Raw genomic sequence first — 65,182 nt, forward strand, 5'->3', positions numbered from 1 at the left:
CAGGCATGGTGGCACGCACTTGTAGTCCCAGCTACTTGGGAGGCTGAGGCAGGAGAATTGCTTGAACCCGGGAGGTGGAGGTTGCAGTGAGCCAAGATTGTGCCCTTGCACTCCAGCCTGGGTGTTATAGTGAGACTCCGTCTCAAAAACAAACTAAATGCATGTAGGATATATCTGTAGATACAGATATATCCCTTTTGGTTTACCTACGCGGTCAGCACAACTTAGTATTATTAGTATTCTGCATCTTGTTTTGCTTTGGTTTGGAGACGGAGTCTTGGGATGTCACCCAGGCTGGAGTGCAATAACATGATCTTGGCTCAGTGCAACCTCTGCCTCCTGGGTTCAAGCAATTCTTATACCTCACGTCCTGGGAAGCTGGGACTACAGGCGTGCGCCACCATGCCCAGCTAATTTTTGTATTTTTAGTAAAGACAGGGTTTTATCATGTTGCCCAAGCTGGTCTCGAACTCCTGAGCTCAGGTGATCTGTCTGCTTTGGCCTTCCAAAGTTCTGGGATTATAGGCATGAGCCACTGCGCCTGGTTTCACTCTAGATTTTTTAGAATATTACTATGACTTTGTGCAAAGCGCCTCACATTTGCAGTACCTTTGAATCCTTGCCAAATCTCCATGAGGGGCTGTAATTCCCCACCTTTATGGCTGAGGCTCAAAGACAGGTTAAGTTGCTTGGCCAAAGTTTATAGCTAGGTAATAACGGTAGGATTCGAACCCAGAGCTTACAGGAATCCAGAGCCCACAGGGTTGCCCACTATGCTAAGCCTCCCTTCAGGGCTGTCTCATAGAAGATGATAGAGATATTCAAGATTTTCTTTTTTTTTTCCTTTTCTTTTTTCTGAGACAGAATCCCCCTTTGTCGCCCAGGCTTGAGTGTGGTGGTGCAATCTCAGCTCATTGCAACTTCTGGCTCCTGGGTTCAAGCAATTCTCCTGCTTCAGCCTCCTGAGTTGCTGGGATTACAGGTGCACACCACCGTGCTCGTCTAATTTTTGTATTTTTAATATAGACGGGGGTTTCATCATGTTGGCCAGGCTGGTCTTGAACTCCTGACCTCGGGTGATCCACCTGCCTCAGCCTCCCAAAGTGCTGGGATTATAGGCATGAGCCACCGCGCCCGGCCAATGATAGGGATATTCTATGTCTGCACCGTTCAGTGCTGTCACTTCTAGCCCTTTCAAATGTAGGTACTGGGATTAAGGAGCTGAATTTTACATTTTATTTTAATTAAATTTAAGTAGCTGTATGTAGCTAGTGTATCCTATCAGACAGCGCAGCCTTAGAGTGCTTTCCGGAATTTGTTTTAACTGACCTACCAGGCTATATACACCTAAGGGGCTGATTCGATGCAGGCTCCCCCTAATCAACCTTCCACAACGTTTGTGGAATGAATGAAGGGTTCATGGAGAAAGGGGGCCAAGGATATCAGCAAAAGTTTCCTAGAAGAGGCCATCTGGTTACAGTGTGAACACTTGCAGTGTTAGCCCTTAAACCACTCTCTCTTGAGTGCCTGCCAAGAGCATGGCACTGCGTAGACTCCTGGGGATACCAGTTGGATTTGAGGTTGTCCCACCTGCTCAGGTCTTACAAATAAACTTCTCAAGGACAAATAATTGGTGATAGGGTAGGAATCCTGAGACGCGGACATTCACTTTCAGATATATATTCTGGCAGACTCAAGCACAAAGCTGCAATCCCTTATAGCTCTGTTTGTAATAGAAAAAGACTGAAAACCATCTAAAAGTTAGGGAATTAATGAAATCATTCTTGCATCATGTATCTGCCCAATGAAATGCTATGAAATCATTAAAAAGAATAAGGTAGTTATATATGCTGATATGGAATGATTTGATATCCCTAAATTAAAACAAAACAGGGCCAGGTGTGGTGGCTCACAGCTGTAATCTCAGCTGTTTGGGAGGCCGAGGTGGGAGGATCGCTTGAGCCTAGGAGTTGGAGATCAGCCTGGGCAACACGGCAAAACCCTGTCTCTACCAAGAATACAAAAATTAGCTGGGCATGGTGGTGCACTCCTGTAGTCTCAGCTACTTGGGAGGCTAAGGTGAAAGCATTGCTTGAGTCCAGGAGCTGGAGGTTGCAGTGAGCTGAGATTGTGTCACTGCACTCCAGCCTGGGCAACAGAGCAAGACCCTCTCTCTCAGAAAAAAAAAAAAAGAAAAATCAGGAGCTATGATAATCATATATGAAAATGAGAACAACTTCAAGAGCTCCATCCAGTGTCCGCCCTTTCCTTGGGAAGCTGCAGGTCCATCATCCTACCCAGCCCCGAGTATGCCCCAACTGGAGCTGCATCTTGTTTTCTCTAGCCGCTCTGTCTATGGGCACAGAGTTGCTCAATCAGCCTTTGATGAATGAAGAATGAATGGGGGTAACTCAGGCAGGATTTGACTGGGCGTTTTGTAAGATCGAGCAGGAGGGTCCAGGAAATCATTATTATGTTTCCAATACAACCGGCCTGGTGTTTTCCTGCAAAAAAAAAAGTACATCTCTGGGATAAGCACCTTCACCTTCTCTCTTCCCTCACCTATTCTCCACTTCTCTGGGACAATTAGCCAACACTGGGAGCTCTAGGGTCTTGGCCCTTCCCCCTTTGGTCCAAAATAACCTCCTCCCCCGCTTTGAGCAAATGCTTGGAATTCTTTCAACTGGAGGACAAAGCCTTTCATCTGCCAATTACTGATAAAGAGAAAATGCAAATATCGAGGGGGAAGGTGATTCATCAAGGGCCCAACATTTATTGAGTGGCCACTTAGGACCTGGTGGCAGGACAGGCATTCTGCGGGAGGCCAAGGGGAACAAACCCCCGGCTGGCCCATTCTTTTCTCGTATTTGTGGTTTCCTCGAGGTTTGTAAAGGGAGGGGATTAAATTAGGTGACTACCCAGCCCCTTCCCACTCTGACAGGCCAGGAACTCCTCACGGAGGTGATAGATGACTTAACTGTAACAACTTTTTACACGAAGGTGGCTGCCATTGGACCTTTTTCTGATGCCAGCTTTTGAGGCCACCATGAGGCCACTTGGAGAGAAAGAAGGGCCTCAGGGAGAAAAAAGAATTAATTAGATCAAGCATTCTATATATATATATATATATATATATATTTTTTTTTTTTTTTTTTTTTGCTTTATTACACTTAATTCACTTTGCATCACTCTCCAGCCCATGCAGCCTCCTTTGAACATGTTTATTTCATTATGGGGCAGTAGTGAGGCTGGTAAGTTACTAAAAAAAAAAACGAGCACGTGACAGCCAAGCCAGGCTCCAGTGTGAGCCCTGGCAGCGGCACATACACGCTTTGTGATCCTGGGTGAGTGGCTTTGCTTTTCTTAGTTCTAATTTCCTCCTTTGCAAGATAGGAACGAACAAGACGATTTCCCTTAAAGGGTTCTTGTGAGACAGACAGGAACAAATAAAATGGTCCATGGTTCTGGACCGCATGGACTGAAGGCAGAACCCGCAGCACTCACACTGAGGGCTACTGATTGGATGCAGTAGCCAATGTGGGCGATTTCAGTTGGGAAACAAATTTTGATGTTTCCCAGCCTCATCCCTGCTTAAAAGATTTTTACAGCTAGTGAACATGAATGAAAACAAACTTCAAAGAGTAGCCTTTGGGGGTGGGTGGGAAAGACTACAGATAGGATAGGAAACTTCTAAGGTGAGTGAGGGGGAAGCTGTCTCTTAGGATGGCCAATACGATGCTGACAGTGACATCCTATCTCCCGGTGGGGAGGCCACGTCCTCCCCACAGGTCTGTCTGATAGCCTGGGGACCATATGGGAGCACGGCAATCATTCAGATTCATAATTTCTCTAAGCTTCAGTTTTCCCATGTGCAAAATGACCTGCCCCAACTATCCCACAGATTTAATGGCAGAAATAAAATGTCAGGCTCAAAGCCTACTATCTACAATGTCCCTTTATCGTCGCCCTCTTGCCATGTCATTTTATCAGCATCTTTACCCCCAAGATCAGGCCTAGCAGGGCGCCGCAGCTGGGGCTGGAGGAATGTTTAGGGCCAGCTTTTCTCAAGCCAAGTCCACCTGACTGTTGCTCATGAAGTGAGGACAAGGCAACCCAGGACCAGTGCCGGGTAGTCAAAAACATTAGTAAGTGGACAGGCACCTAATGACACCCATGTATGGAGGGTGCCGATACCTCCGCTAAGAAGCCCTATAGGATTAATCAAGGGGCACCAGAGTTCCCCCCACCCATCCCAGAGCACCATGCACCTTTCCACCGACTTTTCTCCTATAAATGGCCAACAAGGGCTTACCCTTCGCTCCTGTGCGGGCTGCGTTAGGAGGCGCCAGATCCAATTCTCTTCGTCTTTCGCTCCTGAGTATCTATCTGCTCCCCTTGCCGAGCGCAAGAACCTTTAAAAAATGTCCAACTTCTGTCTCAGGGCTGGTCGCCTAGTAAAGGACTCCACAGAGGCGTGCAGAATGAATGAATGAAAGGCAACATCTTCCGGTCAGCTGCGGTCTGCAAAGGCTCTGGTCTGGCTGTATTTCCTGTACGTGTATGTGTCCACATCTTTGAGTGCCGGGAGTTTAAAAGTTAGGCAGTCCTTATAGGTATGGAGCCGAGCTAATTTCTTTCTGAGCCCCACAAATGCCTCCTCCATATGGCAGGTCCGCAAATGGGGGGATCTGCAGAGGATCACCCCTCACGAAAAAGACATGCAGCAGAAAAGCAAAAAAAGAAAACAATTATATATACAAAATGCTATGAATTTGAGTCGGCCACACAGGTAATGTTGGGGGAGGGGTGGATGAAAGAAGAGGAAGAGGGGTGGCCCTGGGCAATAGGGGCAGGAACGGAGGTGGGGGGTCGTTTTTGGGGGTGCCAGGCCCCGGGGGCTTTCACGCCAGCACGCTCAGCTTGCATTTCCGCGCCTCCCGCTGAGGCCAGCCGTGCAAATCTGCACCTCCCTCCCCGCCCCCTCCTCCTTCCCTCCCTCCCTCCCTGCCCCGCCATCTCCGGGATGCGCCCGCCGCCTGCAACTCGGCCCTCCAAAAGTCAGCTCTGCACACAACTCCCGGGCGGCGGCGGCGCCTGCGTGCAGAGGCGCACTCGTGACCCAACAACAAAACAGCGATGCCAGGGCGCTAACGGCGCCCGGTGCCTCCCGGGCTCCCTCCCCGCCCCACACCTCCTCGGGCCGCCGTCCCCACCCCCCCAAGCCCGGGCCGAGAGCCCCCCCACTAGCCCGGCCGCGGGCTCCGAGCGCGATCGGCAACAATGTTTACGTTCCGGGGATTATGACGTCGACGCCTCCCCCCCCCACAACTGCTGAAAATGGTTTCCTAGGACTTTGCAAACGGATCTGCCTAAGTGTTGGTGCAAAACTTTGTAGATCTCGGCTCTGGCTTGCTTTATTTATTTATTTTTTGGTTTGTTTTCTTTGGTCTTCCCTCCTTCCCCCCTCGGCCAAAATGCAGGGGGCAGGAGTGTTGACAATTAATTGGTGAACTCTCCTAAAAAAATGGAGGCAGAGAAAGACTCTGGAAGAAGATTGGTGTGTAGCTTTTTTTTTTTTTTTTTCCAAATCTGTATCTGGCATATGATAGATCTTTTTTTTTTTTTGGTTGTTTCTCGCTGCCTTTTCTTTCCTTTTCTGTATTTTGCAAGAGGACCGGGAAAAAAAATATAATAAATTGCATGCAAAAGGAAGCAAGCTGCTTACTCCTCCAGCCCCTTGTGAGGCTTAGAGTCTCAGACACTTAAGTGGGGAGGTGGTATCGGCGAAAGGCGTGGAGGGGGGCTGAGCGGGCTCGGGGTTCGCCCGGAATCTGGGGGGCTGCGGGGCCGGGCGCTGGGCGGTGGAGGGAGGAGGCAGGGGGATGCGGGGAGTGGTGGGGGAGTCTCCTTAGGAAGTGAGTGTGCGCGCGCGCTTGTGGGGAGATGAGGCAGCTGCTGGTGCGTTTTGGGGTCTCCGATCCGAGCTTTGTGGCGGGCCGTCTGCCTCTCCCCCTCCCAAGCCCCGATCCTCCTCCCTCCACCTCCTCTTCTTGCACTGGCGGGCGGGCGGCGGGGGCGGCTGGGGTCTCAGCCCTTCCATTTCAGCTTTCCAGCTTCCCCGGTAGCTCGGGGGCGGCTCCAGCTTTAGAAACGCTGCCGGCCCCCGGTTCCGGCTTCCCGGCTCTGCCGCCGCGGCCGCCGGGGCTGCTGTTACCGCCGAGCCGGGCGCCGCCGCGGCTCCTCCTGGGGCCTACATTTGCCCCGCCAGCCCGTGTCCGGAGCCCCCTTCGCGGGTTACATAACCGGGCTCCCGGCCGAGTGGGCAAAGCCCAACACATTTCGGGGGCGGGGGGCAGGGGAGGGCCCCCAGATGTCCCTTCAATGGCTTCCAAAGACACCGGGGGGAGTACCCCGTGTGGAGCGCAGCTGGACCCCCGGGGTGCGGGCCCCTCTCCTTGTCCTGCTTTTCAGCATCTTTGGCAATTGCGCAAAGTTGCTTGGGTTGCAATGGTGGGGTGCAGGGGGCGCGCTGCTGCTGCACCTGTTAGTGCTGGCCCAGGTTGAGAGGCGACCTCCAGCCCCCCCAGTAATGTCCCGGGCTCTCTGGTTTGGGTCCTCGCAGCGCCCGATTGACCGCCAGCGATACGACGAGAACGAGGACTTGTCGGACGTGGAGGAGATCGTCAGCGTCCGCGGCTTCAGCCTGGAGGAGAAGCTTCGCAGCCAGCTGTACCAAGGGGACTTCGTGCACGCCATGGAGGGCAAAGGTGAGGCGCCCCCTCCCCGGGCCGCCTTCTGCGCTGCGGGCCGAGCGCACGTGGGGAGGGAGCTGCCGGTGGCTGGGTTCGTATTTCGCGCCCGCGTCCCCCATTCCAGGGGATCCGGTGACGAAACGAGGCCGAGCACTGGGGGGGTGGGGTGGGGTGGTGAGGGAGGAGGGCAGGCAGTAAGGGGGGCCGGGCATGGGCCTAGGCCCGGCCCGCGCCCACCACCAGCCCCAGGGTGGGCAGAGCCAGGGGGCCGGCGGACAGAGGGACCTGGGGATGGACAGGCGGACCGAGGGAGGGCGGGAGCGCGGCGTCCTCCCCCTCCCTGAGCCGGTCGCGCTCCCTGCGCTGCCTGAGGTGCCGCCGCCTGACTGGAACTGGGTTCGGGTCGCCCCTGGGGCATCAGGGTGAGGCCCCCCCAGGCCTGAAGCCTTCCCAATCCCGTTCCCGCTCGGGGACTGCCAGTGAGGAACTGGTGATCGGGGCGCGTCGGATGTTCGGGATGATGCCCTCTTAGGCCTGGGGTCTGCAGAGCCGCATTCCCCCGTGGGCTCTGCCAGATTGGATCAGGGACCTTATGCGCCCTGAAGCTGTTGACCTGAATCCCCACCTGGGCCCGAGCTGTCTAGTGCTACCGCCTTGACAGGTTGAAGCCAGGAGTTGGGGTCAGGGGGTGACTTCCCTTCGGGCTTTTGGGGGATATCCCTGTCCCCTGGCAGTTTGAAGTGAGGAAATGGGTCACCTTCCAGGCCTGAGACTTGGAGAGCTCTGTTCCTCCTAGGCCTACCCAATTTAGAGCGAAATTTGGGGATGCCTCCAGGGTTTTGGAGACCTTCATGGCCTGGGTTTCTCCCTGGCTCTCCTACTACGAGGGTGGTGGGGGTCACCCTCCAGATGTTAAGGTGATGCCCTGGGTTGCCTCTGAGGCCTCCAGAGCCCTGGCCTTCCCAGCCTGCAGCCAGTGTGGCTCCTGGTTGAGGAACCCAGCATTGCCTGCGGGATTGGGGTTTTGAACATGCCCTACCTAGCCTTCCTAGGCCCTTCACTCATTTTTCCTTTTCAGATATTTCAGTTTCCTTTAAGTTACAAAGTTTCTATTTTGTTCCCCCCACGCCTGTTGGAAAACCTTCCATCCCTCAGTGAGCTTTGATAACCTGGAGTGCCTGCTTCCCTCCTCCAGGTTCTGGTTGAGTGGCTGTGGCTGTGGGGGTTAGCTCTGAGAAGAGACTCCCAGCTTTGCAGTTTTGTGATTTCTCTTTTGTGCCCATCGCCTCCTGGGGCACTGGGCTCCGCTGTTGAGGGGTAGTAGTTGGGGGAGGGAAGAAGAAACTTCTCCCAGCCTGCCTGGTCCTAGAGCAGGGTGCTAGTCCCAGCTGATTTAAATTTTCTCTGCATAAGTGGAATTTTAATTCCTCTCCTTTCTTCCACCATTTTTACTGAGTTGAGTCGTTTGGCGGATCCTACGTGCAAACAATATGCAAACTTCCTAGTCATTTGGGAGGAATTCTCAGCCCAGGATTTCAGAGCTTTTTCTCAGGCTCATTTGAGGAAGTTGAAGTTGACCCTGGGGGATGGGGTAGCTTTGGGTGGGTGGGTCTGAGGGCCGGTATTCCAGGCAGGGAGAGCTAAGGCGTATCCTTAGATCTGCTGTCCCGGCATCTTTCAAAGGGGAGGGCCCAGGGCTTTGCTCTTTAATTCAGATCTGGCCCCAGAACTTGAGGGAGGAGCTGAGAAACAGGAGCCCTTAGCCTAGATTCAAAATAGAAGCTTCTTAAACTTCTCTTCCTTTAAATCCTTAGGAATCCCCATTCACTGTGAGCCCCTGGGGATCTGAGCTGCTGAGGTCAGGGCTTTCCCCGGCTTTGGGTTTTGTTCTCTGTCTCTCTTCGGAGGGGAGTTGTCTTGGCCTCCTCCTCCCCCAAGGCTGCCCTGTGAACTGTTTCCCGGGGCTAGCAGCTTCAGTGGCCTGAGGCCTCTTCTGTCTCCCTTCCGACGGTCGGAGAGGCCTTCTTACCTTGTGGATTACTTTAGTTACCTGCGGATTTGGGGGATGTGAGAATTTATCTCAAGCTCCATCACCTTCATATTCAAGGGTGTATGGTTGGGTCAGATTCACTGGTTTCAGAATTGGGGAAGGAAAGAAATTAGAGGCCTCCTTCATCCTCCAGGACTTTGGGTAAGGATTTGGGACTGTACTAGAAAAACCCCAGAGGGAGAGAGAGCCCGTGAATTTTCCTTGGGTCTTGCTATGCCCCCTTTACAGAGCCTTCCCCTGGGGAGCCTCCCTCCCGGTTATCCAGCTGAAGCAAGGACTGTGATGGCTACAGCAGAATTTCACTCTTAAGACAACAAAGCTGTGCCCAGTTCCCTAGTTATTTTGGCACCAAATACACAGTTTCCAGGGAAACCGGCTTTTCCCCCCTCCCCTTCACTATGCAGGATATTACAATAAGATTTTCACTGATGCTCAGCTACAATGAGGGCCCTCCTCCCAGCCTCCTCTCTGGGCCTTCAGATCCTCCCAGGTGGCATTCTTCAATTTTGCAGTCCCTTTACTTTCTGAGTGCGGCTTGGGATGCGTGTCTCTGTCTATCCCTCTTTCTCAGCAATGGCTGGGGCTCTTTTTGTGCCGGGCTCTTTTGAGTCTTCCTCCCCAACCCTCGCTGGCTTTGGGCTGTTCGTTGACAAGTTTGGACCGGTGGGGCGTGCTGAGAATGACTGACTGAGTAGGCAGAGGAGCTGATCGCTGGCATGGCTTCTCTTGGGCTTTGCCTAATCCATTTCCCGATCATTTTCCAAGGAGCTTTTGCTGTACAGCTGGTGCCTGCATCTCCTGGACCCCCTGCCCCTTCGTCCATCAGTTTTCTTCCCCTAACCAACAGATCCCGGTTCATTTGCTCCTTCGTGACTTAACCAACTTGTTTTAATTCAAATATCCAAACAGATTTCAACTATGAGTACGTACAGAGAGAAGCTCTCAGGGTTCCCCTGATATTTCGAGAAAAGGATGGACTGGGAATTAAGTAAGTTGCTGAAACTAATCGCTCCTTCCCCCGTCTTCCTCCCTAACATACTTTATAGCTTGGGATGGATTTCTTCCACCCTCTTCCCACCTCTCATCACTGAGAAGGATCTTTTTTCATGATCTGGGAACAGCATCTCCTTGTTCAAGGCCTAACAAAGGGGAAACACTCTCCAAAGACTGGTCTTTTGCAGGGACTTTGGGCAGAGAGAGGACATAGGGTAATTAAGCAGTGTTGACTTTTTCCCCTGACCCACCCCAGTTACACTCAGTGACCTCCTACAGAGAACTGTACCTCTCCTCCTTCCCCTTGCTCCAGATCAGGAGACTGAGGTAGAGCCTGAGCTGCAAAGGGACTAGCCAGTCTCTTAAGCCCAGACCCAGGGCACCTAGATACATGTTTCTTACGCAGATTCCCACTATGTGTGTTTCCTGGGGTGCCAGTGTCTCCCTTTCTTTGCCTGCCCCGCAGCCTGCCCTCCACTATGTCTATATTCATTCACTGAGATCTGTCAGAGCTCCAGGTGGGGGAGAGGTCTGGGAGGCAGGCTGGAAGAACAGGTTTGTGCCCCTTGGGCAGGTGTAGGGGAGGAGGCTTGGGGTGTCGTTCCAGGCAGCCTCTCTCCAGCATCTGCTCCCAGACTTGCTCAAGAGTCCATTCCTATGAGTAGGATTTAAACCTTGGGCATCATGGTTAATTAATAGTGAATGGTAGCCCGTATTACCACATCCCTGGAACTGGTACAATGCGTGTCTTTTATTCCCTCTGCACTTAAAGGGGTCCGTCCCACTTTGCATACAACTCCTTATGGAGAGTATTTTCTAGAAGGAGAAAGAGACCTAGAGAGGACTACCCACCCTGAAAGAAAGCAGGCGTTTGAATGTCTAGCTCTGGCCTTTACTTTTGACCCCACACTTCCGGCTTCCCTGGAAAAATGGGGTGGACAGTGATTGTCCCAACCTCTGCTGAGGTTCAGGTTTGAGTTGCCTCTTAGGGTAGGGAAGGGCCTCAGTGGTTCTGGGGTGACCCTCCCTGGAGGCATCAACTGGTCTACTTCCTTCCCTCTGGATGGTCTCATTTTGAGTTCCCAAACTGAGGGCAAAGGGCCTCTCTTGGAAAAATGGCTTCCCCCCGGGCCCAGGGTAGAGTCTAGCTCTGTTGTTTCTGGCCTCTCACCAAACGTCTGTGCTCCTCTTTCCCCAGGATGCCTGACCCTGATTTCACAGTCCGAGACGTCAAACTCCTAGTGGGTAAGTCGCTTGCCGTGTGTGTGGCCCAGAGATGCTGAAGTAGGGAAAGGGAAAGAGGCAGTCACCACCTGCCCATTTAGACTTTTAACTGCCTCTGAAAACAAAGTCCCCACGCGAGGAGGCAGGAGGAGGTGTGAGCTGCAGCCGTTTCATTCTGGAGAACAGGTAGGATTGCAAAGTCATAAGAAGCTGTATCAGAGGGCGTTTGCCGGTACACAGTTTTATGAGGCCCATTTGGACACTGCCTCCAGCCTGGGTGTCAGCGACGCAATCTGAGATCTCTCCTCCGCATTTGCTTGTGGGTTGCTGGGTAAACACTGGGTGCTTTATGATCCCTCATAGACTTTCAGGCTTTCGAAGGGAGGGGCTGTTCCTCCTGCTTCCTTGGGGTTCTCGACAGGCCTGGGGCAGGGCTTGGAACTGTGAGCTCAGCAAATGCACATGAGCTCCCTGAGCACCTGCAGGTGGCTGATGACTTAGTACTCTGGATGCTCGGCCAGGTAGTAGGTGGCATTTCAGATCTTACAGGCAGTTGTTCAATCAATCTATTCTTTCCAGAAAAACACTTTTTGGCTACTTGGTGGCCAAGGTCAGAGTTGTGAACGGATGGATAAGTTCCCTGCCCTCTTCGTGGGTACAAGAGGCAGTCAAGAAGTAAACAGTAGGCTGAGGTGGTGGCTCATGCCTGTAATCCCAGCCCTTTGGGAGGCCGAGACGGACAGATTCCTTGAGCCCAATAATTTGAGACCAGACTAGGCAACATGGTGAAACCCTGTCTCCACAAAAAAATTAGCTGGGTGTGGTGGTGCGTACCTGTAGTCCCAGCCACTCTGGAGGCCAAGGTGAGAGGATCAGTTGAGTCTAGGAGGCAGAGGCTGCAATGAGCTGAGATCGTGCCACTGCACTGCAGCCTGGGTGACAGAGTGAGACCCTGTCTCAAAAAAAAAAAAAAAGTAAACTGTTTACAATGATATATCTGGCTGGGCACGGTGGCTCATGCCTGTAATCCTAGTACTTTGGGAGGCTGAGGCGGGAGGATTGCTTGAGGCCAGGAGTTTGAGACCAGCCTGGGCAACATAGTGAGACCCCATCTCTTAAAAAAAATAAATTAGGCCGGGCGTGGTGGCTCATACCTGTAATCCCAGCACTTTGGGAGGCTGAGGCGGGAGGATCACAAGGTCAAGATTTAGATGGCCGGGCGCGGTGGCTCAAGCCTGTAATCCTAGCACTTTGGGAGGCCGAGACGGGCGGATCATGAGGTCAGGAGATCGAGACCATCCTGACTAACACGGTGAAACCCCGTCTCTACTAAAAACTACAAAAAACTAGCCGGGCGAGGTGGCGGCGCCTGTAGTCCCAGCTACTCGGGAGGCTGAGGCAGGAGAATGGCGTGAACCCGGGAGGTGGAGCTTGCAGTGAGCTGAGATCCGGCCACAGCACTCCAGCCTGGGTGACAGCGCGAGACTCCGTCTCAAAAAAAAAAAAAAAGATTTAGAGACCAGCCTGGCCAACATGGTGAAACCTCGTCTCTACTAAAAATACAAAAACTAGCCGGGCATGGTGATGGGCGCCTGTAGTCCAAGCTATATGGGAGGCTGAGGCAGGAGAATAGCTTGAACCCAGGAGGCAGAGGTTGTGGTGAGCCAAGATCGTGCCACTGCACTCTAGCCTGGGTGATGAAGTGAGACTCCGTCTCCAAAAAAAAAAAAAAAATTAGCCAGGTGTGGTGGTGTGTGCCTGTAGTTGTAGCTACTTGGGAGGCTGTGACGGGAGGATTGCTTGAGCCCAGGAGTTCCTGCCTACAGGCCATGATTGCATCACTTCACTCCAGCCTGGGCAACAGAGCAGGACCCTGTCTCTAAAGTAAATAATAGTGATAAAATGAAATGTCTTCTCTGATGGTGACAGGGCTATGTAGAAATAAACAGAATAATGGCATGGCACGTGGTGGGGCTGCATTTTAGACAGGGTGGTCAGGGAGGGCCTCTCTGGGATGAAGGGGGGCATTTGAACAGAGACCTGACTGATGAGAATCAGCTGTGGGAAAAGACATTCTAGGCTGAAGGAAGAGCAAGGGCACCCAGAAGGTGGGGGATAAACTTGGAGTGTGGAGGAACTGAGTGAGTGAGTGAGTGAGTGAGAAAGCGGCAGAAGGCCGCGGAGCTGGGATGTGAGGGCCTCCCAGGGCCCTGTTAGGGAATTGGGTTTGACTTCTAGTGTGTTGGGAAGCCACTGGGGAGCTTTTTTTTTTTTTTTTTTTTTTTTTTTTTTTTTTTTTGAGGCAGAGTCTCGCTCTGTCGCCCAGACTGGAGTGCAGTGGCGCAATCTCGGCTCACTGCAAGCTCCGCCTCCCGGGTTCACGCCATTCTCCTGCCTCAGCCTCCCGAGTAGCTGGGACTACAGGCGCCCGCCACCTCGCCCGGCTAGTTTTTTGTATTTTTAGTAGAGACGGGGTTTCACCATGTTAGCCAGGATGGTCTCGATCTCCTGACCTCGTGATCCGCCCGTCTCGGCCTCCCAAAGTGCTGGGATTACCACTGGGGAGCTTTAAAGTGGGGCGAAGGGAGTATCTCTGTGATCTGATTATTTTCTTGGGATGGGTTTGAAACGTTTTTGTTTAATTTTACTTATATGTTTTAGAGACCAGTCTCGTGCTTCTGTCCCAGCTAGAGTGCAGCGGCATGATTATGACTCACCATAGCCTGCAACTCCTGGGCCTAAGTAATCCTTCCGCCTTAGCCACGAGAATAGCTGGGACCACAGGCAGGTACCACCACACCCAGTTATTTATTTTTGTAGAGATGGGGTCTTGCTACGTTGCCCAGGCTGGTCTTGAACCATGCACCTGGCCACATTTAAGCCCCTCTCTGCTAAAAATACAAAAAATCACCAGGCGTGGTGGCACATTCCTGTAATACCAGCTACTCGGGAGGCTGAGGCAGGAGACTCACTTGAACCTGGGAGGCAGAGGTTCCAGTGAGCTGAGATCGCACCATTGCACTGCAGCCTGAGTGAGACTTTCCCCAAAAAAGAAAAGGCGCAAGTCATTGGTTTTAGTATATTCACAATGCTGTATAACCATCCCTACTCAATTCCAGAATATTTGTCACCCCAAAAAGAAACCCTGTATCTCTCAGTTCCCCTATCGCTCTTAGATTAGCATGACCACTAATCTGCCTTGCGTGTCTATGAAGTTGCTGATTCTGGACATTTCATTCAAGTGGAATCATAGAACACACAATCCTTTGTGTATGGCACCTTTCACTTGGCGTCATGTTTTCAAGGCTCATCCATGTTATAGCATGAGACAGCACTTCACTCTTTTTCTTGGCTGAATAATATTCCATTGTATGGATAGACTACATTTTGTTTATCCAAAAACATTTGTTTTTGGACCACAGTTGTTGATGGACATTTTGGTTGTTTCTACTTTTTGGCTGTTATGAATAATGTTGCTAAAAATATTCACATACAGTTTTTTGTTGAACATACATTTTTACTTGGGTATATCCTTAGGAGCAGAATTGCTGGATCACGTGGTAACTGTGTTTCACTTACTGAAGAACTGCCAGACTGTTTACCAAAGCAGCTGTGTCATTTTACACTCCCATAAGCAGTGTGTGGGAGTTCTGGTTTCCCTACATCCTTGCTAACACTTGTTTTTGTCTGTCTTTGACGATAGCCATACTAGTGGCTGTGCAGTGAGGTCATCTGATTGAAGTTTATTATAGACGCCAACTCTGGTGTCTGTGTAGGATCAAAGCAGCCGGCTGGTGTGTCAGATGTGTCAGATGATCCAGCCAGAATAATTGACCCAAAAGCATGTTAAAGATATGCAGGCTCGATGCAGTGGCTCACACCTGTAGTTCCAGAATTTTGGAAGGCCAAGGTGGGAGAATCGCTTGAAGCCAGGAGTTCAAGACCAGCCTGGGGAGCATGGCAAAATCTTATCTCTACAAAAAAACACAAAAATGGCCAGGTGCAGTGGCTCACGCTTATAATCCCAGCACTTTCGGAGGCCGAGGTGGACGGATCACCTGAGGTCAAGAGTTTGAGCGGCCGGGCGCGGTGGCTCAAGCCTGTAATCCCTGCACTTTGGGAGGCCGAGACGGGTGGATCACGAGGTCAGGAGATCGAGACCATCCTGGCTAACACGGTGAAACCCCGTCTCTACTAAAAAATACAAAAAATTAGCCGGGCGAGGTGGCGGTCGCCTGTAGTCCCAGCTACTCGGGAGGCTGAGGCAGGAGAATGGCGTGAACCCGGGAGGCGGAGCTTGCAGTGAGCTGAGATCCGGCCACAGCACTCCAGCTTGGGCGGCAGAGCGAGACTCCGTCTCAAAAAAAAAAAAAAAAAGAGTTTGAGAACAGCCTGGCTAACATGGTGAAACTCTGTCTCTACTAAAAATACAAAAAAATCAGCCAGGCATGGTGGCGGGTGCCTGTGATCCCAGCTAGTTGAGGGGCTGAGGTAGGAGAATTGCCTGAACCCTGGAGGCAGAGGTTGCAGTGAGCAGAGATTGGCCATTGCACTCCAACCTGGGCAACAAGAGCGATACTCTGTCTCAAAAAACAAAACAAAACAAAACCCCAAAACACAAAAATTAGTTGGGCTTGGTGGCATGCATCGGTAGTCCCAGCTACTCAGGAGGCTGAGGTGGGACAGATCACTTGAGCCTAGGAGTTTGAGGCTGTAGTGAGCCAAGATCACAACACTGCACTCCACTGCACTCTGTCAGGGCAACAGAGCGAGATCCTGTCTCAAAAAAAAAAAAAAAGAAAGAAAAGAAAAAAGAAAACAGGAACAGTCATCCAGCCCCACTCCCTTGGTATTTCTGTGATGGGCAAATGGAGCGATGCTTTGGTCAAGTGCTTTGCAGAGGGACAGCTGCTCTGGACTCTGAGGGAGGCCGCTGACTGCAGTTGGCATGGGAATTATGCCCATTTCGGTCTCTGAGCTGCACACAGCCTTCCAGAGAGTGGTGATAGGGCACATTTGTTGTAAGTTACCTAAGTGACAAATGTAACTCTGGCTGTCCTAAGCAAAAGGGAATTCATAGGCTTAGGTCGTAAGTTCAGCATGTAACCTCCAGGGACATCTATGTCTGGATGCTCCAAAATGATCTTGAGAAGTTGAATCTGTTTCTCCTTTCTGCTTCCCACTTCGACTCCCTCTTTCCGCTTCATTCTTGGCAGGCTTCTCCCCATGGGAGGGTAGGTGAAGAAGGGGCCCACAGCAGCTTCAGGCGTCTATCCTGCCAGCTCAGGGTCGTTCCCAAACCGTCGGTTGTTCCCTTAAATGCCTCTGGATTGGCTCTGACAGTCTTAGCACAGCCTTGAGCCAAACTGGAGCTGCTGGCTGGGGTCAGCCCAGCAGAACCACGTGGACTAAAAGTGGGGAAGCAGTGATTCTCTAGGGTTGCTGGGTGACATAAACAAGCCCTAACAGACGTGAGAGTTCTGCTTTGGAGGGCAGTGTGTGGGGAAGGCTGGGCCAGCCCTCCCCTCCCAGTCATTGCAGGGTGGGGTCGCAGCCTCTGTCTTGTAGCCTCTGTCTTCCAGCGTCTTACCGTGCCCTGGGCGCTGCACCATGGGAGGTGGCTGTTTGAGAAAGGCACTTGTGCACTGCCAGGTGTTCAGGCCAGAACTTGGGGCTGCAGACTCTTCTCTAACGTCTTAAAATTAGGCTTTTCTCCATCAGCGGTCTGTTCTAAGCTCAAGCCTTTTTTTTTTTTTCCAAAAAGGCAGTTTCCATTTCTGTAACACTGTACCCTTAAAAAAAAACCCATTCATTGAAGTATAATATACATACAGAAAAGTGCACATATGGTAACCACGTAGCTCGATTAATTTTAACAAACTGAACACATCAGGGTAACCAGTACCCAGAATCCTCTGCATCTGCCCATCTAGTCTCCACCCTCCACTGCTAGTGAACTTGACTTCTAGCCCCATGGATGAGTTTTGCCTGTTTTCACATTTTATGCCAGTAAAATCGTGGAGGATGTCTTCTTTAGTTTTTGGCTTCTTTTTTTTTTTTTGAGACGGAGTCTTGCTCTGTCGCCGGGGCTGGAGTGCAGTGGCCGGATCTCAGCTCACTGCAAGCTCCGCCTCCCGGGTTTATGCCATTCTCCTGCCTCAGCCTCCCGAGTAGCTGGGACTACAGGCGCCCGCCACCTCGCCCCGCTAGTTTTTTTTGTATTTTTTAGTAGAGACAGGGTTTCACCGTGTTAGCCAGGATGGTCTCGATCTCCTGACCTCGTGATCCGCCCGTCTCGGCCTCCCAAAGTGTTGGGATTACAGGCTTGAGCCACCGCGCCCAGCCAATTTTTGGCTTCTTTTGCTTAGCTTTGTGTTTATACAATTCATCTATATTGTTTGTTGTGTATATTTGTAGATTTCTTTTTGTGTGTTTGTGTGTGTGTGTTTTGTTTGTTTTTTTTGATGTTTTGAGAATGAGTTTCACTCTTCTTGCCCAGGCTGGAGTGCAGTGGCACCATCGTGGCTCACTGCAACCTCTGCTTCCTGAGTTCAAACGTTTCTCCTGCCTCAGCCTTCCGATTAGCTGGAATTAGAGGCGCCCGCCACCATACTTTTGTATTTTTCATAGAGATGAGATTTCACCATGTTGCCCAGGCTGGTCTCAAGCTTCTGGGCTCAAGCAATTCTCCCGCTTCGACCTCCCAAAGTACTGGGGTTACAGGTGTGAGCCACTGCACCTGGCCTTAGTTTCATGATTGGATATCCTCTGAATGTCTCATCAGGTCTTTTCTCCATTGTTTCAAAGGGTTGTCTCTTATTAATTGTAAGGTGTATTTGTTTGCTTGAGCTGCCATAACAAAGTACAACAGATGGGGGCTTCAAGAACAATTTATTTTCTTAGGCCGGGTGCAGTGATTCATGCCTGTAATCCCAGCACTTTGGGAGGCTGAGGTGGGCGGATCACCTGAGGTCAAAAGTTCCAGGTCAGCCTGGCCAACATGGCGAAACTCAGTGTCTACTAAAAATACAAAAATTAGCCGGGAATGGTGGTGCGCACCTGTAACCCCAGCTGCTCCTGAGGCTGAGGCAGGAGAATTGCTTGAACCCGGGAGGTGGAGGTTACAGTGAGCTGAGATTGCACCACTACACTCCAGCCTGGGTGACGCAGTGAGACTCCATCTCAAAAAAAAAAAGGAAAAGAAAAAAAAGAAATGTATTTTCTTACAATTTTGGAGGCAAGAAATAAGAAATCTGAGATCAAGGTGGCAGCAGGTGTGTTTGATCTGAAGGCCTCTCTCCTTGGCTTGTAGATGGCTGTCTTCTCTCTGCCCTCATGTGGTTTTCCATTTGCACGTCTGTCCTAAACTCTTCTCCTTTTTTGTAGAGACGGGTCGCGCTTTGTTGCCCAGAATGTTCTCAAACTCCTGGGCTCAAGTGATCCTCCCGCCTCGCCGTCGCAAAGTGCTGCAATTGCATGCGTGAGCCATGGTGCCCAGCCCCTAAACACTTCTTCTAAGGACACCAGTCATATTAGATGAGGGCTCACCCTAAAGATGTCATTTTCACTTAATTACCTTTTTAAAGACCCTGTCTCCAAATATGGTCACATTCTGAGGTGCTGGGGGTGAGGACTTCAGCATATTAATATATACATTTTATAGGTGGACACAATTGAGACTGTAATGTAAGAGTTCTTTATATATTGTGGATGTGAGTCTTTTGTCATATATATATATATAATATATATATATATATATTCCCAGGAAGGGGGTGGTGGCTCATGCCTATAATCCTAACACTTTGGGAGGCTGAGGTGGGCAGATTACCAGAGGTCAGGAGTTTGAGACCAGCCTGGCCAAACCTCATCTCTATTAAAAATACAAAAATCTCATCTCTACTAAAAATACAAAAATGAGAGGCCAGGCGTGGTGGCTTGCACCTGTAATCCCAGCTACTCAGGAGGCTGAGGCAGGAGAATCACCTGAACCTGGGTGGTGGAGGTTGCAATGAGCTGAGATTGCACCACTGCATCCAGCCTGGGTGACAGAACAAGCCTCCGTCTCAAAAAAAAAAAAAACAAACAAAAAAACCCAATAACTCCCACTTTGTGGGTTGTGTTTTCACCTTTCTAAAAAGGTGTCTTTGAATGAGCAGAAGTTTTATTTTGTTTGTTTTTTTCAGGACAGAGTCTTGCTATGTAGCCCAGGCTGGAGTGCAGTGGCGTGATCTTGTCTCACTGCAACCTCTGCCTCTTGGATTCAAGCGATTCTCCTGCCTCAGCCTTCTGAATAGCTGGGATTACAGGCACCTACCACCATGCCTGGCTAATTTTTATTTGAATGTTTATTTTTGAGATGGAATTTCGCTTTTGTCCAGGCTGGAGTGGACACCCGCCTCGGTCGTGATCCACCCGCCTCGGTCTCCCAAAGTGCTGGGATTACAAGCGTGAGCCACTGCGCCCAACCAATTTTTGTATTTTGAGTAGAGATGGCGATTCACCATGTTGGCCAGGCTGGTCTTGAACTCCTGACCTTGTGATCCTCCCGCCTCAGCCTCCCAAAGTGTTGGGATTATAGGTGTGAGCCACTGTGCCTCGCCTAGAAGTTCTTAATTTTAACACAGACTATTTAGCGCTGCTTGTTGCATTAATTCTTTCTGTGTCTTGCTTAAGAAAATTTTGCCTACTCTAAGGTCATGAAGATATTCACGTTTTTCTCAAAAAGCATTATTGTTTGAACGATCATATTTTGATCTATAGTTCATCTGGAATAGATTTTTTCTGTCTGGTGGAAGATGAGGTCAAGGTCTCCCCTTTTTTGCCATATGGATGTCCAGTTGACCCAGCACTATTATTATTTAAAAAAAAAAAATCGGCCGGGCGCGGTGGCTCAAGCCTGTAATCCCAGCACTTTGGGAGACCGAGGCTGGTGGATCACAAGGTCAGGAGATCAAGACCATCCTGGCTAACATGGTGAAACCCCGTCTCTACTAAAAATACAAACCTAGCCGGGCGTGGTGGCGGGCGCCTGTAGTCCCAGCTACTCGGAGGCTGAGGCGGGAGAATGGCGTGAACCCGGGAGGCGGAGCTTGCAGTGAGCCGAGATCGCGCCACTGCACTCCAGCCTGGGCGACACAGCAAGACTCCATCTCAAAAAAAAAAAAAATCCTGGGCCCAGTGCGGTGGCTCACACCTGTAATCCCAGCATTTTAGGAGGTTGAGGCAGGCGGATCAGAAGGTCAGAGGATCAAACCATCCTGGCTAACATGGTGAAACCCCATCTCTACTAAAAATACAAAAAATTACCCAGGCTTGGTGGCGGGCGCCTGTAGTCCCACTTACTCGGGAGGCTGGGGCAGGGAGGATGGCGTGAACCCAGGAGGCGGAGCTTGCGGTGAGCCGAGATTGCACCACTGCACTTCAGCCTGGGCGAGAGAGCGAGACTATCTCAACAACAACAAAAAAAATCCTGACTAGGTACGGTGGCTCACACCTGTAATCCTAGCACTTTGGGAGGCCAAGGTGGGCGGATCACCTGAGGTCAGGAGTTCGAGACCAGCCTGGCCAACATGGTGAAACCCTGTCTCTACTAAGAATGCAAAAAATAAGCTGACTGTGGTGGCAGGTGCCTGTAATCCTAGCTACTTGGGAGGCTAAGGCAGGAGAATTGCTTGAACCCGGGGGGCGGAGGTTGCAGTGAGCCCAGATCTCACCATTGCACTCCAGCCTGGGTGACAGAGCGAGACTTCATCTCAGAAAAAAGAAAAAAAATCCTCTTGGCCAGGCGCGGTGGCTCGCATGTGTAATCCTAGCACTTTGGGAGGCTAAGGTGGGCAGATCACTTGAGGTTGGGAGTTTGAGACCAGCCTGACTAATGTGGAGAAACCCCGTCTCTACTAAAAATACAAAATTAGCTGGGCGTGGTGGCGCATGCCTGTAATCCCAGCTACTCAGGAAGGCTGAGTCAGGAGAATCGCTTGAACCCGGGAGGTGGAGGTTGCGGTCCGCTGAGATCACACCATTGCATTACATCCTGGGCAACAAGAGTGAAACTGTCTTAAAAAAAAAAAATCCTCTCCCCTTTGGCAATGAAGTCTTGTTTTGTCATAAAAGAGGTGACTCCATTTGTTGGGTCAGTTCCTGGCTGGTATGTCCATTACGAAGCCAGTACCACACTGTCTTAACCAGCTTCATGATAGGGCTCACTATGTGATAAGTTCTTCAGCTTTGTTCTTTGTCAAGATTTCCTTTTCGGGCCGGGCACAGTGTGGCTTAAACCCATAATACCAGCACTTTGGGAGGCCTAGGAGGGAGGATCACTTGAGTCTAGGAGTTTGAGACCAACCTGGGTAACATGATGAAACCCCGTCTTTAGAAAAAAATACAAAAATTGGCCGGGCGCGGTGGCTCAAGCCTGTAATCCCAGCACTTTGGGAGGCCGAGACGGGTGGATCGCGAGGTCAGGAGATCGAGACCAACCTAGCTAACACGGCGAAACCCCGTCTCTACTAAAAAAGACAAAAAACTAGCCGGGCGAGTTGGTGGGCGCCTGTAGTCCCAGCTACTCGGGAGGCTGAGGCAGGAGAATGGCCTAAACCCGGGAGGCGGAGCTTGCAGTGAGCTGAGATCTGGCCACTGCACTCCAGCCTGGGCGACAGAGGGAGACTCCGTCTCAAAAAAAAAAAAAAAAGAAAAAAAAAAAAAAACAACAAAAATTAGCTGGGTGTGGTGGTGCGCGCCTGTAACCCCAGCTACTTCCTACCCAGCTGAAGCAGGAGAATTGCTTGAATCCCAGAGGCGGAGGCTGCAGTGAGGCGAGATCACGCCACTGTACTCCAGCCTGGGCGACAGAGAGGGATCCTGTCTCAAAAAAATAAGAAAAAGGGCCGGGCGCGGTGGCTCAAGCCTGTAATCCCAGCACTTTGGGAGACCGAGACGGGCGGATCACAAGGTCAGGAGATCGAGACCATCCTGGCTAACACGGTGAAACCCCGTCTCTACTAAAAGATACAAAAAACCTAGCCGGGCGAGGTGGCGGGCGCCTGTAGTCCCAGCTACTCCGGAGGCTGAGGCAGGAGAATGGCGTAAACCCGGGAGGCGGAGCTTGCAGTGAGCTGAGATCCGGCCACTGCACTCCAGTCCCGGCGACAGAGCGAGACTCCGTCTCAAAAAAAAAAAAAAAAAAAAAAAAAAAAGAAAAGAAAAAAGAAAAAAAAAAAGAGATTGCCTTGACCCTTTGTGTTTCCATATGAATCTTAAAATCACCTTATCCGTGTTTCTTTAAAGGTTGCTGTAATTTTGATTGGAATCTTGTTGATTCTGTGGATTAACTGGGGAACTTTTTATCATACTGAGTTTTCTATTCAGTGAATGTGGCATACTGTTCCCTTGATTTGTAGGGTTTTTGTAGAAGACTTGCATATCTTCTTAGGTTCATTCCTAGGTATTTGATTTTTTGGGGGGGGTGCTATTTTAAGTTAAGCAATTATACCGTCTATTAACAATAGCAGTTTTGTTTCTTCTTTCCAATCTTTATGCCTTTTTAAAAAATTTATTTTATTTATTTTATATGTTTTTTTTTTTGTTTTTTTTTTTTTTTTTGAGACGGAGTCTTGCTCTGTCACCCAGGCTGGAGTGCAGTGGCCAGATCTCAGCTCACTGCATGCTCTGCCTCCCGGGTTTACGCCCTTCTCCTGCCTCAGCCTCCCAAGTAGCTGGGACTACAGGCGCCCGCCACCTCGCCCGGCTAGTTTTTTGTATTTTTTAGTAGAGACGGGGTTTCACCGTGTTAGCCAGGATAGTCTCGATCTCCTGACCTCTTGATCCGCCCGTCTTGGCCTCCCAAAGTGCTGGGATTACAGGCTTGAGCCACCGCGCCCGGCCTTTATATGTTTTTTGAGACAGAGTCTCGCTCTGTCACCCAGGCTGGAGTGCAGTGGCGCGATCTTGGCTCACTGCAAGCTCTGCCTCCCAGGTTCACGCCATTCTCCTGCCTCAGCCTCCCAAGTAGCTGGGACTACAGGCATATGTCACCACGCCCGGCAATTTTTTTGTACTTTTAGTAGAGACGGGGTTTCCCCGTGTTAGCCGGGATGGTCTCGATCTCCTGACCTCGTGATCCACCCGCTTTGGCTTCCCAAAGTGCTGGGATTACAGGCTTGAGCCACAGGGCCCGGACTCTTTATGCCTTTTAATATATTTCCTTGTTTTGTTGCACTGGTTGGGACCTCCACAGCATACTCTTTGTTGTGGGGGGTCCTGCTCTGTTGTCGAGGCTGGAGTCTAGTTGTGTGATTACAGCTCACTGCTGCCTCAACCTCCTGGCCTCAAGTGATTTTCCCACCTTAACCTCCCAAGTAGCTGGGACTACAGGTGCGCCACCATGCCCAGATCATTTTTAAATGCTTTGTAGAAGCAGGATTTCCTTATGTTGTCTAGGTTTGTCTTTTTTTAAAATTTTTTTTTTTTTTTGAGATAGAGTCTCACTCTGTTGCCCAGTGTGAAGTGCAGTGGTGTGATCTGGGCTCACTGCAACTTCTGCCTCCTGGGTTCTGGTGATTCTCCTGCCTCAGCCTCCCAAGTAGCTGTGGTTAGCTACTTTTTGTATTTTTAGTAGAGATGGGGTTTCACCACGTTGGCCAGGCTGGTCTCAAACTCCTGACCTCAGGTGATCTGCCCACCTCTGCCTCCCAAACTGCCGGGATTACAGGCGTGAGCCACCGAGCCCGGCCCTTTTTTTTTTTTTTTGAGACCGCATCTCACTCTGTCGCCCACGCTGCAGTGCAGTGTCATGATCGTAGCTCGCTGCAGACTTGACCTTCTGGGTTCAAGTGGTCCTCCCGCCTTACCCTCCCTAGTAGCCGGGACTATGCGCATGCATGACTAATTGTTTTTATTTTTTATTTTTTGTAGAGATGAGTCTTGCTATGTTGCCCAGGCTGCTTGCAATCTCACGGGCCCAAGCGACCCACCCACCTTAGCCTTCCAAGTAGCTGGGATTATAGGCGAGAGCCATTGCACTAGGGCCCGCATATTATGACTTTATTGGATTTCTCTCCAATGAGAGAATTCAAGGCAACTGATGCTTTCTTTGGCCCGTTGCTTGAATCTTCATGACAAATGACTTCATCCGGTATTCATGCAATTATACTAATAATCACCTATCTTTTGTCGCATATGTGCCATAGGGCTTCACTTTGTTCTCCTCAATAGTCATATGAGTTAGGTGTTAATTTTTCCAGGTCGTTGTCCTCCTCCTCCTCCTCCTCCATGCTTTCTTCCCTTATAGATTTACTGGGTTGTCTGTATTGTGTCTGGCCTGATGCTAGTCACGAGCTGTGGATCTTGCCCTTGATGGACCGTGTTTTGGAGAAAAACTAAGTTCTCACCCCTTGGAAATCAAAGCTGGCTGACTTGTCCCCGGACTTTTTGTTTTGAGACAGAGTCTCACTCTGTTGCTCAGGCTGGAGTACAGTGGCCCCATCTCGGCTCACTGCAACCTCCGCCTCCCAGGTTTAAGCGATTCTCCTGGCTCAGCCTCCTAAGTAGCTGGGTTTACAGGCTTGCACCACCACACCTTGCTAATTTTTTGTATTTTTAGTAGAGATGGGGTTTCGCCATGTTGACCAGGCTGATCTCAAACTCCTGACCTCAGGTGATCTGTTCTCCTTGGCCTCCCAAAGTGCTGGGATTACAGGCGTGAGCCACTGTGCCGGCCAGACCTTTTTTAAGTCCCCCCCCGCCCACCCCCAAGATGGAGTCACAGAAAAAAAGTCACCCAGGCTAGAGAGCAGTGGCTCAATCTCGGCTCACTGCAACCTCTGCCATCCGGGTTCAAGCTTCTCCTGCCTCAGCCTCCTGAGTAGCTGGGATTACAGGCTCGCGCCACCACACCCGGCTAATTTTTGTACTTTTAGTAGAGACGGGGTTTTGCCATGTTGGCCAGGGTGGTCTTGAACTCCTGACCTCAGGTGATCTGCCCATCTCAGCCTCCCAAAATGTTGGGATTACAGGCGTGAACCACCGCGTCCAGCCTTAAGTTGGTTTAAAAGCATAGAGTTTTTCCATTTTAAGCTCGGGAAGGAGTCTTAGAGTTCTTCCAGTCCTGCTTTCCCATTTCACAAATGGGAAAAGCTGAGGCCTGGAGACAAATGATTTTTGAGTTGCTCAGATAGTACTTGGCACATCAGAGTCACATGGGTTTGAATTTCAGTGATTAGGAGAACACAATGCTTCTGATAGACCCCCTGAAGAAAAGCAACTCGGGGGGTGGGTATAGATGGGTATGGTTCAGGGCACATTGAGTTGGATCTCACGAGAGAGGTCTGGGAGGTCAAGACCAGACCGGCAGGTAGGGGAGACATCCAATTGCCAGGACAGACAGAAATGCAGGGAGAGGGACCAGGCGCGGTGGCGCACCCCTGTAACCCCAGCACTTTGGGAGACCAAGGCGGGTGAATCACGAACTCAGGCCTCACTGCTGTTTCAAAACAGTAGAGCAGAGTCGGATTTGAACCTCTGAGCAGTGCTCTTGCTAATCAGTGGTGCCTCTGTGACATGGATGAGGAACAAAATATAAAACGGGCGGATCACGAGGTCAGGAGATCGAGACCATCCTGGCTAACCCGGTGAAACCCTGTCTCTACTAAAAAATACAAAAAAAAAAAAGAAAACCTAGCCGGGCGAGGTGGCGGGCGCCTGTAGTCCCAGCTACTCTGGAGGCTGAGGCAGGAGAATGGCGGGAACCCGGGAGGCGGAGCTTGCAGTGAGCTGAGATCTGGCCACCGCACTCCAGCCTGGGCGATGGAGCGAGACTCCGTCTCAAACAACAACAACAACAACAAAAAACCAGTCCAGAAATGTGAGGATGCTGGAGAAGGTTCCAGAACTGTGATGTGGAACAGTTCTGTGCGCTCTCGGAAGAGCGGGGCTCGGGGGAGTTTGGGGTCGCGCCTGTGTATGTTTCACATTAGCCTTCAAGATGACTTTCAGCAGCCTCGTCCTGGCCCCGAGCCCGAGGCTCTAGGAGCTGACGGATGGAGCCTTCAAAGCAGGGGCCACGGGGCCATGGATTAATTTCCGCAGCTGGAACCTGTTGGATGTGTGTGCAGCCCGGGAGCCAGAGCACCGATGAGCCTGGGGTGGGTGGGCGGTGGAGGGAGGGAGGCTGCTGGCCTGCCTAGGAACTCCAGGCACTGCCCCATGTGGAAAATTTCTCCTGTAACCCACTGACTGCAGGAACCCGAGAGCCCCAGCAGTGTGGATCCCTTGCGAGTCTGAAGGGCCGCTTGTCCCGGTCAGCTGCTCCAGGGATGGCTGCTCCTAAAGGCTGGGAGGGCTGCATTCCATTCTTGGCACTTATCTGTCCTCTCCGTCCCTTTTGGCCACCCGCCTCCTCCCCAGTGCCGAACCTCTTGCTTAGAGACTCAGCCCGTATGCCCGGTTCCCTTTGCCTCTGTGACAGATCAGACCGGGAAGCTGGAGGGCTCATTCTTCATCTCTCAGCTCAGGCCAAAAGGGACTGGTGGCCCCTGTCTCTTCCTCTGCCCCCACTGCCCCTGCTCCTGCCCACTTTATACATTTAAGGGAAGTGATCCGAGTATTCAGGAACTAAAACTCAGTGCTTTGCCCCTGGGAAAGGACCCAAAAATGCCCCAACCCAGTGAATTTCAAAGGGAAACCCCAGGGATCTAGGTCTGAATTCTGAGCACCCCGCACCCACCTCCTGCATCAGCCTGAGCTGCTTGTTTTGTTTTTATTTACGTGTATTTGACTGTCATCAAAGCTTCTGTTTGAAGAAAGGGTTCTGTGGTGAAGGAAAGAAAAGGTATAAAGTCAGTTTCTTCCTGACCGAGTTTCTCTGTATTGGTCAGGCTGGTCTCAAACTCCCAACCTCAGATGATCCTCCTGCCTCAGCCTCCCAAAGTGCTGGGATTACAGGCATGAGCCACGGCACCCGGCCTGGTTGAGCTGCATTTTAAGTCTCCTTCACTCTCTGGATTCTCCCTACATCTCCTTCAACTCCTCCGGGTTGTTCGTGGAGTTGACCTGTTGAGTTGTTGACCTGCAGAGTTTTCCCCTGTGTGGATTTGCCAATGCCATACTCTTGGAGCTGTCTAACATGTTCTTCTTTTTCTGTAGTTCTGTAAACTGGTAGTCAGATGTAGATGGTTGACCTGATTCAAGGTACCTCCCCTGCTATTGCATACTCTTCATTCATTCATTCATTCATTCATGGTTTCTGGCAGGACGCTTCGTCATTGGTGCTTCGTTCTTCCATCAGGAGGCATGTAATGTCGGGTCATCTCTCTCTCTCTCTCTCTCTCTCTCTCTTTCTCTCTCTCTTTCCCTCCCTATCTATGATATCAGCAGCCATTGGTGCTCAACACCTAGCTCCTTTAGTTTATCAGGGGCTGCAGCGTGGTGGTGGCCTAATTTTGTCATTTATTTGCCACTTATTGGCTGGAATTTATTAGTTTGGTACAAACCAATTGTGTTATTTATTTTATTTTATTTTATTTTGAGATGGAATTTTTTGCTCTTGTTGCCCTGGCTGGTTGGCACGATCTCTGCTCACCGCAACCTCTGCCTCCCAGGTTCAAGCGATTCTCCTGCCTCAGTCTCCCAAGTAGTTGGACTACAGGTGCCCGCCACCATGCCTGGCTAATTTTTGTATTTTTAGTAGTGATGAGGTTTCACTATGTTGGCCAGGCTGGTCTCAAACTGCTGACCTCGTGATTTGCCCGCCTCGGCCTCCCAAAGTGCTGGGATTACAGGCGTGAGCCACCACACCCAGCCTACTAATTGTGGTTTTTGCCATTTCTTTCTTTCTTTTTTTTTTTTGCCACTACTCCTTTCTTTTTTCTTCTCTCTCTTTTTTTTTGGTTTTTTTTTTTTTTTTTTTTGAGACAGAGTCTTGCTCTGTCTCCCAGGCTGGAGTGCAGTGGCACGATCTTGGATCACTGCAACCTCCACCTCCTGGGTTCAAGCAGTTCTCATGCCCCAGCCTCCCAACTAGCTGGGATTACAGGCATGTGCTATTACTAGCACGGCTAATTTTTGTGTGTGTGTGTGTTTTTGGTAGAGATGGGGTTTCACTATGTTGGCCAGGCTGTTCTTGAACTCCCGACCTCAGGTAATTCGCTGGCCTTGGCCTCCCAAAGTATAGGAATTACGGGCATGAGCCACCGCAACTGGCCACCATTACTTTCAATGGCAAAACTGCAATTACTCATGTAGCAACCTGATATCTGTGGCATGAAATGTCCCCTCATCTGTTTGGAGAGGGGGCCTTCCTCTCAATGTATGAGGCTTCAAAGCCAGGGGTCCTTCTCTTACTATCACCCTGCCTCCATGGTCCCCTCTGTTGCTATCACCCTGCCTCTCTGGGTGGTGTTTATCCTGTCTGTGTTTCCTGCTGCCCCGTGGGGGCTAGACCCCAGCTGTGTGGCATGAACAGGTGACCTGTCCATTTCTGTTTCCCTGGGGGAGGGGAGGTCCGTGAAGCCGAGGTGCCCAACAGAACTGATTTTCCTTCCTCCTCCCACCACTTCCACTCTCACTCCTACCCCTTCCACAGACTGTGGCTTCCAGGACACCTGGGGAGCTGGTTGGAGCTCCGGGCACACCAAGGAAGCTCTTCTTAGAACCAAGCCTCCAGACCTTCTGCTCCTAAGACGGTCACTTGGCCTGCCTGAGCCTCTTCCCTATACTCTTCCCCATACTCTTCCCCCTCTGACTTCAGCCCCAGCTGCTCCCCACAGCCCTTCCCTGGTCTGAGGCAGGCATACAGCTGAGTTAGGCCAGTCCCTTAAGTCCTGACTCCCTTGCATCAGAGGGCGGGGCAAGCTGAAGTGTAGTCAGCAGGGACCCTGGCTTGGCCGTGGTCTGACTGGGAGTCTTAAACACTGGTCCCAAGTGGCATCTGTGATATGAAAAGCTGCAAAATAGCAGAGGCCAAGAGAGTGCCTAAGAGGTACCAGGGAAGGCAGCAGTGGCAGTGGGAGGCATGGTATTGCTCAGAAAAGCAGGCTGGGTGCCGTAGTTCATAGCTGTAGTCCCAGCACTTTGGGAGGCTGAGGTGGGCAAATCACTTGAGGTCAGGAGTTCGAGACCATTCTGGCCAATATGGCTAAACTCCGTCTGTATAAAAAATACAAAAATTAGGCCGGGTGCAGTGGCTCACGCCTGTAATCCCAGCACTTCAGGAGGCCGAGGTCAGCAAATCACTTGAGGTCAGGAGTTTGAGACCATCCTGGCCAACATGGTGAAACCCTGTCTTTACAAAAAATACAAAAATTAGCTGGGTGTAGTCGCACATGCCTGTAGTCCCAGCTACTTGGGAGGCTGAGGCAGGAAAATCGCTTGAACCCAAGAGGTGGCGGCTGCAGTGAGCCTGGGCAACAGAGTGAGACTCCGTCTCAAAAAAAAAAAAAGGAAAAGGAAACACAGGCCTTCTCCAGACCTGTCTGTCCTTCTGTGTTGAGCCGTGCTGCCCCGGGGCTGCTCAGGACCTACCAGGTGATTCCAGGTGGGGGTTCATCTTTTTTGTTACACATGCCCACCCAGAACCACCCCCAGGTCAGTTCTTTAGTTCACCTGCCATTTGTCTGTGAAGTTGTGTGTCAGATGCAACACAGAACATAAAAGTAAATAACAGCACTCATTTCTTTTTTTTTTTTTTGAGACGGAGTCTCGCTGTGTCGCCCAGGCTGAGGTGCAGTGGCGCAATCTCAGCTCACTGCAAGCTCGGCCTCCCAGGTTCACTCCATTCTCCTGCCTCAGCCTCCTGAGTAGCTGGGACTACAGGTGCCTGCCACCACGCCTAGCTAATTTTTTTGTATTTTTTAGTAGAGATGGGGTTTCACCATATTAGCTAGGATGGTCTCGATCTCCTGACCTTGAACAGCACTAATTTCTTTTTTTTTTTTTTTTTGAGACGGAGTCTCGCTCTGTCGCCCAGGCTGGAGTGCAGTGGCGCGATCTCAGCTCACTGCAAGCTCCGCCTCCCGGGTTTACGCCATTCTCCTGCCTCAGCCTCCAGAGTAGCTGGGACTACAGGCGCCCGCCATCTCGCCCGGCTAATTTTTTTGTATTTTTTAGTAGAGACGGGGTTTCACCGTGTTAGCCAGGATGGTCTCAATCTCCTGACCTTGTGATCCACCCGTCTCGGCCTCCCAAAGTGCTGGGATTACAGGCTTGAGCCACCGCGCCCGGCCAGAACAGCACTAATTTCTTATTTGACAAAGAGTGAGCTCTTAGCCTGCACCAGGCTCTGTTCTAGAAATCTGTAATAGAGTAGCGATCAGGACAGGCAAGGCTCCTGCCCTCATGGCACTCACAGAGCAGCAGAGCCGAAAGACAAGAAACAAGTAACCAAGAAATACAGTATTTAGAATGAAGCGGTATGAGGTCATCGGGGGTGACATCTTTCTGTTTGTGAAGCTACTAGATAAACTGTGATTTCGTTATAGAAGGTGTTGGCCCTGTGATCTGCTTGTACCAGGCTCTGGGAGGGAGGCAAGGGGAGGGGCCAGCCCTCCCCTGTGTAACTATGTCACATTTATGGAGCCCTGTAGGTATACCCAGTCATTCTCTCACTAACCCTTTGATTCGTTTCCTAGGCTGCCATAACAAAGTACCACAAAGTGAGTGGCTTAAAACCACAGAAATTTATTCTCTCACACTTCTGCAGGCTGTAAGTCCAAAATTAAGGTGTCTGTAGGGCTACATTTCCCCTGAAGTCCCTAGGGGCGGGTCCTTCCTTGCCTTCTCTGGCTTCTAGTGGTGGCCGGCAGTGCTTAGTTCTCCTTGGCTTGTAGTTGCGTCACTCTGATCTCTGTCTCAAAAGAAAAACAAAAAATTTCCCCCAGGCTAGTTATTCTTTCTTTTTTGATACTTTGACACATGTAAAATAACATTTTCAGGGTCTTAAGGTATAATTTTGTAAATTACTATATCCTCATAATTAAATGATATGATTAAACATTATTTAAATTGATATCCCTTTTTACAAAATAGGATTGCTATCTAATCTTTTTATAAAATTTTTTTTTTTTTTTTTTTTTTTTGAGACGGAGTCTTGCTCTGTCGCCCAGGCTGGAGTGCAGTGGCTGGATCTCAGCTCACTGCAAGCTCCGCCTCCCGGGTTCACGCCATTCTCCTGCCTCAGCCTCCCGAGTAGCTGGGACTACAGGCGCCCGCCACCACGCCCAGCTAGATTTTTGTATTTTTAGTAGAGACGGGGTTTCACTGTTTTAGCCAGGATGGTCTCGATCTCCTGACCTCGTGATCCGCCCGTCTCGGCCTCCCAAAGTGCTGGGATTACAGGCTTGAGCCACCGCGCCCGGCCTAAATTTTTATTTTAATTAATTAATTTATTTTGAGACAGAGTCTCACTCTGTCGCCCAGGCTGGAGTGCAGTGGCACGATCTAGGCTGACTGCAAGCTCTGCCTCCCAGGTTCACACCATTCTCCTGTCTCAAACTCCTGAGTAGCTGGGACTACAGGTGCCCGCCACCACGCCCGGCTAATTTTTTGTATTTTTAGTAGAGATGGGGTTTCACTGGGTTAGCCAGGATGGTCTCGATCTCCTGACCTCGTGATCCGCCTGTCTCGGCCTCCCAAAGTGCTGGGATTACAGGCTTGAGCCTCGGAGCCCGGCCTATTTTTCATTTTTTAAGACAGTCTCACTCTGTCACCTAGGCTGGAGTGCAGTGGCACAGCCATTGCTCACTGTAGCCTCTGCCTTCCAGGCTCAAGTGATCCTCCCAAGTAGCTGGGACTACTGGTGTCTGCCACGTGCACAGCTAATTTTTAAATTTTTTGTAGAGATGGGATCTTGACACGTTGTCCAGGTTGGTCTCGAACTCCTGGGCTCAAGTGATCCTCCTGCCCTGGCTTCCCAAAGTGTTGGGGTTACAGGTGTGAATCACCACACACTGCCTACTCTTGCATTCATCAGATATTTGAGTGCCACATGAATCCCAGATCCAGATGTTCTTTTGTTTTTCTTGGTCCACATTTGGACTAAGATTGAAAATAATAACTTGTGGATTAATATCTGTGTACATGTGAGATAGGTATATATACCTGGGATTAAATGAGAGTGCAAAATTGTTACTTAAAGTATGTTACAGGCCCTGACGCGGTGGCTCACACCTGTAACTCCAGCACTTGGGGAAGCTGAGGCAGGAGGATCATCTGAGGTCAGGAGTTCTAGACCAGCCTGGCCAACATGGTAAAACCCCGTCTCTACTGAAAATACAAAAGTTAGCCGGGTGTGGTGGTGGGTGCCTGTAATCCCAGCCACTCGGGGGGCTGAGGCAGAATTGCTTGAACCCGGGAGGCAGAGGTTGCGGTGACCCGAGATCACGCCATCGCACTCCAGCCTGGGGAACAAGAGCAAGAATTTTTCTTAAAAAGAAAAAAAAAAAAAAAAAAGGCCGGGCGTGGTGGCTCAAGCCTGTAATCCCAGCACTTTGGGAGGCCGAGACGGGCGGATCACGAGGTCAAGAGATCGAGACCATCCTGGCTAACACAGTGAAACCCCGTCTCTACTAAAAATACAAAAACTAGCCGGGCGAGGTGGCGGGCGCCTGTAGTCCCAGCTACTCGGGAGGCTGAGGCAGGAGAATGGCGTAAACCCGGGAGGCGGAGCTTGCAGTGAGATGAGATCCGGCCACTGCACTCCAGCCCGGGCGACAGAGCGAGACTCCGCCTCAAAAAAAAAAAAAAAAAAAAAGTATATTGCAAAGGGCAAGTATCATGATATATACAAGGCATACATTTATTTGGAAACACTCCCAGATTACTTGCCATCTCTGAGACTCTCCATTTTAAAAAGTAAAAAAGTTTTGTTGAGAAATAAGTCACAGACCATACAATTCATTTTCCCCACACTTTTTTTTTTTTTTTTGAGACAGGGTCTGGCCCTTGTTGTCCAAGCTGGAGTGCAGTGGCACGATCATGGCTCACTGCAGCCTCAACCTCTGATGCTCAAGTAGTCCTCCCACTTCAGCCTTCAGAGTAGCTGGGACCACTGGTGTGGGTCACGATGCTTGGCCAATTTGTGTGTATGTGTGTGGAGCTGGGGTGTGACTGTATTACCCAGGCTGGTCTCAAACTTCTAGGGCCAAGTGCTCCTTCCAGCTCTCTCTCCCAAAGTGTTGGGATTACAGATGTAGCCACCGCGGCCGGCCATGATTCACTTGTTTTTTTTTTTTTTTGAGACAGAGTCTTGCTCTCTCGCCCAGGCTGGAGTGCAGTGGCCGGATCTCAGCTCACTGCAAGCTCTGCCTCCCGGGTTTACGTCATTCTCCTGCCTCAGCCTCCGAGTAGCTGGGACTACAGGCGCCCGCCACCAAACCGGGTAGTTTTTTGTATTTTTTTTTGTAGACACGGGGTTTCACCGTGTTAGCCAGGATGGTCTCGATCTCCTGACCTCGTGATCCGCCTGTCTCAGCCTCCCAAAATGCTGGGATTACAGGCTTGAGCCACCGATTCACTTGTTTTAGTATATTTACAGAGTTGTGCAACCATTATGAAAGTCAGTTTTAGAACTTTTTCATCATTCCCCAGAAGAACTCAGCACCCATTTGTATCTTGAATATGTTGTAGGGTCCTAAGCAGTCCATTCATTGGGACTAGCCAGCAACGATTTAACTGGCTGTGATGCTGGGCAAGTCCCTAAACTTCCCAGCTTGTCACATTCTCCACCTGTAGTTACAGATGAAACTGACCCACTCGGTAACACTACCCACCTGTAGGTGCCCCCGCGTGCATGTGAAGTGCATGAACTCAGTTATGTCTCAGGACAGTTCCTGGGCTGGCTACTTTTTCCCCAAGTTATAGATGAAGAAACTGATTCCCAGAGAAGCCAAGAGCCCGAGGCACAGGCTGGAGGCTCCGCTGGGAACCGAACCCTTTAGATTTTAACAGTGTGTGGGTGGGGGTAGCTGAGCTTGGCCTTCAGTGCTGACTTGCAGGACTCTGGGGTTGTGATTTTAGTGGTTTTTATACTGTTTGCTACCTGCCCAGCAGACCCCTTTGCACAGGGAGCTTTGCAGACATGACCTTGAGGAAGATTAGGGAGGAGAGGTGGGTGGAGGTGGGAGGCTGGGCAGAAAGCAGGGAGGGTACCGGGGTTCTTCTTTTTTTTTTTTCCCCTTTTGAGACAGAGTCTTGCTCTCTCGCCCAGGCTGGAGTGCAGTGGCGCCATCGCCGATCACTGCAAGCTCCGCCTCCCGGGTTCACGCCATTCTCCTGCGTCAGACTCAGGACTACAGGCGCCCGCCACCACGCCTGGCTAATTTTTTGTATATTTAGTAGAGATGGGGGTTTCACGGTGTTAGCCAGGATGGTCTCAATCTCCTGATCTCATGATCCACCTGCCTTGGCCTCCCAAAGTGCTAGGATTACAGGTGTGAGCCACTGTGCCCAGCTGGTACCGGGGTTCTATCAGGAGGGTTTCTGCCAGGTGGGCCTTCTGGAAAGTCTGAGTGGCGCACACCTATTCCAGGCACCTGGGTAAGGAAGGCGCTAGCCTTGCCAAGATCAAGGCAAGAATATCCAGCGAAGAACGGGGATGCCCCCTGGTGGATCTGCACTCCAGACGCCAAAACAAAAACTGTTTCCCCTGGATCCGCTGCTTCCCAGGGTCCATAGGAGGGATCTGGCCACTGGTGTGGTCTGGAATCTTTTTTTTTTTTTTTTTAAATTAAGACAGAGTCTCACCCTGTCGCCCAGGCTGGAGTGCAGTGGCACGACCTCAGCTTACTGCAACCTCCATCTCCTGGGTTCAAGCAATTCTCCTACCTCAGCCGCCCCGAGTAGCTGGGATTACAGATATGTGCCACCACACCTGGCTAATTTTTATATTTTTAGTAGGGATATGGTTTTGCCATGTTGGCCAGGTTGGTCTTGAACTCCTGACCTCAGGTGATTCACCCACCTTGGCCTCCAAAAGTGCTAGGAGTACAGGCATGAGCTACCACACTTGACCAGGTCTGGGGTCATTTTTCAACCTTAGCATGTGATCAAGATTCAGTATTTGGGGGATGGGAGAGGAACCCGGGCATTAGAATGAATTGGATTCAAATCCCAGCTCTGCCGCTTACCAGTTGGGCATTCCTGGGCGAGTTAGTTGTCCAAGCCTCAGCTTCTCCTCCATTAAATGGGTTTAATTGAAGTTCTGCTTCACAGAGCTGTGACCACGATGAACCTAAGCAAGATAACGTATGTAGAGAACCCGTCTGTGCTGACACGCATAGTAAATGGTAATGGTTGTAATTGGTAGAAAGAGTCTGCTCTGGGGAGCTTGAGCCAGTTGCTTTATCTGTGGGCCTTGGTCTCCCCATTTGTAAAACAGAGACTTTTTTTTTTTTTTTTTTTTGAGACGGAGTCTCGCTTTGTTGCCCAGAGTGGAGTGCAATGGCGTGATCTCGGCTCACTGCAACCTCCGCCTCCCACGTTCAAGTGATTCTCCCACCTCAGCTTCCTGAGTAGCTGGAACTACAGGCACCTGCCACCACGCCCGGCTAATTTTTGTATTCTTAGTAGAGACGGGGTTTCACCATGTTGGCCAGGATGGTCTTGAACTCCAGACTTTGTGATCCGCCCGCCTTGGCCTCCCAAAGTGCTGGGATTACAGGCGTGAGCCACCGCGCCCGGCCAACAGAGACTATCTCACCTTGCTTTTCCAGGGTTGCTGTGAAATTTAGATCTGACCCCAAAAGATAGAAATACCCAAGTTCTCTTACAAACGTAAGGAGTTACTTTCTTTTTTTTTTTTTTTTTTGAGACAGAGTCTCGCTCTATCGCCCAGGCTAGAGTGCAGTGGCCGGATCTCAGCTCACTGCAAGCTCTGCCTCCCGGGTTTACGTCATTCTCCTGCCTCAGCCTCCCGAGTAGCTGGGACTACAGGCGCCCGCCACCAAACCGGGTAGTTTTTTGTATTTTTTTTTTGTAGACACGGGGTTTCACCGTGTTAGCCAGGATGGTCTCGATCTCCTGACCTCGTGATCCGCCTGTCTCAGCCTCCCAAAATGCTGGGATTACAGGCTTGAGACACCGCGCCCGGCCCCAGGAGTTACTTTCTTTTTTGTGGAGATTGGGGTCTCCCAGCCTCGGCAACATAATGAAACCTTATCATGCCGGGCGCAGTGAGTGGCTCATGCCTATAATCCCAGCACTTTGGGAGGCTGAGGCGGGTGGATCACCTGAGATCAAGAGTTCGAGACCAACCTGGCCAACATGGTGAAACCCCGTCTCTACTAAAAATACAAAAATGAGCCGGGTGTGGTGGTGCATGCCAATCATTCCAGCTACTCAGGCAGCTGAGGCAGGATAATCACTTGAACCCAGCAGGCGGAGGTTGCAGTGAGCGGAGATCGTGCCACTATACTCCAATCTGGGCAACAGAGTGAGACTTCGTCTCAAAAACCAAACAACCAAACAAAGAAAACCAAAACTCTGTCTCTACAAGAAATGAAAACCTAGTTGGATGTGGTGGTGCCCCGCTGTACTCCCAGCTATTTGGGAGGCTGAGGCTGGAGGATCCCTTGAGCCAGGGTGGTTGAGGCTGCAGTGAGCCATGGTCGTACCATTGCACTCCAGCCTGGGTGACAGAGCAAGACCCTGTCTCACAAAAAAAAAAAAAAGAGAGAGAGATAATGGAATCTTGCTATGTTCCCCAGGCTGGTCTCAAACTCCCAGGCTCAAGCACCATCGTCCCACCTCTGCTTTTCTAAGTACTGGGATTACATAGGATTACTTTTATTTTTCAGTTCCGACCACATGAAAGGCTATGTTTATTTATTCAACAAATATTGACCATGGGCCTGTTAGAGGGCAGGTTCAGTGAAGGGGATGAGACTATTACCCATATCAACATCTAAGTTCCATGAGAGTTCTGTCTAGTTCAAGGGCCAGCATACTTTCTCTGTTAAGTGCTAGAGAGTAAATACTTAAGGGTTTTCAGGCCATTTGGTCTGTGTTGCAACTACTTAGCTCTGCCGTTGTAGCATGGAGCCAGACCTCTACGATATGTGAACTAATGCCTGTGGCCGTGCACCAGGAAAACTTTGTAAATGGATCTGAGAATTTGGGTTTCATATAGTTTTCATATCACAAAATAGTATCCTTTTGATTTTCTCCCTCTGTTAAAAAAAATGGAAAACCCCTCAAAACTTATGGCTCTTGCAGGGAAAAACAAAATCTAGGCCAGTTGCGGTGGCTTATGCCTGGTTACCAGCACTTTGGGAGGCCGAGGTGGGCGGATCACTTGAGGTCAGGAGTTCAAGACAAGCCCGACCAACATGGCGAAACCCCATGTCTACTAAAAATATAACACTTAGCCAGGTATGGTAGCACATGCCTGTAATCCCAGCTACTTGGGAGGCTGAGGCATGAGACTTGCTTAAATCCGGGAGGCGGAAGTTGCAGTGAACCGAGATCACGCCACTACACTCCAGCCTGGGTGACAGAGTGAAAAAAAAAGTTAAAAAATTCTTCTGGGTAACACAAGGATAGGTAGTAGGCTGGATTTGGCCCTTGGGCTGTCATCATATGGTGGCCTTTGGTTGGTTTAACATGTAACCTGTTGAGGTGGCTGTGAACAAATGTGGTCACTGGCTTCTTAGGATTTTCTTGTTTGTTTATATATGCCTTTCCTTTTCTTTCTGTCCTTTTTTTTTTTTTTTAAGGACAGTCTTGCTCTGTCGCCCAGGCTGGAGTGCAGTGGCGCCATCTCAGCTCACTGCAACCTCTGTCTCCTGGGTTCAAACAAACCTCCTGCCTCAGTTTCTCGAATAGCTGGGACTATAGGCGTGAGCCACCATGCCCGGCTATTTTTTGTATTTTTAGTAGAAACATGGTTTCACTATGTTGACCTTTCTGGTCTCGAACTCCTGACCTCAGGTGATCCACCCTCCTCGGCCTCCCAAAGTGCTGGGGTTACAGGCATGAGCCACCATGCCTGGCTGTCTTCGGAGTTTTAGTAGAGACAGTGTTTCACCATGTTGACCTGCCTGGTCTTAAACTCCTGACCTCAGGTGATCCATCTGCCTCGGCCTCCCAAAATGCTGGGATTACAAGCTTGAGCCACCATGCCCAGCCACCCGGGCCCCTTTAGGTAACTTTTGAGGTCATCGTGGACTGGCGTGGAGGCCATGGTAGTGCAGGGAAGCGGGTGAGTGGGAGACAGATCCAGGAAGGAAAGCCGACAGGGCGAGGTAATAGAACAGACGAGGAAGAGGGGTCAGGACTGTAGGGAACCGTGGAGGAGCAGCTTTTGTTTAGTGAGGGGCTCCCATGAAGGATCTGGAACCTTAAGCCGGCAGGAACAACCAGCGTGTGGCTTCTGCCCCCAGGGAGTCGGCGGCTTGTGGACGTGATGGATGTGAACACCCAGAAGGGCACAGAGATGAGCATGTCCCAGTTTGTGCGTTACTACGAGACGCCTGAGGCCCAGCGGGACAAGCTGTACAACGTCATCAGCCTAGAGTTCAGCCACACCAAGCTGGAGCACTTGGTCAAGCGTCCGACTGTGGTAGGTCCGGGGCCCAGGTACCCTCCCCAAATACCTTCTACCTCATCTCCTTCCCTGTCCCCCTGCCACCTGGGCTGTGCCTTGCAAAAAGGCTCATGTGGGTGTGGCTGACTGGGCTTGGCAGACATAGGGGTGACTAAGGTTGGTGACATGGTTTGTAGAGACAGGGATCTTGCTGTGTTGCCCAGGCTGGCCTTGAACTCCTGGGTTCAAGTGATCCTCTCACCTTAGCCTCCCAAAGCGCTTGGATTAGAGGTATCAGCTACCATGCCTGACCCCCAGCAACTCTTTCTTTTTTTTTTTTTTTTTTTTTTTTTGAGGCGGAGTCTCGCTCTGTTGCCCGGGCTGGAGTGCAGTGGCCGGATCTCAGCTCACTGCAAGCTCCGCCTCCCGGGTTTACGCCGTTCTCCTGCCTCAGCCTCCCGAGTAGCTGGGACTGCAGGCACCGCCACCTCGCCTGGCTAGTTTTTGTATTTTTAGTAGAGACGGGGTTTCACCGTGTTAGCCAGGATGGTCTCGATCTCCTGACCTCGTGATCCGCCCGTCTCGGCCTCCCAAAGTGCTGGGATTACAGGCTTGAGCCACCGCGCCCGGCCTGCTCTTTCATTTCCTGTTGAAGAGACTCAGTTTTCTCTTCTACAAAGTGGGGGTCCTGTCATCCCTACCCTTCTTTCCTCCCATGTTGGGACTATGGAGCTCACACTGGCGGGCCCAAGGGCTCCCCAGGGAGAAGGGGTGTTTGTGTCTGTCTCGGCAGTGGAGAAACGTAGTGCTGACACTGGTCTGGCTTTCAGGTAGACTTGGTGGACTGGGTGGACAACATGTGGCCCCAGCATCTGAAGGAGAAGCAGACAGAAGCCACGAATGCCATTGCAGAGATGAAATATCCAAAAGTGAAGAAGTAAGACTGCCTGGCTGGTGGCCAGAGCTGGGAGGGGTGACCCCCAGGCTTGGGGAGGTGGGAAGGAGGCTCCTGGCCATCAATGAAGGCTTGAACATCACGACCGCTCCCGTTCAGAACTAAAGGACTGTGCCTGTGGGGGCACAGCTGGGACAGGAGGGACAGGTTCCTTCGTGTGTGCCCGTTGGCTGCAGGGGCTCTGATCTCTGCTCTGGGACCAGCTCCCCTGGGGATCTGTGATCTGAGGAAGAGTGATGACAGACACCTCTGCATCGGTGTGTGTGTCTGTACGCAAGGGCACAACTGTGCACGCTTTTGTGCACTCCCTCCGTGAGACTGTGTCCTGGGAGTGGGCATTTTTGGGGAACCTGCCCACATTGGATGCTTTGGTTTTGGTGAGCGATGGGGAAAGACTTGGTGTTCTTTTCTTCCTTGGTGTTGAGATCTTGGAGTTCATACCCAAAAGAACCTTTCCCAAACATAGTCCAGGGGCCACCTACTCACCTGACACACCTTAGACGGTGCCCTCTGAGCAGGAGGTTGGCGCTGGGTGGAGAAGTTAACCATGGATTGTTTGTTTATTTATTTACTTTCTGAGACAAGAGTCTTGCTCTGTCTCCCAGGCTGGGGTGCAGTGGCACGATCTCAGCTTACTGCAACCTCCGCCTCCTGGGTTCAAGCAATTCTTCTGCCTCAGCCTCCCGAGTACAGGCGTGAGTCACGGTGCCTGACCAACCACGGTTTAATAGCAAAGACATCACAACATGTGGCATGACCAGCAAGTCCTGAGACTGATTATTTAACATGGGCTGTAGCATCTTTGAGCCCCTCCATGTTCAAGGAGTTGAGTAACAGAACTTTTGGGAGGAGGAAGTCACCTTTGGGGCTTCCAGCTCTGTTTCCAACTCTGACAGGGGTAAGAGGCCAGGTGTGGTGGCTCACACCTGTAATCCCAGCACTTTGGGAGGCTGAGTCGGGGGATCACGAGGTCAGGAGTTCGAGACCAGCCTGACCAACATGGTGAAACCCATCTCTACTTAAAATACAAAAATTGGCCGGGTGTGGTGGCGCAAGCCTGTAATTCCAGCTACTCAGGAGGCTGAGGCAGGAGAATCTCTTGAACGTGGGAGGCGAAGCTTGTAGTGCTTGAGCCATTGCACTCCAGTTTGGGCGACAGAGCGAGACTCTGTTTCAAAAAAAAAAAAAAAAACAAAGAAGAAGGAGAAGGAGACACAAGCTGTCCCAGGCAGGGCGATTGCTCTGGGCTTCCTAGAAGAGTTGGGGCTGGCGGCCTGAATCCATTAGCATCTCTCTGCTCAGCCCTGCTGCCAGAAATGCCCCCAGGAGCTTCAAGGCTGTGAACTTTTCATTCACTCAGCCCTTAATTCAGTGCATAGTGAGTGCAGACTGCGTGCCAGACTTTGTAAGGGAGGCCAGCAGGCTGGCCCTTGGGCTTCTCAAGGTTTTGCTTTCAAGCTCTCTCTCTCTCTTTCTTTAATTACTTTGTAGGCATTTTTCCTCCCCTTCAAGCTGAAGCTCCATCCATGCCTTGGATCTGGGCTGCATCAAAGGCAGAGACTGGGCTCGAGGTGGGGAGGGAGCAGGACTTGTTTTCAATTTGATTCTGTTTGGATTCAGTTGCAGCAAAATTGACAGAGCTCCTGGGATGGGGAAGTAAAAAGATGAACAAGATAAGCCCCTACCCTCTGGAGAACGTGCTGTGCCTGAGGGGCCTGAGGTGCCGCTCCAGTCCTAGGAGGGGAACAGGGACTAGAGGAATCCCATTTGGCTGGTGTCATCATGGGACATCCCCTTCTTGGAGGGGACATTCCCTTCTTGGAGGGGACATTCTGCCTGAGCTTCAAATGACAGAGGAGGCCAGGTGCGGTGGCTCACATCTGTAATCCCAGCACTTTGCGAGGCCAAGAGGGGGCGAATCACCTGGGGTCAGGAGTTCGAGACCAGCTTGGCCAACATGGCGAAACCCCATCTCTACAAAAAAAAAAATTAGCCAGGTGTGGTGGTGGGTGCCTGTAGTCCCAGCTGCAGGAGGCAGGAAAATTGCTTGAACCTGGGAGGTGGAGGTTACAGTGAGCCAAGATGGCATCACTGCACTCTAGTCTGGGTGACAGAACAAGACTCCGTCTCAAAAAAAAAAAAAAAAGACAAAAAGGCTGGAAGTGGTGGCTCACGCCTGTAATCCCAGCACTTTGAGAGTCTGAGGTGGGCGGATCATGAGGTCAGGAGATTGAGACCATCCTGGCTAACACGGTGAAACCCCGTCTCTACTAAAAAAAAAAAAAAAAAAAAAAATTAGCCGGGTGTGGTGGCGGGTACCTGTAGTCCCAGCTACTCGGGAGGCTGAGGCAGGAGAATGTTGTGAACCCAGGAGGTGGAGCTTGCAGTGAGTCGAGAACGTGCCACTGCACTCCAGCCTGGGCAACAGAGCGAGACTCCGTTTCAAAAAAAAAAAAAGGCAAAAAAACAGATGACAGAGGAGATGGGAGAGAAGTGAAAAGGGCCCTGAGAAAAGGCTGTGGGACTCAGAGATTATTAGTTGGAGGCAGATGATGGCTCATTGATGGATTGAGCTGATGGTTCATTGATTGGTTGATTGATTCATTCATTCATTCAGCACCTGTGTCTTGAGCTCCTGACTGGTGCTGAGGACTGGGGTTTACAGTGGGGAGAAAACCAGAAGAGGTTCCTGCTCTCCTGGAGCCTACACAGTGTATGGGGGAGACAGATGTAAATCCAGTAATCACAGAAACAGATGGGAACTTGCAGCTGCGATGAGGCCCGCAGTGCCCCAGAGCTGGTGCTAGGAGAGGAGATTCACCCAGTCAAGGTGGTCGGGGAAGGTGTTTTGAGCTAGGGTCTGAAGGCTGAGTAGGGTTACTTAGTTGAAGAAGACTGGGAGGGCTTTCCTGGCTGTGCGTAGTCGACTTGGGATGGTGGGGAAGGGTGGGGACCTGTTGAAGGAAGGCCCAGTGGGGCCGGAGCAGAGGCAGTGAATGCAGGGTGGGTGCGGGGTGGGCCAGGCAGAACAGAGGGGCTGCATTTCCTGTAAGAACAGCTGGAATCCTCTCCAAGATTTTGAGCAGAGAGAAATGTGTTCAGGTTTGCATTCTGCAGGTCCTCCTGTTGCTATGGGGATTGGAGGGTGTGGGGGCACGTGAACATGAGGAGGCCACGGCATGGTGTGGAATTGGGAGTGACGGGCAGGGAGAGGGGAGGGGATGAGGGTCCAACCAGACATGGATTTAGGAATGCAAAAGAGACTGCGTTGGGTGACATAGATTTCAGTTTCATAATTAATGCCTACCTTGCCTTCCTGAGATATTCAGCATATTCTGCACTTTATTGAAAGATTCCTTTAAATAGTAAGCTCTATTAATATATTTAGGATCCTATCTAATTACCAAAAAAAAAAAAAATGAGGCTCACACACTCCCAATTTTTTTTTTTTTAACGGTTGTCTGTCACTGTGCACACACTGCCAGTTTTCTAGGACCATTTGTCTTGGGGTTGAATTGTGTGGCAAATAGATCTACGGATCTATTTGATGGCCATCAGTGGCCATGGGAACTGGTTAGAGGATTTGAACCTCGTTAGGAAGGAAATTGTCATCTTGGAAATAGTCCATTTGTTTTGCTGAAAAGAATACTGATTTCAGTTAATAAGCAGGGTGAAAAATCCCACCATGATGAAGTCCTCCGGGATCATAGAACAGTTCCGTGGAATTTAATTAAAATGACATTGTTTCTAGAATCACAGAGCTTTCATGCTGGAGGCCCTGAAGGGTAGAGATGGCTGTCAGCAGGGAAGCATTGCAGTAGGGAAGAGAGAGGTGACACAGACACACGACTGCTTCCCCACCCGGCTCCAGGACTTTTGGTGATGGGCTTAGGATTTTATTTATTTATTTATTTATATATTTTTAGAGGTAGTCTCACTCTGTCGCCCAGGCTGGAGTGCGGTGGCACAATCTCGGCTCACTGCAACCTCTGCCTTGCTTCTGGGGTTCAAGCGATCCTCCTACCTCAGCCTCCCAAGTAGCTGGAATTACAGGTGTCTGCCACCACATCCAGCTAATTTTTGTATTTTCAGTAGAGTCAGGGTTTCACCATGTTGGCCAGGCCGATCTCGAACTCCTGACCTCAGATGATCTGCCCGCCTTGGCCTCCCAAAGTGCTGGGATTACTGGTGTGAGCCACCACACCTGGCCGATTTTTTTTTTTTTTTTGGGGATGGAGACTCACTGTGTTGCCCAGGTTGGAGTGCAGTGGTGCGATCTCAGCTCACTGCAACTTTCGCCTCCTGGGTTCAAGCAGTTCTCCTGCCTCAGCCTCCCGAGTAGCTGGGACTACAGGTGTGCACCACCACACGTGGCTAATGTTTGTATTTTTAGTAGAGACGGGGTTTCACCATGTTGGCCAGGCTGGTCTCGAGCTCCTGACCTCAGGTGATCCACCAGCCTTGGCTTCCCAAAGTGCTGGGATTACAGGTATGAGCCACCATGCCTGGCTAGGAATCTTTTTGTTTACTTGTTTTTTATTGTTTAGAGACACAGTCTTGCTTTGTTGCCCAGGCTGCAGTGCAGTGCATAATCCTAGCTTACTGCAGCCTCAGACTCCCAGGACTCCTCCTACCTCAGCCTCCTGAGTAGCTAGGACTATAGGTATGTACCTGGCTTTTTTTTTTTCTAAGACAGGGTCTCTCTCTCTTGCCCAGGCTGGAGTGCAGTGGTGCGTTTGTGGGTCACTGCAACTTCTTCCTCCCAGGCTCAAGCAGTCTTCCCCTCAGCCTCCTGAGCAGCTGAGACCATAGGCACTCACCACCACGGCTGGCTAATTTAGTTAGATATGGGGTTTTGCCATGTTGCCCAGGCTGGTCTTGACTCCTGGACTCAAGTAGTCCACCCACCTTGGCCTCCCAAAGTGCTGGGATTACAGATGGGGTGTGCCACTACTCCTGGCCTAATTTTGTGTGTGTGTGTGTTTTTTGTTTTGTTTTGTTTTTTGAGACGGAGTCTTGTTCTGTCACCCAGGCTGGAGTGCAGTGGCCGGATCTCAGCTCACTGCAAGCTCCTCCTCTCAGGTTCACGCCATTCTCCTGCCTCAGCCTCCCGAGTAGCTGGGACTACAGGCGTCCGCCACCTCGCCCGGCTAGTTTTGTGTATTTTTTAGTAGAGACGGGGTTTCACCGTGTTAGCCAGGATGGTCTTGATCTCCAGACCTTGTGATCCGCCCGTCTCGGCCTCCCAAAGTGCTGGGATTACAGGCTTGAGCCACCGCGCCCGGCCTGTGTGTTTTTTTTTTAGACGGAGTTTTGCTCTGTCGCCAGGCTGGAGTGCAGTGGCATGATCTCGACTCACTACAACCTCCGATTCCTTGGTTAAGTGATTCTCCTGCCTAAGCCTCCTGAGTAGCTGGGATTATAGGCACACGCCACCATGCCCAGCTACTTTTTGTGTTTTTAGTAGAGATGGGGTTTCACCATGTTGGCCAGGATGGTCTCGATCTCCTGAACTCGTGATCTGCCCACCTTGGCCTCCCAAAGTGCTAGGATTACAGGCATGAGCCACCGCACCTGGCTGATATTTTTAAAAATTAAAAAAAATTTTTTTTAATTTGTAGAGATGGCAGCGGGGGGATCTCTCTGTGTTGCCCAGGCTGGTGTTGAACTCCTGGCCTCAAGTGATCCAGATTGTTGCAAATATGGGTGTGAGCCACCATGCCCAGCTGGCTTAGGATTCAATGTTTTTCTTTTCTTTTCTTTTCTTTTTTTTGTTTTTGAGAAAGGTTTTACTCTGTCACCCAGGCTGGAGTGCAGTGGTAAGATCTCAGCTTACTGTAACCTCCACCTCTGGGGTTCAAGTGATTCTCCTGTATCAGCCTCCAAGTAGCTGGGATTACAGGCTCCTGCCATGACGCCCAGCTAATTTTTATGTTTTTAGTAGAGACAGGGGTTTCGCCATGTTGGCCAGGCTGGTCTCAAACTCCTGACCTCAAGTGATCCACCTGCATCAGCCTCCCGAAGTGCTGGGATTACAGGTGTGACCCAGTGCGCCCAGCCTCAGTGATTTTCAGTTGAGATACTTAAAAAGGGGTAGGAGTGATAGGAGTCGAGTGGGGGTAGTTGCACCTTCACGGAGACAGAAGATTTGCAAGGAGTTATGTTATTCTATTAGTTCTCTTATGTGCAAGACATGATTCTATGTAGTAGTGGGTGGACTTCAGTGCATAAAGCCAAGTCCCCATTCTCATGGAGCATACATTGTGGTGGGAAAAGAGACAGGAAAGCAAATGAGGGAATAATTTAGGAGGTGTAATGGTCATGGAGAAACATAAAGCAGGAAAAAGGATTGGGCTGAATGAGTGCTGAAGACAAGGTGCATCTCTGCCAATGACCTTTTTCTTCATCTGTACCCTGCAGAAATGCATTGGATGTATAGAACCATTTGTCTCGGAAAATTCCTTATAACCATATAGACAGTGACTGTTATTTGGGAGTATTCCTGCATTTGTTGCTTATTGCTGCATAATTATTCTAAAACTTCAGAGCTTAAGAAAACTTTTAGCAGCTTAAAACATCAAACGTTATCTCACATTTTCTGTGGTTCAGGAATCCGAGAACAACTGAGCTGGGTGGTTCTGGCTCACGGTTTTATGAGCTTGTGTCAAGATGCAGGCCTTGGCCGTGTGCGGTGGCTCACGCCTGTAATCACAGCACTTTGGGAGGCCAAGGCGGGTGGAGCGCTTGAGCCCAGGAGTTGAAGACCAGCGTGGGCAACATAGTGAGAAATGTTGTGGTGGGGCAATGAGGTAGGCCTGGGCTGCAGTCAGCTGAAGCCCCTATGGGCTGGAAGATCCGCTTCCAAGGTGGCGCATCCCCATGGCTGTTGGCAGGAGGCCTCAGTTCCTTGCCACATATAGCTCTCCATAGGGCTGCTTGTGTGTCCTCATGACATGGCATTGGGTCCCCCACAGTGAATGGTTCAAAAAACACCAAGGAGGAAGCCACAGTGCCTTTTATGACCTAATCTTGAAAGTCACATATTGTTTGCTCCCGCCATATTCTGTTAATTAAAAGTAAATCACTAAGTCCAGCTCATACTCAAGGGGAGGAGAATTTAGCTGTGCCTGTCTAAGGGAGGTGTATCAAAGCATTTGTAGACATGTTTCAAAGCCTTCACAGTTCCCTAGTTCTATGACATGGGCTCACCATTTTCATTTAGCACTGTTGGGTTCTGTGATAGATTCCAGAAATGGATTAGTGAGTCTCCTCCCCTCCTTTGCTCCTGTAGAATACAGGGTTTGTAGAAATCAAGTTTCTTGGTGGAATGAAGATATGCTGTGGTCTTATAAGCAGTAAAGGAGCTCAAAAGCCCAGCAAAATGGGGATCCCACATAAAGCATAGGTTTGGCCCCCAGATAATTGATAGTGGAGCGTGTTCTCTTCCCCATGTACTTTCTGGGGGTGGCAGGAGGAACAGGGGAAATTGCTGGGAGTGAGAACCTGACACACAGAGAAGAGGAAACAGGCATTGGGCTGGGCACATTTTGTGTACATTTTGGGGCCTCTGCTACTCTCTCACTCCAGCAAGCCTTTCTTTTCTCTTTTATCCATAGGACTCTGCTTGATAAATACAATTTCCCTCCCTCGCTTCCTCCCTCCCTCCCTCCCTTCCTTCCTTTTTTTTTTTTTTTTTTTGAGAAGGGGCTGTCTCTGTGGCCAAGGCTTCAGTGCAGCGGCACAGTCACAGCTCACTGCGGCCTCAGCGTCCTGGGCTCCAGGCATCCTCCTCCCTTAGCTTCTGGAGTAGCTGGGACTACAGGTGTGAGCCACTGCCCCTGGCTTATTTATTTATTTATTTATTTTTTTGAGACGGAGCCTCACTCTGTTGCCCAGGCTGGAGTGCAGTGGCCGGATCTCAGCTCACTGCAAGCTCCGCCTCCCGGGTTTACACAATTCTCCTGCCTCACCCTCCCGAGTAGCTGGGACCACAGGCGCCTGCCACCTCGCCCAGCTAGTTTTTTTTTTTTTTTTTTTAGTAGAGACGGGGTTTCACTGTGTTAGCCAGGATGGTCTCGATCTCCTGACCTTGTGATCCGCCTGTCTCGGCCTCCCAAAGTGCTGGGATTACAGGCTTGAGCCTTTATTATTTATTTATTTTTTTGAGACGGAGCCTCACTCTGTTGCCCAGGCTGGAGTGCAGTGGCCGGATCTCAGCTCACTGCAAGCTCCGCCTCCGGGTTTACACAATTCTCCTGCCTCACCCTCCCGAGTAGCTGGGACCACAGGCTCCTGCCACCTCGCCCAGCTAGTTTTTTTTTTTTTTTTTTTAGTAGAGACGGGGTTTCACTGTGTTAGCCAGGATGGTCTCGATCTCCTGACCTTGTGATCCGCCTGTCTCGGCCTCCCAAAGTGCTGGGATTACAGGCTTGAGCCTTTATTTATTTATTTATTTATTTAGAGCGGAGTTTCGCTCTTGTTGCCCAGGCTGGAGTGCAATGGCGTGATCTCTGCTCACTGCAACCTCCACCTCCTGAGTTCAAGCGATTCTCCTGCCTCAGCCTCCCGAGTAGCTGGGATTACAGGCATGCGCCACCACGGCTGGCTAATTTTGTGTTTCTGGTAGAGACAGGGTTTCTCCATGTTGGTCAGGCTGGTCTCGAACTCCCCACCTCAGGTGATCCACTTGCCTTGACCTCTCAAAGTGCTGGGATTACAAACTCAAGTCACTGCACCTGGCCCATCCTCTTGAAGGGACTGTTTCTTCTTCTACAATGTAGGGGTCCTGCCATTTCTGCCCTGCCTTCTTCCCATGCTGTGGGGGAGACAGAGCCCACAGTGGATATGGAAGAGGGTTCACAAGTGGGCAATTGTCTATGTGGCTGCACTGGAATTCTGGCATCCTCTACTTTTTTTTTTTTTTTTTGGGACAGAGTCTCACTCTGTTGCCCAGACTGGAGTGCCAGCGGTGTGATCTTGGCTCACTGCAGTCTCTGCCTCCTGGGTTCCAGTGACTCTCCTGCCTCAGCCTCCTGATTTAGCTGGTACTACAGGCATGCACCACCACACCTGGCTAATTTTTTGTGTTTTTTTAGTAGAGACAGGGTTTCACCATGTTGGCCAGGCTGGTCTTGAACTACTGACCTCAAGTGATCTGCCCGCCTCGGCCTCCCAAAATGCTGGGATTATAGGTGTCAGCCACCGCACCCGGCCCTCATCCTCTACTTTTCAATCAACCCTCCTTCACATCTGTATAGGGCTTTTGTGTCTCCATTGCACGTTGACCCTTAACTTCAAGACCTACTCTTTCATCAGCCATGTTTGCTAGCATTATAAATGATCATCACTGTGTAATATGTCAGATAGGGAAACTGGCCTGGCACGGGGAGGATCCTGTAGGGCATGCACTAGACCCCAGGTCTTTGGATTCCTGACTTTTTCTCTCAACTGCTCTACCTTTAAAAGAGGAACAAAGAAAGCCAGCATTCCTGTATGTATGGACCAAGGCACCGTGATTGACACTTGGCATACACATTTCAATACTGGAGACAGGGGTTACTATCCCCATTTTATAGACAAGGAAACTGAGGTTCATAGTGGTTCAATGCAGGTAATGGGTGAGTACAAGGTAGTAGGGTTAGGCGAGGTGCGGTGGCTCATGTCTGTAATCTCAGCACTTTAGGAGGTCCCGGTGGGTGGATTGCTTGAGGCCAGGAGTTCAAGACCAGTCTCGCCAACACAGCAAAACCCCATTTGTACTAAAAATACAAAAATCAGCCGGGTGTAGTGGTGTGGCCCTGGAGTGCTACTTGGGAAGCTGAGGCTTGAACTTGGGAGACGGAGGTTGCAGTGAGCCGAGATCATGCCACTGCGCTCCAGCTTGGGCAAAAGAGAAGACTTTGTCTCAAGAAACAAGCAAAAAAACACATTAGGGGCTGGTGAGGCTTGTGGATAACTGAGAAATTCCCTTAAAAGTAAAAAAAAACTGCTGGCCAAACCAAGTGCTTCTGGGGCCTGGTGCGGCCCATGAAGACACCAGTTAGAGGCCCCTGATTAGCGGGACTCTGAGTTCAGAAAGGGGGAAGACCAGTCCAATGTCACAGAGCCCAGTGGAGTAATTATAGGGTTGCTGCAGGGTGCTACGGTTACACAGATGAATCGGATATGGTCCCTGCCATCAAGGAGCTGAGGCATTTGTGACTAAAAATATAATTATCTCATTTGGATAGCCTGGTCCAGCCATGAGGACTGGACCTAGCTCATTTAACACCACATCCTTTTCTTTCTTTCTTTCTTTCTCTCTTTCTCTCTCTTTCTCTCTTTCTCTCTTCCTCTCTTCCTTTCTTTCCTTTCTTTCGAGAGGGTCTCCTATGTCACCCAGGCTGGAGTGCAGTGGCGCAGTCATGATTCATGGCAGCCTCGACCTCGTGAGCTGAAGCAATCCTCCCACCCCAGCCTCGCTGGTAGCAGGGACTACAGGCGTGCACCATTATGTTGGTTGTCTTAAGGGTGAAACGAGATCACGCATGTAAACAGCTATTACTATTATTAGCACTTGGTAATTAGAACCTATTAATGAATATTGCTCAGTAGTTCCCGTGGCTGGGGTTTGGAGAAAGAATGGAGAGGCTGGAATCTGCCCCTGCAGAGGCCATGGGACCATCTCTAAGAGCCCCCTTGTGGTTTGGAAGAAGGGTGTGGGACAGGGTGGGAGGAGGGCGGAGTCTCTGGTGACCTGGAGAGTAGGACTTCTGATTTGAGCAGGATGACCACCTGCAGCCGGAGGTTAGTGGTGGGGTTTGGCTGTAACCTCTGGATTCTTCCTAGAGTTGGGGTGTGTCAGGTAGGCTTAATAGGGGGAAAGCTGAGGGACTGGGAGACAGGCTGCCTGGGTGAGCACTGCCTCTGATAGGCTGGTGACCCGAACTGGAGGCTGGACCTGAACTTGAGGCTGGAGTCACAAGCCTTCCTGTTCTTACCTGAAAACAGGAAGAATCCTGGGAATGACTTTCTAGGGTTGTTGTGAAGTTTGGATTAAGTAATCCAGGTACCATAGTTTGGATGATGCGGTGAATATGTATTTTATCTCAAAGGATTCTCTCAACCATGCTATGATGTAGGATACATAGTCACTAAGCCACCAGGCAGGGGAAGGGGCGGTAAAAGAACATCTTAGAATGCAGAGTTGAACTTCAGTGCCCAGCAGTGAGGATGCTGCTCAGAGAGGGGAAATGAATTGCCTAAGGTCACACAGCGCGTGGGCCTTGAGGTCAGAGCCGCTTCCCCCTTCTCAGCGCTGCCATACTCGGGATCCCACTCTCCCCCACGGCCCCTAGCTTGGGTCCTTTCTATGGCTGTGTCTGGAGAGGCCCATCTTAGGAAGGTGGCTTTGCTGGCCGTCACCCGCTGTGGAACATGGGGCACAGGGGGTGGGTAGAGCCGGCCCTGCACCCCCACCGGCCGGGCGAGGGGCGTCTCCTGGTGCTGGCCTGCGCTGCTTCCCGGTCGCCCCGCGGCCTCCCTCCGCCTCCCTGGCGGCCCGGCGCCGCGGGTGTTCAGTTTCAGCGCGGGCATGAGCGCAGGCAGCGCCGGGCTCCCCGCGGAAGGAAGGCAGCGAGTGGGGGCCCCGCGTCCTCGTCCTCGGCCAGGGCCTGGCAGCGCTGTGGAGGGGGCTCGGCTAGCGTTGCCGCCGGGAACGGGGCCGGGCGCGCATCGAGCCTCCGCCGGCGAAGGGGACACCCGGGAGCCGCCGCTGCCGCCGCCGCCGAGGGTAACCGCGGGCCGCGCTGCGCTGCCCGGGCGCCCCCTCCTTTGTGGCCCTGCGAGGGGCGGGTGTGGGTGGCCTCCCGCCCGCTGGCTACAGGGCCGGCGTCGCGGAGCGGCTCTTTGTGTCTCCCGGGGTCGGGTGCGAGTGTGCGGTGCGCTCTTGGCACCTCCCGTCCCCTTCTGGTGCCAGCGTTCCGGGGCCCCTCCCGGCACTTTCTCCACGGGGACGCCTCCCGAGCCACAGGGGGAGTTAAGCCAAGTTGGAGGGAAAAAGGTGGGGCGGGGTCGTCCCGCCTCCGCAGCCCCCAGGCATCGCCCTAAAGTTGGTGCTGCAGGTGCAGAGACCCTCCTGCCGCCCTCCTCCCCGCTGGCCCGGCCCTGGCAGGCGGGAACCCCCAAAGGCTCGGTTCGGGGGCTCCCGATGATCTGCCGCCAACTTGGAGGGTGCCTTGCTACACAGAAGCCACCTGAGCTGGGGGCGGCCGGGGGCGGCCGAGGCCCAGGCGGAAGCCGGGCTAGCCGGCTGGCCGTGGGGAGAGCTTAGCGGCCGTGGCACTGAGCCGGGGTGCCCATGTGACTGCGGTGTGCTTGGGAAGAGGAAGCTGCAGAGGTCAGTGCAAAGGCGTCACGCCAGAGTGAGCGAGCAAGCCAGCCAGGGGGGAGCCCCGGAGCCAACGCGGGACGGGAGCGGGGGTGGCCTCCCCGCCACAGGGGCCGGACAAAGCAGCGCTGTCCCAGCCGCCCTGGCTCCCCTAATGCCTGCGATCGCAGGGTGGGGGGGCGGCCAGGCTTGGCGGCCAGGAAATGAGGGACACCGGGAGGAGGGGCCTCTCTAGGAGAGGCAGGTCTGGAAGAGGCCGCCCCAGCTCCCCTAGGGGCCTCTGGATGCCGGAGGGTGACCCAGAGGGCAGATCAGACACAGACTCAACTTGGAGAACTTTCTCTGCACACTGCAGCCAGCTTGCAGCGATTCTTTTCTGCACGTGCTGGGGAGGTCAGGGTTGCGGGGAGCTGGAGGATGGCAGGGTGGGGGTGACCTGGTTAGCCAGGCAGACCTGGGGCCTGCAGCCCAAGAGGCGAGCTCCTGTCCTCTCCTCTCTGCTGTGGGTACCCGCGGGCATCCAGCTGCCTACAAGAGAAGCGCGTTCTCCGGGCTCCGCCCCGCACATACTTAGATTGTTTTCCCTAGACTGTGTTCAGCTGAGGCCTGGAGGGGGTGGAAACCAAGGTTAGATTAAAAAAAGAAAAAACAAAAAACAAAAACCCCAAGTCGAAGAGATGGTTTTAGGGAAATGAGGACTAATATTTTGAAGTGGTGCTTAGAGAGAAGAGGCCAGTGTGGTCCGTGGGGGTGGGGTGGGTGAGGGCTTCAGGACCCCCCCTTTCCTTGGAGAGAAGAGGATCACCCAGGCCTTCAGGCGGGGCCCCCGCTGGGCCCAGCTGGCCTACAGGTGAGGACGGTGTGGAGCCCAGCGTCAGGACTTTGACCACCCCATTGCCAGTTCCGCAGCCCGCGCCTGTCTTCGTGACAGCCTGCGTCCTGTGCTGTCAACTACACCCCTCCGATGGGGTTGCTAGGCAGCGGGGCTCTGATGTACTGGAAGGCCTTCTGATTTGTCAGCCTCCTGCAGACACATGGTTAAGGCTCCTTCCAGCCTATGGGGAGGAGGGACGCGGGCACGCCGCCTGCATACTGCTGAGCCCCCGGTCCACCTGAAAGCGAGGTGCAAAAGGCAGCCAGAGGGAGGGGGCACCTGGAGCCCTCCTCCTTCTAACCAGCTCAGCCCCACTCCCCGCATTATCTCCACTCGTGCCGGCGCGCTGTTGGCTCCTCCCTGTCCGTCCCCGCCCCATTTCTTCCCTCTTCCCCAAACCATGGAAAGGCAAAGTGCAGCGGGGAAAAGAGGTCAGTGGGGTAAGCATGTGTTGCGGGCTCCGGAGGTGCCAAGGTGCGTGGGCGTGAGCGGTGGGGAGGCTGCCCATCCATGCCACCTGGGGCTCTTGTGGGAAGGGGCAAGTGGCAGGGAGGGGTCCCTGGCACCGTCATCTGCCAGGCCTGGACTTGGAAGCCTTCTCTGTGTTCCCTCCTCCTGAAGCTCTGCCCCACTCCTAGGAGGGCAGCAGCTGGGGGAGGAGGGGAGCCCTGGGTGTTTCTGCAAGGAAGGGTGGGCTCTCCAGCCCTCCATAGCACTGAGAAGGGGATGGCTGCTGGCCGGTTCCTGCTTCCCCTGGATGCACTCCCCGGCCCCAGCCTCCAAGGTCCAAGTTCTTCCTCCTCCTCCTCTCCCTCTGTGTGTGGCCACCACCCCCAATTTAATTTCTCTTAAATTCTTTACTTGTTTATAACAGCCTTACTGAGACATAATTCACAGACCATTCACCCATGTAAAAGTGTACAATTCAACGGGTTTTAGTATGTTCACAGAGTTTTGCAACCACAGTTAATTTTAGAACATTTTCATCACCCCAGAATGAAACCCTGTACCCATTAGCAGTCATTCCCCATTGTCCTGCCCCCCAGCCCCTGACACCCACTAATCTGCTTTCTGTCTCTATAGATTTGTCTACTCTGCACACTTGTGTACATGAGACCAGACACCGCGTGGTCTTTTGGGGCTGGAACCCCCCCTTACTTTTCTAGCTGCATTGCTTACTTGGCAATCAATTGCAGTTTTATTTTTTGTGTGTGTGGTTTTTTTTTTGATCATTTAACTTTTCCTGTGCATTGCTTCTTTAGGAGTGTCCCATAGTTAGGGGCAGGGGTCTTCTGCATTCTTACGCATTTCTCTCAAGGCCAAAGCTGGCTCTGGGCTGGACCTCTGGTTGAATGAATGAGGAGATGAATGGGGACTGGTAATTGGCAGGCTGTGCAGGTGGTATACAGCTGAATTCCAGGGGGCCCAGCTGCTACAAAGGGGGCTGGCAGCTTCGGAGAACTGCAGGTATCCAAGTTGTGAAGGAGTAGAGAGGAAGCCTCTAACTGGGGGAGGGCAGAGGCAGGGCAAGGGTAGAAACCCACCCAGTGTTAGGAACCTGTAAAGTGGCCTGTGGGTTGCCACTTCTCGCAAGAACCTGAAAACAAGCATATCGCTTCCAGCCTCTGGGGTAGGTAGGCGACCAGTGCTTGAGATTTGTCACCTGATCACAGGGGCTTCCCCCGTGGGGAACTCCGATTACATTTGGATTTTTAAATAAGAAAAAAAGAAAATTCCCCAGCGTCAGCGTTTATAAAAGGGCGCCAGTTCGGGACCTCTGACGTCCTTTGCTTGCCTCTTGTGATTTAGATGTCGCTCTGTGTTCTGCCTCCCTGCCACTGTGCTGCAGGTACTGTCTGATGAGCGTGAAGGGCTGCTTCACCGACTTCCACATCGACTTTGGAGGCACTTCCGTTTGGTACCATGTTTTCCGGGGTGGGAAGGTGAGTTTCAGTTGCCTTTAACTTTCTATGCATCTCCAGCTGTTTGTGTGGGGAGAGGCTCACTTACCTTTCCCCCTCCTCCCACCTCCCTCCTCCAGCCAGCCCTGCCCCAGGAGTATTTTCAGGATTAAGTTTTTTTTTTTTTTTTTTTTTTGAGAGGAAGTCTTGCTCTGTTGCCCAGGCTGGAGTGCAGTGGTGCGATCTTGGCTCACTGCAAGTTCCGCCTCCCGGGTTCACGCCATTCTCCTGCCTCAGCCTCCTGAGTAGCTGAGACTACAGGCGCCGCCACCACGCCTGGCTAATTTTTTGTAGTTTTAGTAGAGACGGGGTTTCACTGTGTTAGCTGGGATGGTCTCCATCTCCTGACCTCGTGATCCGCCCGCCTTGGCCTCCCAAAGTGCTGGGATTACAGGCGTGAGCCACCACGCCGGGCTTTATTTTTATTTTTTATTTTTTATTTTTAAGAGATAGGGCCTTGCTCTGTCACCCAGGGTGGAGTACAGTGGTACAATCACAGCTCATTGTAGCCTCCACCTCCCGGGCTCAAGTGATCTTCCCACCCCAGCTCCCAAGTAGCTGGGACTACAGGGATACACCACCAGGCTCAACTAATTTATGTGTGTTTTGTAGAGACAGAGTTTCAGCATGTTGCACAGGCTGTTCTCAAACTCCTGGGCTCACGTGATCCTCTCGCCTCGGCCTTCCAAAGTGCTGGAATTGTAGGCGTGGGCCATGGCTCCTGGCCCAGGGTCGCTCCTTCCCCTAGAACCCTAGAGAAGGTCGCTCCTTCTGGAGGGCAAGGTCAAGTTCAGACCTTTTACATCACATCTAGTCACCCATGCAGGCCTGCTCCACTCACCCAGTCCAGTGTTCTAAGCCCCTTGGGCCAGATTTGAAGCTTGGGTTTGGCTTGAGAATGACCAGCATTCATCTTCCCTGGCTGTCTTCTCAGCTTCTGCCCTGGGACCTTTTCACTTCAAAGTCTAGTTGCCAGCACCACCTGCCTCCACGAACATTTTGCACTGGGGACAGAATGCTAAGGGTGCTCCCTGTGTCTGCTTTTGTTGTGTGTCCACGTGGGGATGGAGGTGGGTGCTTCTTGAAAATACGCCTGTGCCACCCTGCTTGGCTGGGTCTGCATGTGCGTTTGTTTTAACTGAATGTGTTGGAAGAAATTCTGGGAGGAAGTCAACCCACTTGATTCCAGATGTTTTTCCTCCTTCTCCAAAGTGTGCACAAGCTGGGTTTATTTACTGGGCTATTTTATCTTACAACTTAGGAAATTCCCTTCCTCTCCTTCCCCCACCTCCCAGACAAGCCCGTGGTTCTGGAGAAAGCATGTCCCACCCAGTCCAGGAAGTACTCCCATCCTGGGATTTCAGCAGGAATGGAGGTTACCTGAAGGTGGGCACAGCCCTTCCTGCTTCCCCAGAGGCTCTTTGGACCTGGCCTTGCAGAGGGTCCAGTGAGATGGATCTGTCCATCTCTCCACACCCCGCCCCTTCTCTCGCCCCCCCTCCTTCCCCCAGGCAGGTGGGGCCCTCTCTCTGGGTCTGGTCTGGGCCTGGGTCTCCAGCTGACTGCCTGTGTTTCCTCCCAAGATTTTTTGGCTGATTCCTCCAACGCTGCACAATTTGGCGCTGTACGAGGAGTGGGTGCTGTCAGGCAAACAGAGTGACATCTTTCTGGGAGACCGTGTGGAACGATGCCAAAGAATTGAGCTGAAGCAGGGCTACACATTTTTCATCCCTTCCGGTAGGTTCCAAGGGGCTCTCCCTGGGCTCCCCGAGTCTCCTGGGGCCTGAGCCGTGGTTTTAGGCCCTGGCTCTGGACCTGATGGGTTTGACAGGCCATTGGCGGTCCCAGGGGAGCCAGCCTTGGGCTGGAGGGAAAAGCCGGGCAGGTTTCCCCTCACATCCCACCTGTATCTACCACCTGCGGGCTGGAATTCTCTCTCCCTCGAGAAGGCCTTGGGCTCTCTCAGGGGAGATTTGAATGCCTGTGAAGGACTTCCTGTGGAGATTTGCATGTTGGGTAATGGGGGTGGGTTTGCCCTGAGGCAGGGTCTGGGGAAGGGCTGTGCACGGCCTCCCGTGGAATTCTGGATCGGCCACTTGGGGGCTGTGACTTCACTTCTTCATGCCTCAGTGTTCCCATCTGTAAAATAGGATTAAGATTTCCACAGGGTGGTTATGAGGTCTGAGTGAGCTAAGACCTCCTTGCCTCCAGTTCATTGGAGATGAATTAAGGGCTTTGGGCTGGTCCTGGCTCAGTCACTAGTGGATGCGGCTGATGACCTAGGGGTCAGGGAATTAAATTATCTCTTAGGTTGCATTAATGGAAGCATTCTACCTAGGATGAGGGAGGTGATAGTCCGCTGTGTAGGGGGGAGGTAAGGCCACACGTAGGAGTTGTGTTTTCTTTTTTGAGACGGAGTCTCGCTCTGTCGCCCAGGCTGGAGTGCAGTGGCCAGATCTCAGCTCACTGCAAGTTCCGCCTCCTGGGTTTACATCATTCTCCTGCCTCAGCCTCCCGAGTAGCTGAGACTACAGGCGCCCGCCACCTCGCCTGGCTAATTTTTTGTATTTTTTAGTAGAGACGGGGTTTCACCATGTTAGCCAGGATGGTCTTGATCTCCTCACCTCGTGATCTGCCCACCTTGGCCTCCCAAAGTACTGGGATTGCAGGCTTGAGCCACTGTGCCCGGCCGTGCTGGTTTTTTTTTTTTTTTGAGACAGTCTCGCTCTGTCACCCAGGCTGGAGTGCAGTGGTGTGATCTCGGCTCACTGCAACCCCCACCTCCTGGGTTCAAGCAATTCTCATGTCTCAGCCTCCCAAGTAGCTGGGATTACAGACATGCGCCAACATGCCCAGCTAATTTTTGTATTTTTAGTGGAGATGGGGTTTTGCCATGTTGTCCCGGCTGGTCTCCAACTCCTGGCCTCAAGGGATTCTCCCTCCTTGGCCTCCCAAAGTGCTAGGATTACAGGTGTGAGCCACCGCGCGTAGCCTATGGGAAGGAGGTTTTGTTCCTCTTGGTCATTGTACTTTGGAGGTTAAATCAAGCTGAAGTGGGGTGTGGGTGGGTCTAGAGACCACATTAGGTGAGATGAATTTGAAGGAGGAATTGGGTTGCTTTACCTGAGAAAGTGAAGGCATATAGTAACTTCAGCCAGCCAGGTGAAGGATTGTCTCCTGAAAGGAGTGTAGCCGAGTGGTATTGGAATAACTTGCTCTGTTAGGTAGTGAGCTCCCTGTCACTGGAGGCATAGAAGTAGAAGGTAGATATGAATGAGTCAAGGCGCTTGCAGAGAATCTACAACTGGGTGGAAGCTTGGACCAGACGATAGGAGTATCCTTTGAGACCACTAAGATATTTCTGAGAGTTGGGCTGGAAGCTGGCCTTAGGTCTGGACATCAAGCCCTGGTGGTGGTTGTAGTACCAGTTCCTGCTGTGGGGGTGGGGCCTGCACATCTGGGTGCTTCTGGAAAATTGGGCAGAAACTGGAGACTTCCCTATTAGGGAGATTTGGGATTTTGAAGTGGCAGGGTTTAGTACAGGGATGACTTTGTTACCATGGCCTCAGGTCTGTCCTCAGACCTGCTTGGCTCAGGGAAAGGGCAGACCTCTGCTTGGGATGGAAGGGATTGCACTTGGTGGTCAGCGTTTATGGGGACACCCTGGCAGATGTGGAGTGGAGACTGGGGAAGGAGGTGGTATCCTACTTCTAAGCTGTGCTCAATCCACTCTGCAGGTGTTGCTGGATTGGCCCTGGATTCAAAGGATGGCTGGAAGGCTCTTGGCCTTACTGCTGACTCTCTTTGTGACATTAGCTGGTCTCTTCCTCTCTCTGCACCTCAGCTCTCCCATCTCTACAGTGGGGGTGGGGTGGAGCTGAACTCTGGGACACACAAGTTCCCTCCCAACCCCGTCCTCTGAGCCTTACAGGCCTTAAGTCTCTCTGTCCAGCCCTTATGCAGAGCTGGGAGGTGGCTCATCACTTTCCCGCTGTGTGGGATGGCGTGGGTGTTGATGTTGATGACTTAAGCAAGCTGGGGGAGGTCTTGAGAAGCCGTGGCAGCAGGGGTGTGGGCGTGGCTGTCTGTTGAAGGCAGGAAGAGGAAATGTACGTTTGAGATGCTGCAAGCCGAAGTCAGTTAGGTCCTGGCAAAGACTTCTGGCCCGAAGGGTTATGCGTTGAGATACCAGGATTTTTTTCCCTGGAGTTTTGGGAAGTACAAAAGGGACAGTTGGAATTTGCCACCCTCTGAGATACAGGAGTGGGGTAGGGTGGGAGGGTGCACCATAGTTCAGCGGTTCCCAGCCATTGATTTCATGGACCAGTGAAAAAAAACTTAGGAACAAATACAGAGTTGCCAACTTGTAATTTTGCTAAACATGGGCGTTAGGATCAACAAACCCCATGGTCTGTTCTGACACTAAAAAAGTTACAAGTATAAAATGTCAGAATAAAGGATAGTACTTCAACTTTGATAGTTTTTCTCATTCTGTTTCCAACCAGTGAAAACTAAAGGACCAGAGACTGGGGGTCCACTGACCTAGATGAGTATTTTTTTATTTTTTTTATTTTTGGAGATGGAGTCTCTGTCGCCCAGGCTGGAGTGCAATGGCAGCATCTCAGCTCACTACAAGCTCCGCCTCCTGGGTTCACGCCATTCTCTTGCCTCAGCCTCCCGAGTAGCTGGGACTACAGGCGCCCACCTCCACGCCTGGCTAATTTTTTTGTATTTTTAGTAGAGATGGGGTTCACCATGTTAGCCAGGATGGTCTCGATCTCCTGACCTCGTGATCCACTTGCCTCAGCCTCCCAAAGTGCTGAGATTACAGGCATGAGCCACCGCTCCCAGCCTTTTTTTTTTTTTTTTTTCTGAGATGGAGTCTCGCTCTGTTGCCAGGCTGGAGCGTGGTGGCATGATCTTGGCTCACTGCAACCTCCGCCTCCTGGGTTCAAGCGATTCACCTGCCTCAGCCTCCCCAATAGCTGAGATTACAGGTACACGCCACCATGCCCGGCTAATTTTTGTATTTTTAGTAGCAACGGGATTTTGCCATGTTGTTCAGGCAGGTCTCGAACTCCTGGTCTCAAATGATCCGCCCGCCTTAGCCTCCCAAAACGCTGGGGTTACAGACATGAGCCACTGTGACCAGCCCCTAGATGAGTATTTTAGGTCTTCCCCAGGCCTGGGGATTCTCTCCAGCATCTACACCCTCTGAGCCACATACAGACACACATCTGAGATTCGTGGTACTTGACTTGTGGCTTTGCGGAGAGAGAGAGTCTTGGGAAACCCAGGAAGGGTTTGCAGCTCCCTGGATGGGAGCTTTTCCGTACTGAAGCGGAGAATTGAATTCTGGTGTTTCCCGCCTCTGACCTGAGTTTAGGCACCTCTCCTCCTGCCACACTGACCTCATACCTCCCAGTCCGTGGTTCAGGGAGTCTTCAGTTCTCTGAAAGCTCACCGGATGCTGATGGTTTAGGAAGACTCTCATCATAAAGGGATGCTGGATTTTGTCAAATGTTCTTTCTGTGTCTATTGAGATGATCATAGGATTTTTTATTTTTAATTGTGTTTATGTGGTGAATCACATTTATTGACATGTGTTTGTTAAAGCATCCCCTGGTATGAAACCCACTCGATCATGGAGGGATTATCTTGTTGATATGCTGTTGGATTTAGTTAGCTAGTATTTCGTGGAGGTTTTTTGCATCTGTGTTCATCAGGGATATTGGTCTTTAGTTTTCTTTTTTTGTTATGTCTTTTCCTGGTTTGGGTATTAGGGTGATACTGGCTTCATAGAATGATTTAGGGAGGATTCTTTCTTTCCCTCTCTTTTGGAATAGTGTCAACAGGATCGGTACCAAGTTATCTTTGTTTTGTTTTGGTTTTTTGAGACAGAGTTTCACTCTTGTCGCCCAAGCTGGAGTGCAGTGGTGCGATCTTGGCTCACTGTAACCTCCGCCTCCCAGGTTCAAGTGATTCTCCAGCCATAGACTCCCAAGTAGCTGGGATTACAGGCATGTGCCACCACGCCTGGCTAAGTTTTGTATTTTTAGTAGAGATGGGGTTTCATCATGTTGCCCAGGCTGGTCTCGAACTTCCGACCTCAGATGATCCGCCCATCTTGCAAAGTCATCTTTGAATGTCTGATAGAATTCAGCTATGAATGCAAGGAAGACTTTATTTATTTATTTATGATTTTTTCATTTTTTTGAGACAGAATCTCACCCTGTCGCCTAGGCTGGAGTGCAGTGGGCATGATCTTGACTCACTGCAACCTCCACCTCCCAACTTTAAGCGATTCTCGTGCCTCAGCCTCCTGAGTAGCTGGGATTACAAGTGTATGCTACCGGGCCCGGCTGATTTTTGTATTTTTAGTAGAGACAGGGTTTTTCCATGTTGGTCAACCTGGTCTCAAATTCCTGGCCTCAAGTGATCCTGCTGCCTCAGCCTCCCAAAGTGCTAGGATTACAGGCATGAGTCACCACGCTCGGCTGCCAAGGAAGATTTTAAATGGCGCTATTCTTCAGGCTTTATTCCTAGGTAATCTAGGAGAGCTGCCTGGAAGAGGAAGACTGTTGAAGGTGACTGGGGAGTAGAATGACCTGGAGAAAGGGGTTTGAGCTTGCCCTGCTGAGCTGGCCATACGTTGATGAGGCAGAGGAGGTGAGAATACAGCGTCAGGGTCAGAACATCAAGGCCACAGTCAGCAGTGCGTAGGGGTCACCAGGTGTTAGCCTTATAATTAGCAGTAAGGAAAGCTGGAGGTGGAAGTCACCCCCGGGGAATAGGAGATTGGAAACTTTTAAGTACCTGGGGTGAACCAGGTGATGTCTTTTTCCTCCAACTCAACCTGGCCTATGGCAGCATCCTGGCCACATTTGCGGGCTCGGCCTCCCCACTCTGGCTGTGCCAGCCTGGGTGAGCTATAGTTAACAGTTATAAGCAATGAACATTTACAAATTTTATTTTATTTTATTGAGTCAGGGTCTTACTCTGTTGCCCAGGCTGGAGTAGCATGGCTTGATCCAGTGAACATTTTATGTACATTATTTATCTTCCCTGCAAGCATTATGGAAAAATTTAATATTTCCCACCTATTTAAAAAAACATTTTTTTTTAGGCCGGGCGCAGTGGCTCACGTGTGTAATCCCAGCACTTTGGGAGGCCAAGGCGGGCAGATCACGGGGTCAGGAGATCGAGACCATCCTGACTAACATGGTGAAACCCTGTCTCTACTAAAAATACAAAAAAAAAAAAAAAAAAATTTAGCCGGGTGTGGTGGCGGGTGCCTGTAGTTCCCAGATAGTCGGGAGGCTGAGGGAGGAGAATGGCGTGAACCTGGGTGGCAGAGCTTACAGTGAGCCGAGATTGCACCACTGTACTCCAGCCTGGGTGACAGAGCAAAAGACTCTGTCTCAAAAAAAAAAAAAAGAAAAAAAAATTTAATTTTTGAGAGAATTTTGCTCTTGTTGCCCAGACTGGAGTACAATGGCATGATCTCACGATCTCAGCTCACTGCAACCTCTGCCTCCCAGGTTTAAGCGATTCTTCTGCCTCAGCCTCCTGAGTAGCTGGGATCACAAGCATGCGCCACCACACCCAGCTAATTCTTGTAGTTTTAGTAGAAATGGGGTTTTACCGTGTTTCCCAGGCTAGTCTTGAACTCCTGACCTCAGGTGATCTGCCCATCTCAGCCTCCCCAAGTGCTGGGATTACAGGTGTGAGCCACTGTGCCAGGCTAAGAAAAAATTTAAATTTTGTTTTAGAGACAGGGTCTTGCTCTTTTGCCCAGGCTGGAGTGCAATAGTGTGATCACAGCTCATTGCAGCCTTGCCTTGACCTCCTGGGCTTAAACAATCGTCCTATCCCAGCCTCTAGAGTAGCTGGGACTACAGGCATGTGACACCGTTTTTTTTTAAACAAATACAGAAAATACCTAAGGCCTAAGATCTCACAGTGACCAGGTCAGAGTAAGAACTCAGGTGTGCCTACTTTCAAAACACACATCCCTAAGTATACCTACCTTGAACCCCAGTAACTTGGGAGTCAGGAGACTTGGGATCTGGGCCTCCTTTTTGACTCTGTGACTATGTGTGAACTATTTGACAAACTTCTTTTTTTTTTCCCGGAGGCGGAGTCTTGCTCTGTCACCCAGGCTGGAGTGCAATGGCACGATATTGGCTCCCTGCAGTTTCTGCCTCCTGGGTTCAAATGATTCTCCCGCCTCAGCCTCCTGAGTAGCTGGGATTACAGGCGCCCACCACCACACCCAGCTAATTTTTTGTATTTTTAGTAGAGATGGGGTTTTATCATGTTGGCCAGGCTGGTCTCGAACTCCTGACTTCAAGTGATCTGCCTGCCTTGGCCTCCTGAAGCGCTGGGATTACAGGTGTGAGCTGCTGGTCCTGGCCTCATTTAACAAACTTTCCTAAGGGCCTACTTGGTGCCAGATGATGTGGGGGGGCCCTGGAGGGGACATAAGACAGATCCCATCTCTCCTGAGTGCAGCGTGTGATCCCATCCCTCCTGAGTGCAGCGTGTCCAGCCAGGTGGCAGCCAGGGTGGCAGAGCCCAGTATGGGAACCCTATTTGTCATATAAGTGGGGGTGGCAGTGCCTGGGGAGGACCCAGGGATCTGTGACTTGGGCTGGTCTAAAGTTATTTTCCATTTTTGCATTCTATAAAGAGCCACTGAAGACCCAAGTATCATGATAGCCCCAGGTATTTCTTATACTCCAGCACGTCTGAGAAGCAGTTCCTTAATGGTGTCACGTGGTTGGGCCTCAGACGATCCATCTATAAAATGGGTCTAGAGCAGGGAAGGGGACTGGACGGGATGTGGAGGGGGTTGGGGCCATGGGAAACTGGGCAGTACCTGCTCAGCCAGACCAGCTAGGGCCAGGTGGGAATCTAGATCCTCCTATTTTTCTAGGGGGAAGGCAGCATTTCAGATTGTCATATGGAACGTACTGTCGTGGCACGGTGGCTCATGCCTGTAATCCCAGGATTTAGCACTTTGGGAGGCTGAGGTGGGTGGATCACCTGAGACTGGGAGTTCAAGACTGGCTTGGCCAACATGGTAAAACCCCGTCTCTACTAAAAATTTGCACGACTGTGGTCCCAGCTACTCAGGAGGCTGAGGCAGGAGAATCGCTTGAGCCTGGGAGGTGGAGGTTGTAGTGAGCCGAGATGGCACCACTGCACTCCAGCCTGGGTGACACAGTGAAACTCTGTCTCAAAAAAAAACAAAAACCAACAAAACAACAACAAAAGAAATATCCCCGTTTTTAAACATGGGATGGTGTGAAGTAATTGGCCCCTGATCCCAACTATGAGGTCCTTGAAGGGAGAGGCTATCCTCAGTTCATCTCAGGAGCCACAGGGCCGTTCCTGATCCTGGCCCGGTGCAGGGAGTTCACTGATGTCAGTGAAGGAACCAGGGTCCGATTGGGTTGTGGGCATCTGTGAGGTGCCCCGTGTCGAGTTCTGTGACCTCTGTGTTTATTCCTGCCAAAGTTGCAGAGGTGGAGGCAGATGTGGGTGGGGCCTTTGGATTCTGAGTCCTGAGCGTCTTGGTTGTGGGTGAGACTCCACGTGCCCCCGCTGCCCTTCTTGGGCCCCCTCAGGTCCCAGAGAATGTGCTGCTTTGTGGATCACTGGCTTCCCATCCATGACTGCATCTGTCCCTGGTTGCTTGGCCTGAATAGCCTCTGTTTATTGCCTTCATATTGTCGATGACTCTGGCTGGAAGCTGGAGGCAGATGCCAGCGTCCCCAGCCCAGGCAGCAGCCCGGGAACACCAGCTCTCATGCTTCCTGGGCTGTCAAGAGGCCATCAGGGGCGGTACGGATGGGCCCATGAACGCTGTTATTTCCACGCCTCCTTCCCGAGGGAGGCGTGTGGGTAATGAAGCAGATGTGAGCAGAGCTGGGGGAGGGACGTGGTGGTGGCTAATCCAGGGGTGGCCGCCTGACCCACCCTTGAGGCCCTGCTGGGTAGGGGAGTGGGTAGAAACTTCTAGAATCCCTTGAGCGTCTGGGCGTGCAGATCCTCTGCCCCCTCCTTGCAGCAGCAGCTCTCTTCTGTGTTCCTCTTTGCTCACCCATCAGGGCAACAGATGTAAGTCAGGTGTGTCGGCCTCTGCACCTGCCAGGAGAATAGGGAGAGTCCAGGGCTGGTAAAGATGGATGCACGTGGGCACCATCCTCTACCAGAGCCCTCATGATCGACTGAGACGACCACAGATACCAATGCCAGTTGCTTATATGGGTTCAGGACTTGCTCAGCAAGTTCCCCAGAAGGGAGGGGAGTGGAGGGGACAGGCTGGAATCCCAGCCCCTGGACTTGGGCTTTCTCGTTGGGGTTTCTCGATCCTCGTTGCCTGTACAACTAGGAAATGTTGCCAGGATAACGGGGCTGGTGACAATAACAACATTCAATAGCCTGGTTCCACTTGGTGGAAACATGGAAATGTTGAGGTCAGCCTGCA

At 51.3% G+C, this 65,182-nt stretch overlaps 1 protein-coding gene across 4 annotated transcripts; it reads left to right on the top strand.

The window, feature by feature from the left end:
* Nucleotides 1–4,591: 4,591 nt before the first annotated feature.
* KDM2B (lysine demethylase 2B) lies at nucleotides 4,592–59,305 on the top strand. Of its 4 annotated transcripts, none has more exons than XM_033220342.1 (9): nucleotides 4,592–4,789; nucleotides 6,623–6,767; nucleotides 9,712–9,790; nucleotides 10,994–11,040; nucleotides 38,388–38,566; nucleotides 39,361–39,467; nucleotides 54,576–54,669; nucleotides 56,271–56,424; nucleotides 58,425–59,305. In XM_033220342.1, the coding sequence occupies exons 1-9, from the start codon at nucleotides 4,664–4,666 to the stop codon at nucleotides 58,607–58,609; spliced, it is 1,116 nt and encodes a 371-aa protein (XP_033076233.1). In that variant the 5' UTR covers nucleotides 4,592–4,663; the 3' UTR covers nucleotides 58,610–59,305. The 4 variants fall into 4 exon arrangements, with proteins under 4 accessions (XP_033076233.1, XP_033076234.1, XP_033076235.1 ...); XM_033220343.1 differs by lacking the exon at nucleotides 4,592–4,789 and adding an exon at nucleotides 5,258–5,375; XM_033220344.1 differs by lacking the exon at nucleotides 4,592–4,789 and adding an exon at nucleotides 5,421–5,557 and having other exon boundaries at nucleotides 58,425–59,303.
* The last annotated feature ends 5,877 nt before the right edge of the window (nucleotides 59,306–65,182 follow it).

The sequence above is a fragment of the Trachypithecus francoisi genome, unplaced genomic scaffold, assembly GCF_009764315.1.
Source record: "Trachypithecus francoisi isolate TF-2019V2 unplaced genomic scaffold, Tfra_2.0 Lachesis_group11, whole genome shotgun sequence".
Taxonomy (NCBI): Eukaryota; Metazoa; Chordata; class Mammalia; order Primates; family Cercopithecidae; genus Trachypithecus; species Trachypithecus francoisi.

Excerpts from the sequence above, each read along its gene's own strand:
- KDM2B (XM_033220342.1), top strand. The coding sequence starts at position 4,664 with ATGGCAGGTCCGCAAATGGGGGGATCTGCAGAGGATCACCCCTCACGA. Across the intron at positions 4,790-6,622 it reads AATTTGAGTCGGCCACACAG|CGCCCGATTGACCGCCAGCG; the intron begins GTAATGTTGGGG and ends GGGTCCTCGCAG. Across the intron at positions 9,791-10,993 it reads AAGGATGGACTGGGAATTAA|GATGCCTGACCCTGATTTCA; the intron begins GTAAGTTGCTGA and ends CTCTTTCCCCAG.